At 38.0% G+C, this 72089-nt stretch overlaps 1 long non-coding RNA gene across 1 annotated transcript; it reads right to left on the bottom strand.

The window, feature by feature from the left end:
• Window positions 1–18495: 18495 nt before the first annotated feature.
• LOC308194458 lies at window positions 18496–50465 on the bottom strand. Its single transcript, XR_013950538.1, has 3 exons — window positions 50163–50465; window positions 25877–25956; window positions 18496–20699 (listed from the first exon to the last, which is right to left on the bottom strand). It is a non-coding gene; the product is annotated as an uncharacterized lncRNA (long non-coding RNA).
• Between the last annotated feature and the right edge of the window lie 21624 nt (window positions 50466–72089).

Below are 72089 nucleotides of genomic sequence, written 5' to 3'. Positions count from 1 at the left end.
GGAGAAAGAATAGGCTGATACGTATCACCAGTATAAAGGCATACTTTTACAGAGCTTCTCTTGTTCTGCTCTTGTCCATCCCGTTCCCCCCACCCCCACAGCCCCCCCCCCCCCCCCCCTTCTGTATGCTGCACACTGGTTTCTACCATATTCTATGTAATGGCCTGCTAACCTCTCAAACAAGTGTAGAGACAGATACCAATCTAACAAAACACTCCCTCACCATTTGCTAAATCAAATACGACAGTCAAGCCATATGGTCTAAATGAGACTTCTACAGCTTGAGCCCAAGCCTAATCTGAAATGCAGAGGTGTCAGTGTAAAGAATTACTCTATGCATTATCTGATTTAAGGGAATGGCAGTTAGTCCCTTTTTAAATTTGTGAATCTGCAGCTGTAGGGAAAAGTACAGAAATATCAATTAAAAACAAAGATGACTTGTTGGTTATAAAACCAGAAAGATAATGAATACTTCGATCAATATCAAAATGCTGTATACTGAGTCACATTAGCAAGCATGTTGTCTCTATCAACTTATCAGCTGTTCCAATATGTTAAATACAAAATGACTGACTTAATAGTCCTTACTCGGTGACATTGATAGGTTGGAGTCAACATGCAAAATAGCATCAGAGACATCATTCTTCTTGTTCTAGGAAAAATGAATGAAATTCTTATAGATTAATTGACAGTAGAAGAATTCTGGATAGAATCCTTTATTGTTCATATTCCACTAAGTCCAGTAAGTTTCTGAACATTTATTGATTCAAAACTAGGGCACTGCAAAAAATAGACTTCAAGTTAATACCTATCTTTTATTATTGTATCTCTGAGAACTAATACCAGAGGAAAGAACTGATATGTATCTTGTTTGGAAAGCTGAAGAACAGATATTGAATGTCTTCTAAAACAAATCTTGATCAATACAGTTGTTTTTAGAAAATTTGTGTTTGGGTGTGCTCTAAGTTGATAGTATATATACCAGTGCTTCATAAAAGGTAAACAAACAAACAAACAAAACAAAACAAAACAAAATGTTTCCTGTGTTTTAGTCTTGCAGCTGGTCTTTTGGTAGTACCTTCATACTAGTGTTCACATCTATGCCAGCAGCAAACTTTATGTTGGAAAAGATCTCCCAGTGAATCCATTTCCCTGATGGAATGGATATCAGATATTTAAATGCAAAGTCCCTTAGGTTAATGTAATTCTGATATAAAGCATCATCATATCAAATCCCATTCATCTATGAAAAGTATTTTCTTCCGTGCAAGTCTTTTTCCTCTATTATAACTAGAGAATAAAACAGTTGTTGTTGTAGCAACGAGAAAGAAAAAGAAGTATAGATTGTATTGAAAGCTAAACTATTAAAGAGGGAAACTCTAAAGTAATAAAACTAATTACATAAAAGTAACTTGAGAAGGTTCTTTGTTTATTGTCTCAATAATTTATATACTAAACATATTCAGATTCAATGTAAAAAAGATTTTCCTGTTGCCAAGCATTATCTGAGTCAAGCTGCAATTTTTCTGCAAGTATCAACATTTGCAATAAAAGTACTGGAGATAACATGCATATACTTCATGGTGTTTCTGCCAGTTAATTAGTAAATATTTGTAATATTCCTCATATGTATTAAGATCAAACAGAATTCAGGTATGATCATTTAAAAAATCTCCAACATTTTATTTATTTCTTCCACAAGCCTACTTGGGAAAAAAAAAAAAGTGTCTAAGATCACGTGCATCACAATTTAACACAAACATACAAGGTATGCTTAATTTAGAACTGTCTGAAGTCACCTCCCACTCACAGTCCCACTTTGGCACCTATATCAGGGCATGGCATTTTGTTACCTAGCTTACAGAGACAATGACTATTTTTCTGAAACTGCACCTGCTAGAACAGTATTTACATTTGTTCCAACAATGATAATAAAAGATATATTTATACACAGTTTTGCAACTAAAGTGTTTCCCCTGAAGACTCAGAGATCAAAGTTTAGCCTCTTTTGTGCTTAGTTATATTGAAACCTGCATGTAACCATCTGGTTGATAACAAGTGGATGTGTTCTCCAGTTCCTGCTTGAAGGTGAACATGCTCACAAATAGTAACTGCTATTATAATATGAGAAGATGAACAACAGAGTGTTTACTTTTGCTCATGTAGTTTTAGAGGTATTGTGTTCTCTGAGAACCTTAATCCTGGGTGATTTCTGTAAGAATCAGTGGTTGTCAAATGCAAGATATAAAATTCCAGATACACATAATTTCCTTCACTAGACCATTTATTTGCAATAAACAAACAAACAAACAAACAAACAAAAACGCTAGTTAAGAGCACAGGGAATAATTTCAAAAACATGCCTTGCAGAACTACCCAGAATGCCCAGCTACCTAAGCCAGCAAAGAGAATAGACCCCACGATGCACAGAGTCCTAGCTGAGTCTGGTCAGGAAAATTAAGACCTTCTTCTGGTCCCTAAAGGCCTACACTCTGGTCCCTAACACATGCAACCAAGCATTAGTTTAATGGTAAAATATGTTGCTCTGAAAGAATGTAATCTGCACATGCCATGATACCAGAAAATTTAAGCTAAAAGCACACTTACAAAATAATTGCTGCAGGGCTCTAGGGGCAGCTGTTTGACCACAGAAGAAATCCCAGGTAGACTGAAGGTACAAGAGCTCTCCCTACTCCTGTACTAATTAGCACAGAAGAGGAAAACAGTTGCTTCTGCTTAAGGTACTTTATCCTCCATCAATACACCATAAACTGAGATGTGGCATAATTAAATATTAGAGGAATCTCTCTTTCTCTCTTTATAAAGTCAATGGACTCTTTATCAAGTTAAGTGTGACTAGTGTAAGACTTACGCTGGGCTGGAACTAACCCCTGTTTTGTTAGCAAAGCAAACTGTGTATATTTAAAGTATTAAATTATGGAGAAAGATGTTCTATAATTCTTTCTTTTAGCACTGAAATTTGAAAATAAATCCAATATGTAATGGTATAATAGATGAATTTGTATGCAGTTTAGTTTAATATTTATGCAGCTTGAAGATGATTTTATTTTTTACGTATAGGCCTTTTTAGTGTGGTTACCCATTACTCTCAATTGTGCATATTTTACTATCATTTATAATAGCTGCTGGCTGTCGATTCTGGAAAAGAATAATAATGAGTACTTCTAGATGCTTGGAATAAATCTATATAAATAATCTGTGAAAGTAAGAGGATATGAGTATAGCCAGAGGCAAAAAGAAAAAAAAAAATCAAGGCGAGTGAAGAAGGGTGGGAAAAGTTTACTTGTTTCTTCAGACCATGTGTCACGTGTGGTATTTAATGAGAGAAATGATAAAAATATTTAGTGCTGGATGGTCTATGGATTGAATTCAGGGTTTCTATGGAAGGCAGATGAATATTAAGTAAAACAGACATAGCTGTTATTTAAAAAAGGAAAAAGTTTCTGATTAATGTGCAGTATGTTCTGTGGGAGTGCATTGGTGTCACTGTTCTTGCATCCAACCTCTCTTCCCAAGCTCACATGAATGACTGTCTTGTAAGATATACAGAGTTGTGGAAGTACATGAATAATTCCACTTACTTGATACATCTGGCCTCTTAAGTACTTTAACTTTCCAGCATCACATTCTGATTCCTATGAATGTGTCTGTTAAAATTTAAAAAGCTTTTTCTATACCCGTATCAAAATAAGGTTTTAAATTTGCAGAGAAGGCTGTTTGCTACAAGTATTAGTATGTAATGCTAGAAATTCAAGCATGTGTTATGTTGTTTCCCTTTTGTGATCAGAATTGAAGTAAGAGATATCAGTAAATTTTATTGTCAATGACTATCTTGTGTTTAGAAAGAAGTAAAATAAACAGAATTTAGAAATGTTAAATTTGTATAACATCCTCTTTAACAAATATGTCTAACTGGTAAAATCAGTGGAAGAGATTGTAGTTATATTATCTCTTTATAATTATTTTATTTTCCCTTACTGCAAAAACTCTAATCATTCTTGAATTTGTCCTTTCGCTCTTTGAGATGTTTGCTATATTCTACTTTATACAAGATGCAAGTCCTCATGATGGAGAGTCAGTTTTCATCTCAATTTAAAGTGTCTGTCGTGTATCTTCTGTATTTATCATAGGAACACTGATATCCAATTCTTGGAGTGACTTTTTAAAGAAGGTAATTTACATAAACATATCTTCAGATTAGAAACTTTTTCAGAAATAAACCATTTCCTGGGGCTACCTTTCACAAGGGAACAGTGGGTTTTGCTGAGAAGTTAAGACCAGAAGGCAACACAAAACAGAGATGGAGGAATGTGAGAATAGAGGGCAGAAGTTGGTACCAAGGGAAAACAGCTGCTAGATGAGGCTTCAAGGGAAACTTGAAAAGACTGGCACATGTGCTACACGTGTCAGAATTCGGAAAGCCCTCAGTGGACTGTAATGTGCAGTGCTCACCTATTTAACAAGGCCAGACTGCCACTCTGAATGTTTTTTAAATCTTTTTGATAAGATGCAGGACACTTTTTGTACATCCTTCTTCTTCTTTTCCACATTTAAACATGTCACAACCTCAGTCTATGGTTTCTGTTGAGAATAAAAATAAAAGCTCAAAGATGCACAGCTACGTGTTCCAGACTACACTATTTAATGTGTTTGTTTGTTCGTTTGTCTGTTTCTTTCTGGCCACAGATAATATAAGTGACTTTTACACTTGTTGATGTAAGTATTCCAGCCTCTGTAAATATTGAACGCTCATATACATTTGTAAAATGTGAGAAAAGTGACTTTGGTGGACACTTTTATTTTGGAGATGATTGAGCTAGAAAATTAAAACGTTGTCTTAAAGTTTTCATCAAGGTAATCCATTAGTGGAAAAAAAATCCATACGTAGTGTGAGAATTCAGTTATGAACTTGAATTCAGTTATGAAACTCAACCTCCTTCTCAAAATGATTTGCTGTATGACATGATCCTGGGTCTTCCCACTTTCTTCCCACACATCCTTCTTTGTCCTCTGTAAAACAGATGTAAAATTATATATATATATATATATAATAATTATTTTTTTTTTGCGTGTGTGTGTGAAGTTCTTTAGCTCTTCTGTGAAACTGAGAAGAGTTGGTAAGTATTATTTCCCTTCCCTTCCCTTCCCTTCCCTTCCCTTCCCTTCCCTTCCCTTCCCTTCCCTTCCCTTCCCTTCCCTTCCCTTCCCTTCCCTTCCCTTCCCTTCCCTTCCCTTCCCTTCCCTTCCCTTCCCTTCCCTTCCCTTCCCTTCCCTTCCCTTCCCTTCCCTTCCCTTCCCTTCCCTTCCCTTCCCTTCCCTTCCCTTCCCTTCCCTTCCCTTCCCTTCCCTTCCCTTCCCTTCCCTTCCCTTCCCTTCCCTGCCCTGCCCTGCCCTGCCCTGCCCTGCCCTGCCCTGCCCTGCCCTGCCCTGCCCTGCCCTCCCCTCCCCTCCCCTCCCCTCCCCCTCCCCTCCCCCTCCCCTCCCCCTCCCCTCTCCCCTTCCCCTTCCCCTTCCCCTTCCCCTTCCCCTTCCCCTTCCCCTTCCCCTTCCAAGAATCCCAAGCAGTATGTTTGGACAGATATAAAAATAAGTTTTTTTTTTCATAAAGAACTATGTGTGTTGAAGTTGTATGGATAGGTTTTATATTTAATAATATACTCAATTAGGAAACAAAGTAAGACTGAGTCATATACAGTATTGCAGAGACATAATATTCTGTTTTTAATTTTCTTCTATCAACATTTTTCAGCATAAAAGTAATTCACCACCGCAGTTCAAGGACTGTCATGTATGTGGAGTAGAAATTGATGATAAGTTTCTGGTACATAGTGGCTTCCTGCAGATATGTGTGGTTTTTTCAATCACACACACACACACATACACACACACACACAAGGTTTTAAGGTTTTATTTACATCTGAAAGAAATGTCTTCCCAATCTCAGATATAAAATACCATGTTTTGTGCTTTTATAAAGATGTTCTGAGCTCTTTGAATTATCTTTTCAAACACAGATATACTCAAGGGTGGTTTGGAGACAAGCAAGCTAGAGAAGGATTGAAATGAATATATTAAATTTAGAATAAGGTTCCCACTTTTAAAGCTTTTGTAAAAAATATGCATATTTATTCTGGGGTAACAAAATTCTTAAAACACCAGCATATGTTGTGATGATTATAAGTATGTGCCTACACAATATAATTTCTGTGTAAAACAGTATCTTCATCACAGTAATACATCGGTGTATCTACACGTGTACCACAGCTTGAAATGAAGGTAGGTTGGATGCTAAGATGGTCAGAATGCTAACCAAAAAAAATGCCATTTTATTTTAAAGAAAAGCAGTGTCTCACTCGACCAGGATATGTGCAAGTGTGTGTGTGAGTGGGTGTTCAGTTTTGTTCTGATGAGTTATCATTTTTGCTCTAATTAACTTGTCAGTCAACTAAGTACTCCTTTTGCATCCAAATGCATCTAGATAAAGAATGGTCCAAGCTAAAGTTTATTTTTTGCTTTCAGTCTTATCATTGGAAACTTGATGGAATTTAACCTGTATGTTAATTTCATAAATGTGTAGTATGTAGGTTTGAGCATGTCATATGTAACTATAGCTCTTCTTCACACATTCTGCCAGCCCTAACATTAGACTGGTCATGCACTACATATGATTTTCAGTGTGAAGCTGCAGGATTTTCTGTAGTCCTTTATTTATTTATTTATTTATTTATTTATTTCTCAAAGTGGGTTTGGTGCAAAGTGGCAGAATGTGCTGACTTTAGGCTGCATTTCAGGAAGAGGGAAGGAGGCACAGCACCAGTGAAGGGAACTTCATCTGGAGTCCTTCTGTAGTACTGCCTGCAAAGCCAGTCTTTCCAAGACAACCTCATGCAAGGTTCAAAACTTTGTTCCGGAGATGTAAATGTCTTTGAGGAGGATGATATAATTAATAACTGTAATTAGCAATACAATAATTAGCAATACAATAATTAACTCCAGGGCCCTGGTGAGGTGGCATGGTGTCAGATGGTGACATTTGACATAGGGTCTGGGGGTGCCTCAGGGTAAGGCTTCAGACGAGTCTTTGTGCAGGGTTTGTGGATGCTCCTGTAGAGTGTGAGTCCAGGCCTCATTGTGCTTGACTCAGGGCTTCCTCTAAGGGTGCTCTGAGGTCTAGCAACTGCCTGTCAGAGTCTCCCAGGGGTGGCAGGGCAGTGTCTGGCAGGCAAGGCCCGTCCCATGCTCCAGCCAGAAGCTGGGTGGCCTGGGAGCAGCTGGGGACAGCCCCAGACATGGGCACTGGGAACCTCCCTAAGGATGGGTATGGGCTGAGGCCATCAGCCCATTGGTGGGGGCAGGATCAGGCCTGGTCCAGGGAACCAGGGTCATACACAGCCTCAGGATGGCTGGGCAAGGTCAGATTCCTAGAAGTGAGGGTAGTGCACTCTGGACCTTGAAAATTAGTGTAACACATTAAGTGATTGTGTGTTTCCAGTATCTGACAGTGATTGCTTTGACTGATTTGTTTTTCTTTTATTTGCAGTCAAGTAAAAGGGAGGGAAATACCACTCTTATACCAAACAGGATGCCAATGAGCCCTGAATCACAGACCAAAACACAAAGTGCATTTGGTTATGCGAGGAAAGGGATTTCCACATACATGGAGTCAGAGACACAATAGCAGGTAAGGGAACCTGTGTAGTACCCTGTCACAGCTATTCCAAGGGCTATTACAGAAGCATGATCAGCCCATGAAAGGCTCACCTACATGAAGACGAAGGAGCACACAGGTGCAATGGCAGGCAGGAGAATCACACTAGCCCAGTCGGAGTTAACAATGCCCTGCCCTGCCCCCTCCCAGGGCCGTCACAGGAAACCCTCAGCCCCATTGCCTGGGTGTGAAACCTGTGAAGATCTCAGGATGAGTGTTCAGACTGATTGGCATTATACAATACAGGAAGAGCATTTAGGGACTGTTCAAAGCTCTTCATGAGTTGTTTAAGGGGAAGAACCAAAGGAGAGGAAAGGGAAAGGGAAAGGCAATTTGAGAAGGATCAAATGTAGAAAATAAAGGGGTAAGAGGTTAAAAGGGTATGGATGTGTGTAAACTGGGACTCATCAGTACACTTGCCTCCATGTCCCGAGTCTGATCACTGCTGTCTGCCCTGTCTCATTAAACTCCATTCTATTTTTCTGGGTGGGTGGGGGTCTCACTAGCTGCCTGCTGGAAGGGCAAGTACAAGCCAACTACTGGAGAAACCGTGGGATCTGGGAATTGACAGAGACACTTCTACATGTGATATGTATGTAGCATGTGTGTTGTTAATGTTGCTTTCTGTAAATCTGCCTTTTTCTTTGAATTGGAAAAACTAATTCACGTGTTACATCATATGTTTATAGCAGATAAAACTGCCATATAGTTCTTTCACTAAGTACCATTTTTTCTAGATGTAGAAACCTAAATACTTTAAGGCTTCTGTCATCAAATAGTCTCTCCATTTTCTCCGTTCATTCTAGTAATCTTTCTCTGCATGTTCTCAGATTTCAGTTTATCTTTTCTGACTATTAGCCATCCCAGCTATACTGGTTCCAACAGAGGTCTCACCAGTGCTGACTCAAGAGACACTGAGGTTTGAATTGTCCTTTTTATAGCTTCACCTATGTGATGATGCCCAGTATGGTATTCTCTTCTACAAAGAAATATAAAATTCCTAATAATCAATTTGCTATTATATTCACAGAGAGAATAGATGGTAAAACATTCTTTCTCCCACAAAATGAAAACAGTTGAAATTATTGCAGATTATAATACATTTTTTTTTCAAACTTATTATGTTAGAAAAAGCAGAAAGTCAATGTGAAAAGAAAATTCAAGTGTTCAAATGTTCTATTAAAATTCTTCATGTTTTCACTATCCAAATAGAAGTAACATCTATTGTACTGTTTGCACTATTTTTAAATGTCACCCATGATAGATGCAACCTTTCCTCTACTACCCAGGAAAAATAACCCAACCTGGGATATAATTTATTTATTTATTTTTTAAAGAACAAAACAAAGGTCACATCAGGACATATCTGTCTTATGTGAAATATCTTAACAGAAATTAATGTAATTTCCTTTGTTTCTGCATTTGTGAAGAATATTTCTCTTGTGCAGCCTGTGAGGTGTCTTAATTTGAGCTAGAAGAATATAGATTCTTTTGGGGGGTTGGGTCCTAAGAACCACCATCCAGCCACTGGACATGATTTTTTTGGGGGGATGTATACTTGTAGATGGTCAAGGTTCCAGAGGGACTGTTACAGGCAGAGAAATCAAAGTGAACACCATGGGTTGCTCAAACTAGATATTGCATAAATAACAGTTGTTATACAGTGCTAAAGTTTTAAATTCTTACAGTCTCCACTGAAGATTGTTGTTATACGAATTATTTGCTCACATTTTTCTGTCATCTCCAACTTATAGCTTATTAACATCACAACATAGATTTTGTTAGAGCAGCATTACCATGGAGCTTTTTAACGTTCAAAATGACCTCATATGATATTTCTATTGTCAGAGTTTTGTTGTTGGTGGTGGTGGTCATTTGTTTGTTTGTTTGTTTTTGTTTTTAATTTGCTGGAGAAATAGAAAAAATAAAAGAAATTCTGCATTTTTAAGTGGTTCTAACAGGCAGACAGGAAGATTTTTGAACCTCTGAGTAAAGTTATTTTTAAGAAATGGAATTCTTTTGCTTTGTACATAAAATACTTAGTGTGGACTCATATTTAGTAAAAGATGTTTCAGAGAAAAATATTGACATGCTGGTGTGCTCTTATACTAACATTTTTTTTTTCCTGTGAGAAAAGGCTGTAATAACATTTCAAAGCTATCTTCAGCTAAACAAGGGTTAGTCAGTTTGTAGTGCTCAAAAGAGAAAAGGAAAAATGTTGTTCATCTAACACGTCCTTCTGCAAACCAACAGCTGGAGAAATGACTCAGAATGACAGAAGAAACCTTGATTCTAATCTTCCTATTTTCAAAATATAGAAGAGACTAGCTATACTTCAGATAGGATAAATTAAGTTGCTCACACTTCTCAGACTTCAGGTAAAAGAAAGGAGTCAGAGGTTCTCCTTACAGCTAATTTTTGGGTGCCATGTTTCATTCAGCCAAGCACAGTTCCCCAGTTCTGAGAATGGAAGCTACCCCTACCAGAAAGCTCATACTTTTTTAGAAAAAAAAAAAAAGACAGGATTTTTTTTTTCTTCTTTTCATTTTTAAGGAAGAAATAAAGAGAAGGAAATGTTTGAGGTGAAAGGAGAGAAAGGAGCTAAAAACAAAAGAAAACAAACAAACAAACAAACAAAAAAACGGAAGGGGAGACATCCTTGAATATGCAACTGTTCTCTCAATTTCCAGGAAGGTATGAGAAGCATAGAGATAGTACTGCTTTTTAATTGGACTTTCAAACCCTTTTAAGTGCTCAGTTATGACTGTGGGAATTGGTGTAAAATCTATTCCTTCAGAGATGCCACCAATTTATGATATACTTGCTATTCTTCCTCTTACATACGTGTTCCAAAACCATCCTCTTTCAATAGCTGAAGTACAGAATGGAATATATCATGAGAAAGTTTGATTGCTTCTTTTTTTATTGACCTATGGCTACACCAGTTTTAACGTGTTCTTGTTTATATGTCTTGCTTTTAGCATTGTATGCTAAGCTGGAATTAGTACATCATCACTTCTTGATCACAGTTCAATTGCAAAAAGAAAATTATGTACATTTTAAATTAAGCAAAGACGCATATCTCTCACCCGCTTAAACTATATTTATTCATGTACTTTAACTATAATTACTGTACTGGCTCTTTGTACCAAAATATCACAAAACTATGGTTAGAATTTAATCATGTATAAATAATCCTTTCAGCAGACACAGCGTATGAAAACAGAGTTCCATGTGATACTCTAGTACTCCTTGCAGCAGGAGTATTTCTATCACGAGTCTTACTTGTTTGGTTTCCATAGAAACCTTTTGCAATTGAATGTAATTTCATTATTAATAGGCTCTACACGTGTTTTGTTTTGCAGTTTTGGGTCAGGTTGACAAATGCCAACCATTTCTGACTTTTACAGCTAAAGTTTCTGTATGGATTTCCTTTCTACCTCTGTTGCCTTAAAAAACAGTCTCTAGTCTTCCCAGAAGCTCTCCCTATACTCACAGATGATGAGCTAACTTTACCAGGAGATCTAAAATACTGACTCAGCAGTCTTCTTGAAGCTGGACGTGTTACCTCTCCAGCCCAGAATTTGATGGACTGCCAGTGTAAAGTAGCTTCACAAACTACACACAATTTCACCTATTGCTTTATTTTTCTACCTGCTCTCCCTCTCTGATTCTGGCATCTGAATATGTATATGTGTATATACATAGGTAAAAAGATTCCATTCAAGATGCACCAGGGAGTAAAACTGGTATGCAAAATTGTGTTTGGTTTCAATTTTCTGTGGCTAATTCCAATGATTTACTTTTAGCTTTTCTTGCAGATGGAATGCTTTTTTAGGTCTTGAATTCATAAATTAAAGAAAAGTTCCATTCTTGGGAACATTTGGTCCTTCCAGCAGCTAATTTGAGACAATATGATTTGATATGATTTGTTAAAGGAAAATGTCATTTCTCAGTCAGAAGATAGCCTTAGTTCCTAAGAGTATGTGACCTTTATTGCATCAACTAGGTATGCTCTATTACTTGATGGTGTTAAGTGGGTGAAAGGGATAGGCTAAACCCTGAAGCAGTCTGTCACCCAAAACCACAAAGATGAATTAGGAGGAAGCATAACACTTGTAGCTTGGTGAAACATGCCTCCTGCATAAAAAGCTATCTAGGCTAATGTTGATTTCAAACTTCAGTAGCAATTATTCGTGTGGTGCCACTTAGCCTTCTGCAGCAACAGCACAGGCAGTGGCTCTGCCTGATACTGGACACATCAGCAGCAAAGCACAGATGGGATAGATTATGTTAGGTGTATAAGATCCATTTACAATGCAAATCAAGGCGTGGGGTGCTGTGAAGTTTCCTCAGGCTGGCATCTCAGTGCAAACTGTGTCCATGTAATATCACCAAGAGGGAACTCTAAATTTGAACCTGGACTCAAAAGGCAATGTAAGCAGTCCATGTGCCTGGGACAAGGGTGTAGCGGTTTTACGTGGTAATGTTTTGGTAGCAGAGGGCCATAGGTGTGGCTTCTGTGAGAATAATCTAGAAGCTGCGCCATGTTAGGTAAGGGCCCCACTGCTGACCAGAGCCGAGCCAATAAGTGATGTTGTTTGTGCCTCTGTGAGAGCATATTTAAGACTGGGGAAAAAAACAGCAGCTGGGAGAGTGAGAGGTGTGAGGAACAGCCTTGCAGGTGCCAAGGTCAGTGAAGAAGGAGGGGGAGAGGTGCTCCAGGCGCCGGAGCAGAAGTCCCCTGTGGCCTGTGGTGTAGGCCCATGGTGAAGCAGGCTGTCCCCCTGCAGCCCGTGGAGTACCACGGTGGAACAGGGTTCAATGCTGCAGCCCGTGGAGGAGACCACGGTGGAGCAGGTGGACCTGCACCAACGGAGGCTGCTGCCTGTGGAAGACCCCTGCCAGAGCAGATTCCGGGCCGGACCTGTAGCCCGTGGAGAGGAGACCACGCAGCAGCAGGTGACCTGGCAGGAGCTGCTGCCCGTGAGGGATCCAGGTTGGAGCAGTGTGCTCCTGAGGGATGGGCCCCGTGGTACAGACCCATATCTGGAGCAGTTCTTGAAGGGCTACTGCCTGTGGGCAGCCCACATCGGATCAGTTCAGCAAGGACTGCATCCTGTGAGAGGGACCCCACAGCACAGGGGACGAGAGTGACCAAGAAGGAGCGGCGGAGAAGAAGCGCTATAGACTGACCATAACCCCCATTCCCGCGTTCCCCTGCGTCACTTGGGGGAGGAGGTGAAAGAGGGTGGATGGGGGGGAAGGTGCTTTTGGTTTCTTTCCTTTGTTTCTTGCTTCTCTAGCTTGTTAGTAATAGGCAATAAATCTTACTATCTCCCTATGCTGAGTCTTTTTTGCCTGTCACGATAATTACTTTGCGATCTCCTCGTCCTTATCTCTACCCTTGAGCCCTTTTCATCGTATTTTCTCCTTGTTCCTCTTTGAGGAGGGGGAGTGAGAGAGCGGTTGTGGTGGAGCTCGGCCGCCAACCTGAGTAAAACTACCACAAAAGGACAACACATTTTAATTATTCTTTCATTCTTCCTACAGGCATGACGTTTTTTACTATGTTATATCACTGAAAAAGAAATACACAAAGCATCGCTAAAATCTGATGGTGTGCAAGGCAGACAAAATCAGTCTGTCCATTCTTACAGCCCAATGGTCAACATACCATGTAACTTATGATAGCTGTTGATTCAGAAAGTATTTATTTTTGTATCTATTTATACCCTCCTTATGCCTATGAAGTTCCAAGGAATAGTTTGAGAGTGTACAAAGATGTCATCTCCTGGATGACCTCCAACCTGTTAGAAATACTGTACAGATCTTCATAAGATTCAGCAAATGGGTTTAGATAAGCATTCAAATACCTAAGCTTACTGAACCTTTTAAGGCTTTCCCAAGAAGTTGCTTAGAATCTCTTCTGTGCTCTATCTGTTTTATTATTTATTTGTATTTATTACTCTATCTTTGTAATACCTTATCCATCATGTGCTTTTTAACCTAAACTATTGGAAAAATCTCTGCTTCTGTTTCTTTCCCATTCTTTCAAATGATCTACCTGTTGCAATTATTTGTCTGATGCTACTTTTTCTTTTTTTTTTTTTTTTTTGGTAACAGGAATATGTGACTAGTCTCTGAATCTTAACCTCCTTCTAGCCTGATATAATGTCTCCAGTTCAACAGACTAAGCATAGGCAAAAGATTTGGTTCAGAAGTCTGCATGTAGTACCTGTACGTAATGATTCAGAAGAATCCTAACGGAAATATGATTTATTTGACAAAATAAACAGCACTTGAAGAAAATGATTGAAAATGAGATACCTGCATTTCCTAATCTCAGCTTGTTTTTTAAGCTCTAATCCATTGTCTCATCAAAATCATATCATGATTGTGTGCTGTAGCACTCCATCACCCTCATTAGCCTATAGAAATTCAAAATTTCCTTGACTAAGGCTAGCGCTTTTGTTTGTTTGCTTGGTTTTAGTAACATGTAGATATTTATCCATGCTCCTAAGATTTGAGCAAAAGTATCACTTGGTAACTGTTAAGTTTGGTTTTATGTTTGAGGGGATGTTCCTAGCATATGCTATTGTTTTAGTGTTCCTACTTGATTTCTGTAGCAATGTTTTTTAATCTCACTCCATGTGCATGCAAGGTAATGTCACACAGGTACTCTCAGGAGCTTATAACAGTGATGGAAATTTGTGGAAACTACTCCTTTCTCCACAGAATCCTCATGTAGTAGAGATGTTTTTGGATAAGAAGTAGTGTTTGGCCATTCTAATGGGATTAGAAATTCCTTTTTTTTATTTTTTCCAATTGGAGGATTCTTTGCAGCCCCCTTATAAAGTCTATTTACATTCTGACTTCAGATTGCACATTGGCTGCATGCAAAGTACAGGCTTTCTTTTCCAGCTAATGATCACCTTCATTCCTGTTTATAAAATGTGGTTTATAGCAGTTTCAACCATCTCTTTCTAAACTGTTATAATGCAAATTACAACATTTTCAAAGAACTGAGAAAATTAATTTTATTTTTTCTCCCTTTATTTTGTTAATTCCTTTCCAGAAAAAAAGAAATACAGAGGAAAATAGACAGACTCAAGTTTTATTTTTCCTTATGTTATAGTATAATTGGAATCAGATTTTTGATTATCTGTAAATAGAAATTAGAATTCTTTAGTGCTCCTGCTCGAATAGAGTTCAGCGTTTTGACGTTATACTGAAATAGGGTTGAGAAAGAGTGATGAAGTACCCTGCTCCTTCAGGAAGACATGAGTCACCCATAGGCCTCTATTATATGCCATCTCTGAGCAGATGTATCTAAAACCCTAAGGTATTTCATTTGGCACTAGGGATCTGTGTGTGGGCCACTTGAGTCTGACCCTCAGTGGCTTTGAAGGCAGACACAGTTTAACGTATATGTTTTAGAGGTTAAGAATGTTTAAACTCCTCAAAGCTGAACATCCCAGAAAAATATGATTTTTATGAAGTCTTAAAAATAGACTTATTTTGGATTCCTTGCAAAGTCTGAGTTCTATTTTAATTGAATTGTCTTCTTTCCTCCCTTCCTGTAATGGCTCATACTTTATTAAAACAAAGTGAATTCAGGATGTATGCCTTTCTAACTTTTGAAATATATAGGTGTGGTATGGTCATCTATTCAAAACAGTGTCATCTGCTTTCCTTGCCCTTATTTTAATAAAAACAATTCAAAGTTTTACAGTAGAGAAGTGAATGACCTTGAAAGATGATTGTGTTTCTACTGCAAAGACAAATATTCCCCTATCACTCACTGACCAATTCATCCACGCACAGTCACAGACAGTATTAAAAGCTTCTAGCAGAGTTTAATATATTCACCCTCTCCCTTTTAATAAATGTGTTAGAGGTAGGATTTTTATTTTTTTGGGCTTTTTTTGGTCAGAACCATGCTTGTCTGGATAAAACACACAGGAGAAGTTTCATCTCATCTATCATCTTAAAGTTTGATGTCTAATCTGTACAATTTGTCTAGGTTTCCTCAATAGCTAAGAGCTAAAAAAGGAATCTTCAAATAGTGATTTTTCTCAAATAAAATGAGCTTCAGGTGAGATAGATTGTTTTCTGGACACACCATTTTTTTTTTCCTTCCTGTTCCACTTTACAGAAGGAGTCTATACGAACCATTTAAACTAGGCATACAACTTTTGGCTAACTGAAAGTAGATGATGCTAATGTTAGGCAAGTGTCTTGAATTAATTTTGGTATGTAAACTAGACAGATTTTCTGCATGTGTTAAAACCACAGGATTCCTGTCTTCTTCAAATTAATCTCTTACAACCACATTCTTATGTAAATATATTGCAAACCTAAATTTATTCCTAATCACAATGAATACAGATCTGGGCTTTCATATGTCTCCATAGCTAGCCTAAGATTGATCAGAATAAGGATGTCTCTTGTTGGATCTTTACAGGTATTTGTAATGCTCTAATTGGACGGATGGACTTCTCTGTGCTGCTACAAAACAGCAGCAGTAGGGTGGGATTCATGTCACATGGTCTATTCAGAAGTATAGACGTTCTTATTGTATGTGTCAAGGTAACAGAAGATGACTGGAAAGATTAGCTTCAGTTTAGGAACTTTGTTATCAAATTTGGAAGTAGAGGTCTCGATTCTGCTGCCTATATGGAATGCCATTTAAAATGTTTTTAAATATCTGTGTATCAGATTTGTCACAGATCTTATATGGATCTCTGTTTCTGGATTGACAGTTACAAACACATTAGAATGTCTGAAATTCAGATAAAGGCCTATGTTAAGGCAATCAAACTGTCCGAAGAAGTTGTATGTTAATAAGACCCCCTTGCAAAAAATAGCAAACAATTCACACCTCAGCATTATGAATTCAGACTACTTAGGAAGCACAAAGGGAGTCAACCAATAGGGAAGAAACTGTCTGAAGGATTAATTAATGATCATAAAATCATAGAATAGTTTGGGTTGGAAGAGGGACCATAAAGATAATCTAATTCCAACCCCCCTGCCATTGGCAGGGACACCTCCCACTAGACCAGGTTGCTCAAAGCCCCATCCGACCTAGCCTTGAGCACTTCCAGGGATTCGTGATATCAACAACTTCTCTGGGCATGATATTGACAATAACTGCTAGTCATGCAGCATCGTTCTTGGCAGTCTACTCAGATATTTGCAGCCTCAATTTGTTCTCCACAAAACAAAACAAACAAACAAAAATTCAGGGATTTACCAGCAGCATATGTTTTGGCCACTGGATCTTGCTTTTGTGCTGCTGAGGGTGTCTACTCAGGGTTTTTTTCTATTCTTGCTCCCCTTTTCTTGGATTCAGGAGTGAGCACCTGGAAGTAGCTAAGAGTGATGGACTGGAAATGAGGCAGAAAGAAGACACTTCGTGACTGCTCACTATCTCAGACTGCTCACTGCCACTCACATGACCTTCAAGATTTCTTACCTCCTTTGCGTACGATGTTCTCTGATCACACGTTCAGGGCTCGCAGGGGCTATTATCCTACAGCAGCACACTGCAGCACTGAGGTAGCACACTACAACCCCATCCATACCAGCTTCGCATCTATGCTTTTCAGCAGTGTTGGCCTCTGTCAGTCCCACTCTGCTTCACAAGACCAAGGCTTGTGATGAGGTGCTTTGCTGATAAGCATGCCCTTACGTGAACACTCTGTGAATACAACATACTTACAGAACATGTCACATATGACATGAAACTGTACTTGACAGCAATGACTGGAAAGAGTGCAGTAGAATTCCTTTTTGGAATACTTTTCCTTTTTTTCCCTACAAATTCCTTTTGGAAATACAGTCAGTATAGGAGCCAAAGTAATGTGAGGCAATCAGCCCCCAAACAGTTGAAAGGTTACTATTATACGTATACAAACAATTTGTATCATACTAGATACTTTAATTGTTTTGGAATGTCAACATTTCAGGAACATGTCTGGTTCTCTCTCCAGCATGCTTCGATGCAAGATGCACTGTTTTCCCTTCCCTTCCCTTCCCTTCCCTTCCCTTCCCTTCCCTTCCCTTCCCTTCCCTTCCCTTCCCTTCCCTTCCCTTCCCTTCCCTTCCCTTCCCTTCCCTTCCCTTCCCTTCCCTTCCCTTCCCTTCCCTTCCCTTCCCTTCCCTTCCCTTCCCTTCCCTTCCCTTCCCTTCCCTTCCCTTCCCTTCCCTTCCCTTCCCTTCCCTTCCCTTCCCTTCCCTTCCCTTCCCTTCCCTTCCCTTCCGTGCCCTTCCCTGCCCTTCCCTGCCCTTCCCTGCCCTTCCCTGCCCTGCCCTGCCCTGCCCTGCCCTGCCCTGCCCTGCCCTTCCCTTCCCTTCCCTTCCCTTCCCTTCCCTTCCCTTCCCTTCCCTTCCCTTCCCTTCCCTTCCCTTCCCTTCCCTTCCCTTCCCTTCCGTGCCCTTCCCTGCCCTTCCCTGCCCTTCCCTGCCCTTCCCTGCCCTGCCCTGCCCTGCCCTGCCCTGCCCTGCCCTGCCCTTCCCTGCCCTTCCCTTCCCTTCCCTTCCCTGCCCTGCCCTGCCCTCCCCTCCCCTCCCCTCCCCTCCCCTCCCCTCCCCTCCCCTCCCCTCCCCTCCCCTCCCCTCCCCTCCCCTCCCCTTCCCATCACTAATATGTAGAGGTGCATAAGCATTATTATACTTAAGGGAAAAACTTCTACGCAGTACAACTATAAGAGATGTCCCATCAAAGTCAGTGATGAAGTCCAGACTAGAGGTTAGTTACAACCTTTTATTCAGCAGAGAAGGAATCAATAATTAGGAAATTTGGAAAAGAATCCTGTTTCCTCCATTTTCATATATTTTTTTCCTTTTTAGCTTTAGCAATGAGAAGAAAATCCATATGTGATTGTTTACTTAGGCATCTAAATTAAGGATTTATAACTTTATTACACAGACAACAAATTTAGTCAGAAAGGTTTATGTTTGTCTAATGTTCTGGGCAAATAATGGCTTTAATAAACTACATTTGAAAGGAAGACACAGCCTTTCTTTTCCATTTCTTTTATAGCAACCTGACCTGGACACTAGCTAAATGCCAGAAAACCTGAGGCAGTGATGAAATCTGGCTGCTTGCCAATACCACTGACTCAACTCACTGCAATGCTGAGTCTTATGTAGAAGCCTATGGCGCAGTGACAGAATTGCTTTCAGCTTGGCAAGAACAGTATAAACAGACCTATGGGCTGAGTCTACAAGTGCACAAGAGAACTGTAAACAACTTGACTTCAAGAATCCCAGCTGAATAACATATCATGTTCTACTACAGTTACAATGCTAGTTCTCATGAATGTAACCTTCACAAAGGATAAAAGCCACAGAGAAGGTTTCATGGTGCACATTTCTTTCTGTATCAAACATACAGAAGGGAAAAAAATCTGTTAGTTTGAGAGCAAACAAAAGAAATCTCGTTGTCATTTAAACAAAAAAGCAAAACCCAACAAAATAGCAAAAAAAAACCCTTATACAAATTGTAAAAATTTACACTACTCATTAAAGTATTCTCCTATGTAAATCAAAAGAATTAAAAATGCTATCTCAGTTCTTGGAATTATATCTTTGTTATCTGAACCCAGGAGCCAAAACAGTTTGCTGCTTTTTCAAGAATTCAAGAAAACAAGGGGAGCTAATGATGTGTGTTTACTTTCTATGGATGACCATTGTGGTTTGAAGGCATAAACACAACCAGTTTTACAGTGATACGTATTTTTCTTTAATAAGCTTAATAGCAAAATCATGCATCACAAATTGATAACACACCCTTAAAGCCATTTCTCAAGCTGCAAAGGAAAGTGTCTGCTTTTCTTAATTTTGCCTAAATCTTGTGAAACATGTCTGCAAACCATCTTGCATCGCAGAAATATTTAATGAATCAGCACGTATGGAAAGAATGATGAATTAAGGTCTTACCATTTAGGAAAAAGTCTTCCCTATTGTTTTCTAATATCAAAGTATAACGATAGAATGCTACGTTTGTAAACATTTCAGTTGAAAATAATGAAAACAATTTAATGTGACCTGCATGTTTGTTTACAGTGCCTGCCTACATATAGAAACAGCAGTTGGGAGAAAGTACTCAGTTGTGCTGGGCCAGGCAGCATCAGCGTGCATCCTTCAAAAGGGAATGTAGGAATGTAGGTATGCCCATACATTGTATGAATATGCACACATGTACATACTTTTATGTGGACATCTTTGCAAACTTTTTGTGGATGCCTTTTCTGATGCCTTATACACCATGAGCAGTCTGTGGACAGGAAGTTGAGAATCACTGTTGTATTGCATCTTATTTGAAATATGATTAACATAGACAGATCTGCAGCAGAAAACAGTGAAACTGCTTGGAAAGTGTCGACCCACTAGATAGATTCCGTAGAATTCTAAGGAAGAAGGGAATTGCTTATATAGTATGAGCTCCAGCTTGTTGGGGTTATTTTGTTCTGATGTCATTTTAATCAGATATTCATCGTAGAAGGTTAATCAATTCATAAATTCTCAGAGTTTTACTTGGCAATTGGAATTAGAAATGACCTATATAACTCACGTAGTCTATGTCCCAATCCCAGCACAACACCATCTAATGTGTTTCTCGCAGGTGTGTGTTTGCCAAACTCCTGCTTTTCCCCTCTAGCCCCTTCAAATTCTGCCAGGGTAAAAATGCTACAACCTTCTCAGACAATCTATCTGGTCCTTAGCTTAGAGTGAGAAAGTCCTAAAATCATAGGTCATAAAACAAAATCATAAATTGTATCAATCATTCATATTGAAAGGGACCTCAGGAGCAATCTGGTCCATACTCCTGTTCAAACCAGGGTCAAGTTGAGGTCAGACCCATGTGGCTGAAGGCTTTATCTAGTTGTGTCATGAGAATCTCCGAGAACAGACAAACTACACAGCTTCTCTGGGAAACTTCTTCCAATGCTTGATGGTCCTGAAAAGGAAAAATTTTCTCATTACACCCAATCTTAACCTTAACCAATCTTAACATGCTTGTTTCAGTTTATGCACGCAGTCTTTTGTCCTTCTGCCATGGTCCTCCATGAAGACCCTGGATCCTGGTTATTTTCTTGATACCCTTCCCATAGATTCTGGGGGAGCAGCTCTTTGGTCCTCCTGAAGCTGCTGTTACTCCAGATTTAACAAGCCTAGCTCCCTCAGCCCCTCCTCACATTGCAAGTTCTCCAGTCCATGACTATCTTGGCAGCCCTCCACTGAACTTGTTTCAGTTTATTCATATCTGTCTTATACTGGGAGGTCAAAAACTGCACACAGTACTCTAGCTGTGGTCTGATGGTCTGACAAGGTTTGAGTAGAGGAGGATAATACCATCCTTTGATGTACTGGCTCTGCTCATGTTAATGCAGCCCAGGAGACTGTTGTTCCTCTTTGATGCTGGAGCACTGTAGGATCGTGCTCAGCTTGTTGTCTGCCAGACCCCAGTGTCCTTTACTGCAGAGTTGCTCCCCAGCCCTCTGTCCCCAGATGGTATGATTCATGAGCAGTTTGCATTTTCTATTGTAGCGATCATGATAAATTAAAAAATAAGTTATGACTTGACTTGTCATAAGAAAAATCATTGTTAAAGTGAGTTTTGGGATATTATAAATCACAGTAACCTATACAGAAAGTTTATAACGCTACAAATTCAACAGCACAAAATGATGACTCATGAGTCTTTGATGACTCATTTATAATTTCTGTAGGCTTTACTGGCAATTGTGGCTAATAACTAGAAAATTATTAATCTGCTATATAGCCAAAGGGTAAAATATTGTACGTAAGGATAAATACATTACTGAGCAAATTGCAGAAACCATAGATGAAAGGCTAGTTGTGATTGTACTGATATTCATTGATAAACTGTCTTTTCTAAATAAGTGTCTCTGATGGTACATACATGCAACATTTTAACAATGCCCTTTGTACAATGATTTCTAAATTATCATACACATTTGATGTCACATGTATTGGGAAGATGGCTGTCTTCCTTCTTTTCTCTTCTTAACTGTCATTTGTGGCCATTACCAATACAAAGGCTTTAAATACCGAGCAGGCAGAGGATGCTCTAAAACCAGGGGGGTGGAAAGGGGATAGATGTCAATAGCTTTGGCATATTTTCCTGAGTTTGGTGTCTCACTTTATCCAAGGGCAGTAGCTGAAGGTCCTTACACTTTTTAAGGCTCTGAGTATGATATATGGGCTAAATTATTCTGTTGCAAGAGAAAGAATGTAATTCAGACTTTTTATTTCTTGGAAGACACTCAAAAACTTGGGGAGCATCTCTGAAGTGGGGGAACAACTTAGGGGCATAGTGCCATTCAGTTGTCAGTGGTGTTCCTCAGCCCCTTAGATGCTAACAGATTTTGGCTTCATTGTATGGTATTAGCTGATAAGATAAAACTGAATTAATAATAATAAAATATTTGGAGGTTCTAGTAAGGTGGGAGTGGGTTAAAATGAAATTGCTCACATTCAAACTCACTTTTCTGATTGTATGTCTAAGTTAAATTTGAGTTACCAATGCTGACACAGTCATTTGCAAGTGACAGTTTGGATATAGGAAAAATCTCCCCAGAGAAGGTGTTTTCATAAGTCTTTGTTTAATATAAATAAACTATTTTCAAAAGTAACTGGTTTCACAAGTCTTTGTCTTTTTCAGATATTGGGCAATTTCAAACTGTAATGTACTTGGGGCCCAAATCAGAAAGCCATGAAACAACTCTGATAAACTTAATTCAAATACACAGAAGCATTTTATGTCCAGTTTGCCAAAGTATACATTTTTGTCTGAATGATATACATATATAAATTCTTATGGAATTCCTCCCTTCTGGAAATGGTAATATTTTCTTTATTTAAAATGCAGTCAATACTGTTCTTGCTATTGCATGAAATTTTATTTGCATGTTTAAAAACAGCTTTGGAGTTGTGTGTAGGAAGCAATAGCTTTGCTTTTTATTGTGTTTTGCTTCTAATGTGCAGCACTGCAGGTTTTGAGGCAAAAATTATTACAGTCAGGGTACTTGAGTGGAATTTATTTTACTCATTTTCTCACTGTATGGCAGAGATATGATCTCAGATCATAGAACCAGTTTCATTTTGCACTTGGCTTAGATATAAAGGAGGAAAGCAGAAAAAGCCAATTTGATTAAATTCATTTTTGTTTTAAATTCTTCTTCATGTCTGTTTTTATGAAAGTAAAAACAGATGCAAAGGTATTACATATTCTCAATCAATCACAGCATAAACTGCCTGAAATTCATTGTTGAAACCTGAACAGACACAAACAATATTACTCACTCCTTTTTTTTTTTTAAATCCTTCTTAAGTGCCAAGTGACTGGCTACATTGAAAAGAATTTCTTTTACAGGGTGCAGGGCTGTTAAGAAAAACTCAAATTTTAGCAAAGAGATCTTATCTTTTCCTTTGTTCTGACAGATAATCCACTTTACTGTATTATATGTATGGTCATGGGAAGTTACATTACAGAGCAATAGATATTTAAGGAAAGTGAATTAATTTGTTGCATTTTTCTTAGGTTTCCAGTTGTGATTATTAATGCTGAATGTGATTCAAGTTTGATTCCAAAGGTACTAATTTTTACTTTGTATTAACATAGCAATTGTTGTAAATGAAGCATTTCACACCGTGTCTGTGAATTCCCAATTGGAACTGAAACAGTTCCAGTTACTCTCAGATAACCTTTGGTTGTCTAGAACATATTTTTCAAATACATGGACCTTAAATAAGATTTGAAAAAAAAACACAAAGTAGCTTTCCACAAGGCTTTCTTCCATTGTGCAGGCTAGAAATCTATGGATGCATCAAAGCTGTATAATGAATGATGCTGTTGCCTGTAGAATCTTGTGTCATTCATTGTAGAAATTGATAGCAAGTGTGGTCAGGGACTATGCTAAACTGTCCCATAATTACTTCTTGTAATTATACCTAATTATAACTGTCCTATAATTACTTATTGTAACTAAATGTTATATACCTATAAATAGTTATAAATACTTATTGTAACTAAATGTTTTCTTAAAGACTAGGACCCACAGAAGTCCTTCTTGATTTTGCCATAGGATTCCTTTGAATTGCTAAGGAGTTGTACTAAACTTTTTTTCTGTATGTGTTTTCTGCAAAATCATTGGAAAATTTGGATTTTGAAAATATCTAACTCTGTGTTAGCATCTTTCTATCCATACAGGACTTCTCTATCAAAATTAATGGGCACATTTAGTTTGATTTCACACTATCCTAGTTCCTTACCTATAATAATAATACTCTCCATTTAGCTCACAATATTGGGATGAAAGTATATAAATATTATCAAACTTTCAAATATGGCAGTGGTGATAACGGTAAAAAAGCTCATGAACAAATGGATGGGGCTGATTTCATGGCATGTAGTAACCTGAGCACAGGGCTTCATGAAGGCAAATAAGGAAAGGCAAAAAATTAAAAAGCTGCTCATAAAGTGAACACTGTCCATCTTGAGAACTGAGCTTCAGGTTTAATAGAAAAAAATTATACTAATTAAGAATTTACTGTACTGAATACACAAAGAAAAGCTGAATTATTAATGCATAAGCAACCTTAGTTATAGCATTGTTTAGGTTTGAAAACCTTGACTTTGCTGTTGTAATGCTAATTTTTTAACATCTGTTTTGCAGATGTTACATGCATATGGACATATATATACATAAGACTTTTGCGATTTTTACTTATGTTGCAAATGTAATCTTTTACTATAGAAAGAAGGTGGAAACAGTTACAATAGACTAAATAAAAAATATCTTTAGAGGCTTCAAAAATTAGTGAAATATGTTTAGCCATCCAGTTATGGAGTATTTTATTCCTTCAGGAAAATCTGCTGGTATATACTCTGCTTGAAGTTTGTGATTAATTGACAAAAAGAGATTAGAGTGGTTCTTCTAGGTCTAAACTCAGAAAAAATCCTAGAGAAGAAATCTAAACCCTATTTAAAGTCACTAGGAGTTTTACCATTTGCTTTAGTTTATAAGAATTTAACCTTAATTACTTTAAATAGAAGCAATTGATTATTCTTGATTAGTTGCTTTGCAAATAAAGCAAATAAGTGCTGACTATGTTTTGGAACAGTTGGGAAAAACAGATGCTCATACCAAATAAAAAAAAATATCAATGAGCTCTATATAATTATGGCACAACTTTCTAGCAGCACATTGTGACTTTACTATAGAGACATTATACTTCCAACGCAAGTGCTGTGCATTAATCAGTTAATGTGTGTGAAGGATTTTGAAGAGCTGCTTAAGTGCTGATCATTAATAATAATTTACCCAATGTAAAGTTTTACTATATGCCAGACATAAGCATGGTTTCCTAGTTGTGTCAAAACTTGCCAAAACTGTAATTGCAGTGAAAGAAGTAAACTGGCCAGGTGCCCAGCAGATATTAAAAGACATTGTTTAGTATGTGACACTTGCAAGAATGAAGACTCATTCAAAGCTGGCAGAAAATAAAAGTATATTTTCATATGCATTGACTGTTAAAATTCAAGTTCTTGTAAAATTCAGGGATTTAGAATATTATTCAAAATGTGTTAAATTTAATGCTTCACTGGCAACATTTAGACACTCTTCCATAATGCCAGTGCAAGAAGAATGACTAGTAAATTAAAGGAAAACAAATTGAAGACACTAAGAGATCACTGAGGTCAAGAACCTGATGACATTTTAAAAAGATGATTTATATGTAACATAACTATAAGCATACATATTTTAAAAAGAAAATATGATTTGTAAAGGAGGATAATCTTGAAACTATAACTATAAATACTTTTTAAAAGATATGTTATAAATCTTTACACAGCATAATCAAAATTCTGTTGATTTTTTTTGCTGTTTTCCTTTTCATAATTTGTTCAATTCTCAGTCAGATGATAAAATACACCGCTGTGGTCATGATACTGAGCTGATGCTGATACAATTTGATCTTACATAGCATACCTGTCTATGCAGTAGGCTTGTTATATTTATTGACAGCAACTCTTTCATGCTTGATTCTTCCAAAATAAGCAGAAATATTTGATTTAGCTGTCAGATACTCAATCATTCACTCACTTACCATGGTTATTTAATCTAATCATGATGGTTTTTTCATGTTTTCCAGTTTGCTTAATTGAGGTAATTATCCATCAGTATAACCTACATAAAAAATATGATGACATTGGTAATGTTGGCAATATTGCAAACAACAGCATTATGTACTGGATGAAGATATAGAGTGGAAATGGCATATAATGCATTTAGTGCAGATACACTGGTCAAGGTTATCGGCTTCAATAATGACAAAAAGCACGGAAAACCACAAAAATGCTATGCGTTTTGAAAGAATCACAATAAAATTGTTAAATCTACATGGAATGCCTTATCGAACTGTTTACACATTATAGATTGTCATTTTAATGACATAAAATTTAATGCAGGTGCCTGGCATATACAAAGTGTTTTAAAATACTGATTTTTCTACACTGGTTCTACTGCCTTCAAGCTTGAAATATTGAGCCATTAGGGAAAAACGAACTGAGAACAAAAAGAAAGGGATTTCATTTGTCAAATCTCCAAAAACTAAAGATGTTTCATCATTACTGAAAGCATATAAATTATTAAGAAATAAGTGACATGACCAAGTAAGTAATTTTATGAAATATACAGTGCAAATGTCTATCTGGGACATATTTGCTGTCTTTTATCAATTATGATTTTTTTGTACATGTGTAGGATGAGATATCATTAAACCATTCCCTAGACTAGGGCAAGGTTAAAAAATGCTCTTGCAAGCAAATGTTATTAAACTACTTTCTTTACAAAATGAAATTGTTTTGTATTGTTATTATGGTTGTCAATTAAGTACAGCAGGCCCTGTATCTTGTAAATGTTTGAGAAATATATGAAATTTTTCCTTTGTACTGATGCTTACTGTCTCAAGTAAGTCATAAGTATTGTTTGGTGGATGCTGAAATATTCAAATAATAATAGTTAAAAGCATTGCATAGCTCTTTCCAGGATTCATCAAGCCCGACTCCTGACACCACACAGGTCTACCCAAAAATTCAGACCATAAGACTAAGAGCACAGTCCAAATGCTTCTTAAACTCCGGCAGGCTTGGTGCTGTGACTATGTCCTTGGGCAACCTGTTTCAGTGCTTGACAATCCTCTCAGTGAAGAACTTCTTCCTGATACCTAGCCTGATTTTTTTTTTTCAACAAATCAGACTGTTGGAAATCTAAGAAATAGTACTTCATAAGAAGCAGAAATAAGTAAAAAAAGAGAATATGGAACTGGAAGTCTGAATAAAGGAGAACATGAATAATTTTGAAAATGTTTCCTTCACTGAGTTGTAGTCTAAGTCTTTTGTTGTGTCTTTCTTCATAGGCTTTGTTAATGTTCAGCACGTGGGGAACACGAAGAGAAATAACAGCTCCCTTTGCTACTCTAATTATTTCCATACTGCACAGCATTAAAGAAATTAGTTATTGATTGTGTTGACATTTATAGCTAATCATTTTTTTAGTGTTTCAGAAGAAAATATCAACTTAATAATGAATACTTTGCACAGTGAAATTCTTCAAACAACTTAAAATAATGAAGAATCACTACAAGAGCAGGGTAAGATTTTTTTCTGGTTGAAAAATTCAGTTTAGTTAAATCAAATATTAACAATAGATATTTATTGCTTCCAGCAGTACAACTGAAAACAAACAAACAAACAAACAAACAAACAAAACTATAATGGGGACACATTTTTGGCCAAATGTGAAAAAGCCAATAGTCTGGTGGTTAGGACATATGCCTGAAGTATGACAGTATGAACTAAGCCAGAAGACATATGCCTGAAGTATGATCATCCTCTCTCAGACTCATAAAAGGTTCTTAAATCTTATCTCACAGGGTAAGTGCCCTAGCCATTAGCTCCTTTGTGCATTGGCTTCCTTCTGTTTAAGGCTTTGTGAAGGGTTTTGCATTTTGTCCAGTCTGTAAGAAAAAGATCCATCTCAGTATTTTACAGGCTGGAAAACCTGTTTCCCATCCAGCTCCATTTGAAATCAAGTATGTTATTACTCCTTATATGAAGTTTTTCCTTTAAGGTCATGAAACGTTGAAATTGACAGAAATTTGCAGGTTTTATTCAATTCTCTCACTTTCCAGCAGGTATTGACCCATAGACACTTGCTTTTAGTATGTTATCAATTTAAAGAGGGGTACTTTGATCAGCTTTGAGAGCCCTTCATATAGCCCCATAGAAAACAAAATAACTTCTAAAGTGCAGCTCACTTTGCTGAATAAAGCCTTATGAAGACTGGCAGTTCACAGCTATGTAAATTCGGGGCAGATAAGCTGTATGTTTGATAAGACCAAACCCCAACTCTGGTCTCTTCAACAACCACTGGCTTTTTGCAGATGAGCTGAGGACTGGTAATACACTTCCCTGATAGTGGGCCTGTCATTCACACAATTTCTTGACAGTGTTTCCAGCTGAATTGTTGTCTGAAATGTGGCTCTTTGTCATTGCAGTTAACAGTAGCTGAAAATAAATGCTATTAGGATAAGTGGATACATGTCACTCCTGTGGGGTTTTGCCTACAGTTTATAAATAACTTCTGAGAAACTGGTAACCTATCTGCTTGACATAATATCAGATAAATTTCTGATAAATTATCTGAATTTCATCTTTTTTTTTTTTTTTTTTCTGGTCATTCCCTTCTGTTTTCCAGAAAGAATGAGGCATTTGTTTTTTATTTGGAGAGACTGTGAATATATTAAAAGCATTATTTGTTCAGTCCTGTTGGAAACACAATGGCTATGTTTGTACTGGGAAACTGAACAGTTCAGGCATGGGTTCAAGCACTCACTGCGATTAACTATGCTGTTAATTGTTAGCATGATCCTTAACTTGGTTTTTGTCTGTGCCAACTGTGCCTGGGCACAACTGGGGAGTCACCAGGGACAGGGGATCATTCCTAATAGGCCATTTCAACTTGGCTAACCTGTTCTGGGAGGGAAGAAGGCTTAGCTATATGGGCTAATATGAGCTATGTGGTGCCAGCTGGCCTCAGGACCACAGAAAGATCCATGGACCATTTAATTCACTGGTGTAGATGTAGCCAGTAGAACTATGGCCAGCACAACAAAACATGAAAAAAAAAAGTTTCAGCAGTTTTTTTCAGTTATTTTCAGTTTGATGTCAGCAGCACTCCAAATTACTTTTTCTTAGATCTGCATAAAAGCTTATTTTCTTGAAAATAAAATATGATTGTTACATTAGAAAGAATTATCTCTGCTCTTCTAGTTTAAGATGCCCAAGCTAGGAAGTGCTCTAGGGAAGCATTTTCATGGTGCTCTGAGTGATTTCATACTTATCTATTTAATTATCTTCTCTCATAAACTCTGCTATGTAACAGTAGGTAGTGTTCTACCTTGTTCTAATTAATGAATCAGTTAATGGACAACCTGCAGAGTCACAGTATGCTAATTTAGAGACATTCTAGTTAATTTGGTGAAACCTACTGATTCAGTTCAATCTGTCCACCATTTGGACAAATAAAGTAGAACAGCCCTTCCAGATAGAAACCAACAGTCTCTGTAAAGATGGAATTGAAAACAAAGAACTGTTTCTTTAAATCTGAAAAAGAATACCCCTTGAATTGATGCTTCTTTAAGGACTTCCACATGAATAATACATTAGAGATGTGAAGAAGATACCTATGGTTGCATATTAACATGCATTTCTAAGGCACATCCTGCACATGTGGCTCTTCCATGCTCAACCCATTTTTGTGTACAAAGAAATGAAGACCGTGGGATCCTGAAAGCCTGTGAGGTTAGGATGGATATACAGTAGCTACAAATAATAAACAGCAAACAGTACACAGCATTGGCAAGCAGTCAAAAGTTTGGGTGCCTGCATCTTGGATAGAGGGGGTAACAGGGAAGACTCTTGAGATTACTCCAGTCAAACAGACATCTATCAGGACATGGAACTCAACTAATGACATACATAAAACAGGAAATGAGAAGTCAGAGTGATAAGGTAGATTCTGAATAGCAAATAGCTAAATGGAGAAAAACAAATAACACTTTGTGCTAAACTATACTAGAAGTTTCAAGGGAGTTAATTGGTAGGTTGGCATAAATATCAGAGAGTGACAATTAAAAAGAACATTGCAGAGAAGATAAATGATTTCTACCATTGCAGAGGATCACCCTTTGAAAACTAATAAAGATCACATACTACTAGAAACAAAGACACTCAGAAAAATAAATAAACCAATAGGGAGTAGCTCCCAAGCAAAGGAGAGTGTGAGCATCTGAGTTCTGGAGTTTGAGAGTGAAGCTGCTGAGTGTAATAGAAAAGTTTGCACTGTCTCTTTAAAGTCTTTTGTAGTTCTGAATCTTAAAATCTGTGTGAGTGTTTAAGGGGGTGAAGTGTATCTATCTGTCCATCTAATATTGCTTTGAGAGAGATCTTGAACATAGAATAATGACAAATATTCTTTGAATAGCAGGTATGTTCGTTGAAATAGTATTTAAAAAAATATAAATTTTTTAAACTTCCAGGTGTGACAAAGATAAACAAGCTTGGCTTCATTCATGAATACAATGTCTTTTTGGTCCCAAAGATTTGCCACTGTGTATAAAAAAAAAAGTAGGCAAAACAAGTTTTGTAATATTTTATCTGGTTTTCAAATCCCACATAGAAAGAGGTTAGGGAAGCTAAGTAGCAATTGGTTTGCCAGAAAAGTACCACCATAGATTAAAGCACAGGTAAGGGCTAGAAAAGGAGTTCAAATTTCATCAAAGAAAAATAATATATATATATATATTACATAGAGTTAGAAATATCCATGTACAGGAAGAAGCAATGAGGTGGCAAAATCTGTATATGAAAGAGTTACTAATATTAATCAAATCAGGAAAATGCTGGAAGACCTTAGAATACAAGAACAGTTATGCTGGGTCAGATCATAAATCAACTATGTCCAGTGACACATTTCTTACAGCAAACATTTAGAGAAATACCTTATTAAGAAGAAAGCAAAGCATTAATACTTCCCCTGGTATATCCTTTTAGCTCCCACCTACCTGCAGCAAAAAGATTTTCTAAGACAGAAGATCTGTGTCTATGTATATAATAGATTCAGGGTATCTAACTAGTTGGATGTACAGCTTGATGTCAAATGAAATTCAATAAGGATAAATGCTAATTAATGTATATTCCAGTAAATAATTTGATTTATACATATTACTGGGTTCAAAATTAACTGAAGGCACTCTGGGGGAAATTATTTACACACATATATAAAACTAGGGAAACAATGAGAACCCTTTATTATTTTCCACTTCTCTGTTAACTATTTGTATTGCAACAGAGCCTGCAGACTCTGACTGAACATCTTCTGTGCATATGCGTTGCACAGATTGAAAAGTCTACAGCCTGAAAGACCCTGCAATCCAAGTGTAACAACAGTCAGGCAGATGTGGGAGAACAAGGAAACAATGAGGTAATATTGATTGGAAGGATAAGCAGTGGTGTCAGATTAATTGACCTTTGCTCACTGTGCATTCGTGGTCAAAAAGGAAACAACATGTTAGCATGTATAATGCCATTACATGAATCAATGAGTTCTAATCTTCCTGTCTCAAAGGCTGGAGTAAAACCAGAAGGAATTCAGAGATAGATGACAGAAATATTTCAGAAAACAGAAATGTGGGATTCAGAATAGTTAATTTAGATGGGGAAACATGGTTTCAAGATGTGAAATGATATATGTGGAAGGAATATATAATAACGACAGGCAAAATGATGCCAAGTGTATGTCCCTCATTAGCTGTTCTGCTTATGTAGGACATAACAGACATAAATAAGAATACACTTGAAATTTATTTTTTCTTCACTTGCTGCATACTTAATTTATGGAATGAACTGTTATTGTCTGATGTTACTGTGACAAGGCCTACAGTCATATTCAAGCTGGAACTGCAGGTTAATCTGGGTAATGCCACATGCAATTGTGATTCTCTTCTTTTAATGGAATGAACATCTCTGGTTAGCCAGCCATTTACCAGCCACTAGCTTGTGAATGATAGGAAAATATTTTCCTCATGGACAGTTTAGCCTGTAATTTTCCAGCACTGGATTTCTTGCTACTGTATCTGAAGCACTTACTGCTAACTAACCACTGTGAAAAATAGGACACAATGTTAGATTGGTCTGATCTAGAGCAGCAATTGATGAGATCATTAATGAGAAAGCCTATTAAATATCAGAATTGAGATTATAATCTATGCCTATAAATAATTGGCAACATTTAGTTTTTAGTGTGCATTTGGTTCTCAGTTCTGGCTCAGTGCATGCCAGGAGCTGCAGCAGGACTGATATGAGCATTTCAGGGATGTCTTTCCTTCTCCCTCCCTTCTCTAGTCCAAAGAAAGGAGTGAGAGGAAGGGAAAACAGCAATGTCGAGCTGATTTAGCTACAAATAGTACTGCTAACTTCCAGAACAATTAGAAACTGCACAATGAATAATTCAGTGTTTTGTCACTTCAGGGGCTTCCCGTTCTGCCTTTATAATTCAGAGCCCTTCCTTCCCTCCCCCTTCTCGTTAAGAAGAAATCCTAGCTGGAGAGGCAACCTCCAGAGACTGCTTGCCTGATTAACATGCAGGTGGCATTTCCGTGGGGCTTGCAGGAAGCCTCCAGCTGGAAGCATGTTGACTGCATGCATGTGGGACCTCTGTGATACAAACATCCTGGCCATGCTCACAGAACTGGAATACATAAGAGGGGATTTCCTGGATTTTTTTATTTTTTTTTCTTTCTTATTCTCTACATTGTTTGAGGAATGGGATGGAATATGAAATTAAAGGTAAACTGTATTATCTTAGAACCGTGGAGTGCTAATATTTTACTGCAGGGCTCCTTATATATATATATATATATATATATATGTATATTTTCCCCCTCTAGCAGAGAAAACTGTTACTCAGTAACAACAGGGTCTGATTAAAGACAGGAAGAGTGAGTAAGAGATAAGTGGGCAGACAGGTACATACTATAAGTACAAGAATTTTCTAGCACTTAGTTTGTGTGAGGAGCTGAAGACCTCTTCCTGCCCTTCAAAGGAAATTGTATATAAACATATAAAGAACATACAGTGCTGTTTATATGTACAAACAAACAAACAAAAAAACCTTCTGTGCAAAAAGCCTTCTCTGCTCTTGCTGCCACTGTCAATACAAGCACAGCATTCTGGTGACAAAGCATCCAGCAAAGAAAACCTGTACTGAAAGAAAAGCTTTCAAATAGGCTTCCAAGGACAACATATTGTTCCAGCCCAGAATAGAACTGTACTTTTAAAAAGTCAGGGTTTGCAAGTCAGTGTATTTATAGTGCCAAGATTTATTATTGCAGTGTTAGAATTTATGTACACAACAATTTGTATTAAGATAAAGGGGAATAGCCAATACAGCCAAATGAGAGCTAATACTTTATGTGTGTTTGTGTATTTTTTTTTTCTTTCTTTTATACATTGTGCATGAACTCAGCATATCTCTAACACATTTCAAGGAAGCATTTGGGCCAAATTGTGGTCCATTACAAAAATGACTCCAAAATCAATGTACTTGTCTACTGCAATGGAGATATTAGTGAGCCTGTATTCACTCTAATATTTTTCTGTCTAAGAAAGAAACACTCTATACTAAGAAAATACTCTGCTTTGCTGAATGCCCCTTCAGAGCTCCTATTGCAGATGGAGGTAATAAGATGAAGATTCAGGCTGATCAAAAATCAAGGCCATATATAAATAATAAATTCTCTTAGCACCTCTTTTAGAGTCCTTTCCAATGTGTTTCTTTAGCAAAGCAGACAGGACAAATACTGCAAACTGTGGTTTGCCAAAATACCTCAGAGCCATGGTTTCACCAGTCTGGATTGCCACTGAAAGGAGAAAATTCTTCCCTCACCTTTGCTTCCAGGTAACTCCCAGATATGCTATGGTGCTTATCCAGATCACAGACCTCATCCAGTTCAGAGCCAGCCCCACAGGAAAGAGAACTGATTTTTAGGAGAATAGTCTCTGATGTGTCTGATTGCTTGGTGGTACAGTGCTGACATGGGATTGGGGGGAAAAGGGGGGAAGCAGAAAAGGGGGCAGGAACATGGACAGGGGTGGAGTGGTTCAGTGATTTCAGATCAGCTTCCAACGTCAGGTAACTGCACCCTCAAATCTTTCCTTTGGTACTCCCCTCTTCCAGGACTCCACAGTGTTCTTAACACACCAAGGAAAAGCACAGGATGATTGTTGTTTGTATTCTCCAGTGATGCTGAGCCCTAGTTTTCATTTGATAAAGGACTAAAAGTCGTAATTTGAATATACACCTGTGGCCTGTGAGTAATGTATTTGTAGGATGTCATTCTACATAAAATGGCCTTCTCACATATTTGGAAGGCTATCTGTAATGTGACGCTGAATCAGCCAGAGAGTAGAGAATAACATATGTTTTAAACATTTCTTTACTGACAATTTTGCTGAATTTTTGTATTGCAACACTTCTGCAGATAAGGCTAAGAGTAGGTTGTTCCATGAACCACAGAACAGATGAAATTAGTCATTAGCTGTGACTACCCAAAGCTGTGCACGTTTTTGTTTGCAAGTCAGTATGCTTGGCTGACTGGCCAATAGGTATATGTATTCTGCTGCCAAAACAAGATGTGTAACAGATGAATTCTGCCTGTCTTTCCCTTTCTAGCACTCTCCTTAAGCCAGCCAACATTCTTCATGAAACTTGCAGGAATTTCATTATCTTTGAGACTTCAACTCCTCTTTCCAACGTGTTCAAAATTAATCTATAATGAAAATGTGGTAGGTGCGGTCTGTCAAGCAAATGTACCAACAGCTCAACTGTATAAGACTTATGAAACCAATGTGAAAATACAGATTGAAAACTACGTATATGGAGGGGCCTTTCTTCTAACTTAAGGTGTATTCTACATTGAAAGGAATGAAAACATAATGCTTATATCAATCTTGAAACATCTGAAAAGAAAGTTTTGTGAAGAAATCTGGCCTTGAAAGGCTATCCAACATCTTTTGTTTACCTCCGTGTCTTTTTTGTTTGTACAGCTTAGTGAAGGTTCATCCACTTTCCTGTATATCTCCACTTGTTAGGTCTTCCACTGCATATAACTTAACTTTAGGCAATGACAATACTATTATGCTAATACTGTTATAATATGCTGTTAATCAGCATTATATAAATATTCCATAAGCTAATTGCCTGAAATTATAAGGCCATAAAAACCTTACAAGAAGAACTTCACATAAATAAAGACAATGCAGTCTGTTCACCTGCTTTGAATGGACTTTATATTCAGAAGCTTGTCCATTGCATCCCATTATATCATTTGGCCTGAGAAAATATACTGCTTCTTCCTACAAAGCCTTTCCTTCTCACTCAACTACAACTATTTTGGCTACAACACTGCTGTCTGATGACTGACAGTGCAGTCAACTCCTACGCTATGCTACATTGTGCAGGGAAACAAGTTAGCTGGTTTCCTGATTTCCAAGGGTGGATGTAGCTTAGGATAGCTATTGTCCGCTTAAAATTATTTTAAAGATGAAAATTTCACAACAGGTATTGAACTTTCACTTCTAGTTTTAGTATCTCCTCCTTCACTTTCTCCTAGATATATTCCTCTCCATATCTATATTTTCAAAAGAGCAGTTTCAATCACTTTCATATTGCATCCTACCCTTTGGATAGGTTGCTCATGTGGAATGGGCAAGCTCTCTCAGAGGCCTGGGCGATCACCAACCATATGAAATTCAACGGGACTAGGGTCAGATTCTGCACCTGGGATAGGGCAATCCTGGATACATGTACAGACTGGGGGTCAAGAGGCTGGACAGCAGCACTGTGGAAAAGGATCTGGGGGCTCTGGTGGCAAAATGGACATGAATATGAATATGAATCTGAGCCAGAAGTGTGTCCCGGCAGCCAAAAGGCCAGCTGTGTCCTGGGGTGCATCAGGCACAGCATTGCTAGCTGGTTGAGGGAAGGGATTGTCCCTCTCTGCTCTGCGCTGGTGTGGCCTCACCTTGAGTACTGCATGGAGTTTTGGACCACAATATAAAAAAGACATTGATGTGATTTAGCCCCTGCAGGGAGCTTAGCACCATGTAGCTGCTTGCTCACTCTCCCCACAAGGGATGGGGGATAGAATCAGAAAGGTAAAAGTGTGAGAACTCATGGGTTGAGACAAAGACAATTTACTAGGCTAAGCAAAGGCCATGCACACAAACAAAGCAAAACAAGGAATTCATTCACTACTTCTCATCAGCAGGCAGGTGTTCAGCCACTTCCAGGAAAGCAGGGCTCATCCCACGTAACAGTTTCTTGGGAAAACAAATGCCATCTTTCCAGATGTTCCCCCTTCCGCCTTCTTTACTCCAGTTTTATTGTTAGCATGACAGCATACAGTAAGGAATATCCCTTTAGCCAGTCTGGGTCAGCTCTTCTGGCTCTTCCCCTTCCCCTTCCCCTTCCCCTTCCCCTTCCCCTTCCCCTTCCCTTTCCCTTTCCTTCCCCTTCCTTCCCCTTCCTTCCCTTTCCTTATCTATATATATATGTATGTATATTGCTATCTCTTGACAGACCATCTTTTTGTCTCATATATGCGTAATGCATATTACAATAGGCCTGGGGTTTGGCCATGATAAGGACTCATACGAATACAAGATGGTGATGGCAGACAGAGAAGGGCAGGATAAAAATATAAACCCTAGTGGTGTTAAAAGATAGAAATGGAACAATTCTCATCAGTTTTTCCACAGACATGTATACATATTATATATACATATTACACATTATATATTATATATTATTTTATATATATACATTATATACTACATTATATATACATTACATATGTAATATATGTATTGTATATATATGTTTGTTTGTGTAAGGAAGAAAACAATATCCTACAGCTTTCCTTGAGTTTGGTTATGGTGATTCTGATTTTTCATTCCAAAGCCTTGTGAACTGAATCAGTACCACTGACAGACGGCTGAGAGAAAGACAATGAGATCTCCACAGTAAAATTCATTTAGACTGAGTGGCTGAACTAAGCATGTGCTTCATGAAGTTGGGGAGGAGAGAACAGAATGTTATGACTAGCACATTTCAACAATCCATTTTTAGAAATGCCAATTGCTCTGAGTTATGCAGAAAAAAACAGCCCCTCACGGTGCCCAGACCCTAATCCTGAGTTTCAAAGATGGCCATGACTAGCGGCTGACAACGTGTAGTAGGTGCAATGCCAAACACCTCAGAACAGTTTCTCATGCTACATGTAGCTGGGGGAAACCACCACTGCAGGTTATACACCATGTGTGTAGTGAGTCCAGACTGCATACGACATACGGACTGAGGTCTCACATTACATTTATCTGGAATCCCCTTAATACAGACACGACACTCAGTGTCTCAGCACATCTGGCTTCTTAAACTAGGCCTGGCTTTCCATAGTCAAGTTTGTCCAAAGTTGGATCTTCACTTTTCAAATAAAAAATAAAATTAAAATTTAAAAAAAAAAAAACAGTCCCTACTCTCCTAGTCATATTAGTATCACTCTTTGTGGGTTCATCCTGAGACTAATCTGTTTGTCTGAAGTAATTTGGAAGAGAGATTATTAGATTTGGTTGTTCAGCTTTGCAGTACTGTTACACTAGGAAAGACAAGTAGAAGGTATAAATTGTAATTTCTTATGTTCTTAATCTCAATGCAGAATCTTTTTGACCTGTGTCCCATATGCTAGGTTTTGTTCTTACAAGCTTTTATCAAGATTTGTAGCTCCTTTTACTACTACATAATAGTTAGAGGATGTCTGAAAGAATATCATAGTGATAGTCACCATGCCAAACACCATGGTGAAGGCTGATTGCTAACACCTACGACAGGGGAACTTTTCTGGCTAACCCTCTTAGTAAGCATATGCTGGAAGATAAAAAGTATCTATCTGAACAGAAATAGCTGTGTCCAGGTAAACTTCTCTTATATAGGGACTCAATACTCAGAAACCCACCAAAATTTGGACAGTAATTCAGAATGCCTTCTCTCACTCCATTCATGAAGGGAAGCTCTGTCCTGAGTGACATAGAAGGGGTTTGTAGAGATTGTCACTTCACTGTCTCTGTTCAGAAACCAGAGGCTCTTGAATGAATTTAGAATGTTCCACTTTCAAAACAAAACAAAACAAAACAAAACAAAACACAACAAAACATCTTTACTTACAATAATCATTGAATTTATCAAACTTCTTGCCAAAGGATGTTGTGGATGAAAACAGCAAGGTAAATTGTACAAAACAAAGAAATATCCTTCAGAGATTATTAAATAGACTAAGTGCATCAAGCTTGATAGATCCCCATAAACAGATAGTAGACAGATCTGAAAACAAAACAAACAAAAAACAACTGGGGAAAATGCTGTTATTTCCCCATTCTTACTCTTGGCTGCCCACCCTTGCCCTCTTCTTCTTTTTTGCTGGCATAAGCATAATGCCCATAAAGGTGTTACTGAGAACAGGGTATTGGGTTAGGAGAACTCTTGGTTTGGAGCAGTTCATCTGTTCTTGCCTTCTTTAACTGCTTAATTGTGTGAGCACCTGAGTTCTGTAGGCACCTTCTAGTCTGGTGTAGAAGTTCATTAAGTATATATGTTCCTCCTCAGTGCAAGTTCAGAATTAGATGAGCCTCCAGCTCCTTCAAGAAACCTTCTCTGCTTCAGGATTTCAAAATCAGCCAGCTAAACAACACTTCTCACAGTGAGTAGGAGTATTTGCTCAGGCAGTAGGCGACCTACTGCCCAGACAAGTTTGTGCCACTTTGACATTCTTGAATGCTATCACATACTGAGTCTTCTATTATATTCCCAAAGCAATAGATTTCCTTTTGTGAATGAACAGGCTTGCTCAGATGCCAAAAATATTTCTGCCTAGATGGTAAAAAATCACTGCTTCCCACCGCTCACTAAGAAGTGGCAATGTCCTGGTTTGTTCAGGTTTTCCTCCTTGAGGCTGTCTGCATGTATCACAGAAACCTGAGGATTTCTGTTCCGTTTTCCTCCAGCTTTACAAGCAAGACCACCCTGAGACGCTGTATCACAACCACCCTGAGACAGAGTACCACAAGTAGCAACCTTGCAGCTTTGGAAGATTAACTGAGAAACCCCACAGAGCCTGCTAACTTCTTAAAATTGACTGAGGGGTTGCTCCAAAGAGTAGTATAAGGAACTCCCTTGCCACCAGACTCTCAAGATGAGATTGGATATTTACTTTTGAAAAGGCATCTTCACACTGCCTTTTTTTTTTTTCTCTCTTTTTTTTTTTTTCTCCCTGGGTGTAAAGGAGAATGAAGCTTCGACTGCAATATTTTTTTATTTTTTTTTTTTTTCCCAGAGGGAAAACCTCAGCAGTATTCATGAAAGCTGTTATTGTTTCGTCACTCATCAGGATTATTGTTTGATTCTGCTTGGAAGAATTAAAGCATTTTCAGAAAAGTAATCTCATCACATGAGAGGGCAATTAGACATTTCATAATCCTGTCACCCCTGTGCTGAAATTATCGTGCCCAGCTAGCAATAACTCTGCTTCTAAGAACCGAGTGAGCAGCAGCACAGCATGAATTATTTAACTCAAAGCTGCACTTCCTGTTTTCAAATCACCAGAATAATACAGGCACCACAGACAGTAATTATCCCCAGTATAGAGGAGAAACAGTTAATGGAACCTGCCTTTTAAATCAATATTATTAATTCAGGGAAAGAAACAGCATGTACTATCTGACGCCTATGGAGTTTTGATCTGGACTTGATGTCACACTGAAGTAAGGGGTTGCCATGGAGATTTGAGCGTATGTCTGCGTATCCCTCCCTGCCAGCAAGCTGCAAGGAGTGTTCTTGGAGAGGAAGTGCCCATCTGTAGTCAATCGCTATTGTTCTCACCAAGCCACATGCCGGCCTCGCTGCAGCCTGCTGAACTGCGTCACAGCACAGCAGCATCAGCCCCTCCGAATAAAGACTCCCTGTTGGACCAGATTTATTCACCCTGCCATTTTCACTGTCATTTGATTATCTGCTTGTATTTTCTGGCTGTGCTAATGCAGTCTCTTAGTACTGTTATTGTAGAATCCCTATGGCTTGATATCTCCTGAAGCTGGATGGATCTCCTTGTGTTTGCTTGTTTTCTTCTTCACCCTTTCCATTTGATAAAAGGAAAACACCCCTATTATGCCAGTCTCTTTGCTTCTTTTCTTATCTCTTAGATGCTGAAAGCCTTGAAAATCTGAATGTGCTTTCTCACCCTATACAAATTCATGGTAACTGAAAAGTACTTGTAATAAATACTTGTATTAAATCATCATTATTAATTGCCAGCATGTTTCTAGAACAAAGACTGGCAGTTTGGCACAGTCCACCATGATTATTGAATATATTTGTTTATTAATCAATTAAGTAATGGGCTAGTGTGCCAGTGGCATATGAAAACATGGTTTTATTACTAATGTGATGATGTCAGACAAATTTACTTTTGCTAACTGAAGACAATGTGATAAGACATCTTGAATATCAGGCAGAGTTTTTTGGGGGGGTTATTTTCTGGTAAAATATTTAAGGTAATAACGGATAAATTTATGCCAGAGGTTCTAGGAATTTAATATCTTGAATACCACATAAAGAAAGAATCAGCTATGATGGGAAGAGAAAAATTATTTAACTAATTTTCTTTGCATTTTTCCTCTCATTCTTTTCCCCTCATTTCTATCTTCTCTTATTCTATTTTGTGTATCACTTATATCAAGAAAACATGCATTTAAGGTATGTAGACTTCTAACTGAAAGAGATGCAAGAGGTTTTCAGAACATTCAGAACAGTCTCCTCTGCTATCATTCTCAGAAATGACTGAACCAATTTTGCAGAAACACTGAAATGAATCAGCTTTGAAAAGACACATCTTAGGACACTGCAGGAAAAATAGTTAAAGTTTAGTAAGTTCCAATAATAGTAAATATTTTGATTGGAGGAACATGCTTGCCAGGGATTCTGGATCCTTACCTAGGCATTGAATATTGTCTAAATTTGCTGCTACCAGTGGTAGGTAGATTACAGTTTGAGAACTGTCAGCCTGGGTACAGGTGTAGTATTCACACCTCAGTTTGCGTGGTATACGAACTTTCCTGATTGCATGATGAATACAATTTCATATTTGCAGTCTGCCTACTTAAATTACCAACATTTATTTAGTCCTAGAAAGTATGGCATGAGAAAGGTTGCTGAAGCAGTGTGCTCACCACTGCAGGGATGCATAGGAAGGGAACATTGACTTTCTCCCATCCTCCTGCTCAACATGTTTTATTTATCTCTCTTCCATTCCAGCTGGCATACACACTGACAACTCTGGGATCCCTGACCTTGAAGTAAACTGCTGCAGGGCTGAGCAGTAGACTTGGTAGATACTTGTTGAAGCTGTGTTGCTCTGCAAATGTTCTAACTTCACTGAATCTAAGAATTTTAAGAGAAGTTTCAAAGGGATATTTCTGAAGAGCTTTGTCAGTTCTATGAGACACATGTTCCTAGTACTAGAATTCCAAAAGAATGGCCAAGTCATGTGATTTTGGTGCTTTGTTTTATTGTGAAATGTGACAGATGATTTTTGACTCTTGGGGGAAGATAGTTTGGATGAAGAGGCTAGGCCACCTACACAAATAAAGAGAATCTGCAAATAGGAAAGTAGTACATCTAAGCCAAGCAAGGAAACATAAACTTTCAGTACTGGAGGTGAGTGGCAAGCTGCATTCCTAGTCAAGGAAAACCAATATTATTATCTAGCTGAATACCTCCAGTGTTTGGAAATTGTTTAAATTTTACTAGGGAAAAAAACACTGTTTGCAGAAATAGGTGAACATAAATATATATATATTTTAAAACGTATTTAAAACATCCAAGAGAAATGCATGCAGATTTGTATATTCCCACAGAATATGTACATGCTAGTGAATTTTCATTTTGTTAAAATTTCCATTAGAAAATATCTAAGTAGGATTACTTTCTTCTGTACAAGGTTCTGAATTTTTCACCTGGTTGGCTGAAAAGCCTACCACAGCATCTATAGGAGGTCTCAGACTCGGTGGTTTTTGATAATTGCTCAGATGGGTATCAGATAGCTGAGATTTCTGGGGTTTATGGGATCTCCAGCTTCAATACAACTTGTCAAGTAGTGAAGATGGCTCTGTGTGGTCAATTTGTAAATTATTTTGGTTCTCTCTCTATCTTTTTTTTTTTTTTTTTTTTTAATCAAAGCAGGAAGTAAATTTCTGTGGTGATGATAAAAGTCAAAAGGGACTCAGGACAAAGATATCTCATCCTCTAAGTCAGAAGAATTCTCACAGGGTACTTGCTACACTTAAGCTACTTTCCTTGAGTTCAATTATAAATGTAGTTGTGGCAATGCTCATGTTTTCTACAGTAGATGGCTATTTCCACATACAGCAAACTGGTTTGTAGACAGTCTTCAGTCCAAAAGGTTTGTTTTTATTGCTGTCTCGTTCTACAGAACTGCTAGAAGGAAAGGCATACAGCTGCTGAACACAATTGCAATTTTCCCCGTTTAATCTGGTCCACTACACAGAAATGAATTAGTATTTTTTCAGGAACTGAAGGAATCAGTATGTTGGCTAACAATTATGTTGCTATTAGTCACCAGTTGTTAGAAATCTAACATTAGATATTTTTTATTATTATTACTATTTTAAATGTAATGCAAAATAGTTGAGCACCCTTGTGATCTTATGTCCTACAACATTTCTAAAATCAAACATTGTGAAATTTCAATTTCACTAGCATACTTGAGTTTTAGAAACATTAGGAAGTTTTTAGTTCATTTTTGTGGGGTGGAGGGGAGGTCACCATTTTTCCAGACCTCTTAAGCTCTTGACTCATATTATTAATGTAACAAAGTCTTGAAGCTTTGCTCTAAACGTGAAAAGGATGAGGAATATAAAGATGTGATATTTTCCTATTTGTGTGTTTTGGGCATTTATTTTTATTTTTTCATTCATTCAGGTTCTTTGGCGTCTTTTCATAGCATGCAAAAGGACATGCTGAACCACTGTCAGCAGCCATGGCTTATTTTATATCCTGAAAAAACTTGCCAGAATGCCCCCTGCAAGCAGCAAATGGCCCGATTTATTTATGACAGCGCCAAAAAAACTATTTCCAGGATGTTCATAGGTCAAGAGCTCTACTGAAATAGAGAATGCCTTGAAGACCTATTGCATTGTTTATTATTTATTGAGTATGTTACAGTCATGCCCTGAGGCCACAATCAAAATCAGGGAAGTCGATGGAGATTGAAAGAGTGATCCTCTTGCTTGCCATTTGAGACTATCCTTATAACTTTGTCACTCTATGTCCTGTCACCTCTTTCCTCTAGGACATTATTTTACCCTTCAAACAATTTTCTTTTTAAAACCCTCCTGTTATCCTTCCATTTCTATCTTTGCCTAGCTGCAGCCTTAAGATGAGACTACTGGCTACTCCAATCAAAGGCTGCTTAAAATGCGTGTTTCAAGCTTTGTCTTAAATTTAGATTTCTTCTTCTTTCACACACATATACACAAATGTATATGATATTTCAGACTTTTTTTTTTTTTTTAATGTCAAGGTTCAGCTTTCACAGGTAGTCTTTGGGAATGGGGATACTACTCAGGATAACAATAGCTGCTGCAACTACATCTGCAAGTCAGTTAGAGAACCAGAACAGTGTTTATGTAAATCAGATTGAAACAACTATTTGTAATAGTCCCAACATATTTTGTTGCTCTGTATACCCTTTTCCTTCTCAGTCCTCCCAAACTTTCATGCTGATTTGATCTTTCCTTCAGTCACATAGGAAAATCACTGGGTGACTGAGACCTCCCTACCTTCACTGAGTTGTTTTACAGAGATAGCGGAGAAGTCATGAGCAAAACACTGGTTTAGAGAGTAACAAGAAATACTGAATTGGGCTGGTTGCGTTGTTTGTAGGAAACAGGTTTTCCCCTGTTTTCTAACAGATCCATAGAAAACACTATTTTTACTGTAGTTATTCTGTTTAGTTCATGTGAATAACAGTCAATTTGTAAGTGGTCAATACTTCACAGAATCCTATAGTATCCTGAGTTGGAAAGGACCCACAAAGAGCATTGAGTCCAACTCCTGCCTCCACACAGGCCCACCCAAAAATTAGACTATGAGTCTGAGAGTGTTGTACAAATGCTGAATTGCAATAGGCTTGGTGCTCCCCACTTCCCTGGGGAGCCTGTCCCAGTGCCCAACCAGCCTCTCAGTGAAGAACTTTTTCCTAACATCCAATCTGAACCTCTCCTGATGTAACTTCATGTTGTTCCCTTGGGTACTATCACAGGTCACCTGAGATAAGCCAATGTTTGTAAGGTGTGATGGTTCCTCTTCTTGCTTAGCTGGCCCAAAACTTTAAAATATGATAATATTCAACAGTATTAACAGTATTAACAGAATGAACTTGCCTTTTTTGTTCTTACTGATGAAAATGTCACAAAGAATAACAATGAAAATATGCTTGTAGACTGTATAGTATAATCAAACGTATTTGAAATTGTTCATGCTTCCTGAATTCACATTTCAATTTCTTCCTCCTGAGGAGGGAAAATGGCTTTGAAGAAAAAGTGGCATGATGGAGGAGAATATTTGAAGTAATTTTATGAAGTTGAGAGAGTGATTGGGCGACGGGAATTAATGTATGGTTTTTCTGGTTTGGGGATACGTTTTGTGGGGCTTAATTAACTTCATGCTTTGTTCATTTCTCCTCTGTGCATTCCATAGAAATGACTGTTATCCTTTTATTCATTTTTCCTATACAGCAATGCTATAACATTGTCTTTTTTTTTTTTTTTTTTTTTTTTTTGTCCACTGTTCAGACGGGTCCAATTACTCATTACAGCAGGAATTTGTATTTCTGGGGTTTTATTCTCTTGAAGTATTTTATGCTTACACTCTCAGTCAGGATAAGTAGAATGAAGAATGAGACTGTAGAGCACTGACATCAGCAGTGTTTTCAGCATCTGCATGCAATAACGTGATTTTACTGACTTGTATGGACCTGAGCCCAAAAACTACAGAAAGGATTTATTTAGGCCATATTGGCTGACATGTGGAAGAAGTTCCTACTATAAAAGCTATACTGATTACAAAATGAAATAATTTTCATAAAAGTAGACAGTCTTGTCTCAGTTTTGTTCCTTTGCTTATGTTCCTCCAGCCAGTTTCCATCCCACTGTATGTAAAACAGCTTGTACATCTTTAATAATTATATAAAGTTGGTTCAGAAAAATAGCCCAAATTCTATTCATTTGTGTTGCATGGAGGTTTGGTTCACGAGTCTCTGAGGAGAGAGACAAAAAAGAATACAAAATGTACTTTATCTTCAGTATAATTCAGGTTACTACACAGAACCTCCTACTCACCACACTTCAGTGAGTCATGCATGCTAACCATAATGGTTCCTCTTTTTTTTTTTTAAGGTGCTCCAATGCTAATTTTCTCATTTACAATTATAAATGTTACATTCATTTTAAAAAGTTGACAAAATCAAATGGCCAAAAATATATAATAATGTAACTGTATATTTTTAACTCATTCTCAAATCCCTTTTTGATTATTGTAGATTATTGTAGCTATTTTGCATTACTTTTGCACAATATGTACCTTGATAAAATATACGTAAAGATACTATTGATCATATTTGTCAAAATTCTTTCATGTGATTAGGTTTTATATTACTAAATTTGAATAAAACATTGATCATAGATGTGCTGAATTACAATGCAACTTTAACTAAAATGTTGGCTGAAAAAGACTCCACTTTCAACATATTATCTTTTTTTCTGTATTGAAGTTACATAATAGATTTTTTTTTCTGGCCTTTTGGATATACTGTTCTTTATCTGTTGGAAATGAGACTATGGGTACACTGCAATCCCAAAACAGATTTCCCTGTTAATATGAAGCCAGAGAGCTACAGGACATATGCTAACTTCAAGAATTTGCAGTGATATACAGAGTTTTAGAAAGAAATAACATAAATCCTATCAGCTACAAGAAACTATTAGGTGTTTTTTTTTTTTTTTATGATCTGGATAAATGTTCCCTTACAGAATAAGATAAGTATTAACATGTAAGTAGAAGGCAAAGTATAATCCTGTCTTGGTAAAGAAGTTTTGGCCCATTGTGTCTGATCATCCTTCCTAAATGCTGTAGAGGTTATATTCAAAATATTAGATTATTACCAGAACAGAATGCAATAGCCTTGCAACCTTACATATGCATACTGCATAATGTAATGCAATATTACATTATTATACTACTTTACATTATCTACATATACACACATTACATATTTCATAATGTAATAAAATATTACATTATTTTGGAGCTCAAGTTATTTTTCAGAGAGTCTCCATGTTTGGCTATTACATGCAATGAAATGCTGGTCAAAGGTGCCCAGGGTTCCTGTAACAAAACACCAGCAGTGAAATTGTCAGAGTTTTTCTGTACCCTTATTATGAAGCCATCATGAGGTGTTTAAAGTTATACTGTAAGTGAAGTTTAGACACGAACTTGGCTAAAATTAATGAGAAAGTTTATTTACTAAGTCATTTTTTAGGAAATACCTGAACTTGCCCCGTATAAGCTTCAAATCAGGATGATACAAACAAGTTCTGGTCTGGAGGGTCTGTGCTCCATTTGTTGTGATAAAGCCCTGTTAAGTGTACGGTGCATTTGGCTCAGAGTTTATATACCTCCTGTCATGATGAAATGCAAGCAGAACAAGCACAGGTCTAGGCAGCAGACTGAGAATTTACAGTGCATTATGTAAGGCCAAGGTTCAAAAGAACAATAGTCCCTTGCAGTGGAGTTAAGAGTGTATAAGATAAGGGCTTTTCCTCATTCACACAAACGTGGAAGACAGATAACACAAGCCAAATGAGACAAAGCAAAATATCATGGTACTTCTTCAGGTGCATTCTGTAATTTCTTAATCTTTTCTTTAATAGACAATCTGCACACAGAAAAAACACTCTGGATGAGTCTATGTAACTCACAAATCACGTTGTGTACACCATGTATTCAGTACCTTTTCTGACAGTCTGTATGTTAATAACAGTCCAATGTTTATTACTATTTATGTTCCCTAACAAGTCTGTAATCTTCTGTTCCTGGTCAGTAAGTTCATAATGGGGCACTTAAGTTGCCTGTTCACAAAGGCCAAGCCAATACCAGTGACGATTCACTGTGCAATAATGCTAACACTCTTGGACACCCTTAGCCCCTTTATCACCTGAAAATTGTTTCTTTTGCTCTCAGCAAGTTGTGTTATTACCCACTGTACTCAGTAGTGAAAAAAGTCAGTGTTAGAAAACAGTTTCACCATTTGAGAAAAGTGAACAAACCCATAGAAGTACCTATGCCTTTCTGTTGTCTGGAGAGGAAATTTAACAACTAGCTGAGATTAGAAACTGAAGGAAGGCTTCAGCTGCCTAACATACGTGTTTAATGTAATTCCTTGCCTAGAGTACTCCAGATGTCTGCAAAGCTCATGAATATGACTGGTGGCCTAAAGAGCTTTCAGGCACTTCTGAAGAAGGAACAAGAGCTGTACCGGTGTTATGTGGGAAGGCTTTTGTAGCAAGGGGGATGCAGGGGTGGCCTCTGGGAGAAGAGCCCAGAAGCTGCCACATGTCAGATAAGGGACAGCTCCAGTCAGCTTCAAAAGTGACCTGCCACTGGTCAGAGCTGAGCCAATGGGCAAAGGTGGTCACACCTTTGTGAAAGCATATATAGGAAAAGAAAAAAAAGCTGTGCAACATCAGCTGGGAGAGAGGAGTGAGAAAATGTGAGAGAACCAGCCCTGCAGACACCCAGGTCAGTGCAGAAGGAGGGCAGGAGGTGCTCCAGGCATGCAGCAGAAGTTCCCCTGCGGCCTGTGGAGAGGCCCCTGGTGGAGCAGGCTGTCCCCCTGCAGCCCATGGGTCCCACACGGAGCAGATCTCCACGCTGCAGCCCGTGGAGGTGCCTCCAGTGGAGCAGGTGGATGTGGCTTGGAGGAGGCTGCGGCTCATGGAGAGCCCCTGCAGGAGCAGGCCCTGGGATGGAGCTGCAGCCCGTGGAGAGGAGCCCACGCAGGAGCAGGAGGTCAGTGGGGAGCTGCCACCCGTGCGGGACCTATGTTGGAGTAGTTTGCTCCTGACGGACGGACCCTGTGGTACGGAGCCATGTGGGAGCAGTTCTTGAAGAAGCCCACACAGGATCAGTTCAGGAAGGACGGCATCCTGTGGGAGGTACCCCACATGGAGCAGGAGCAGAGAGTGACTGAGAAGGAGCAGTGGAGACGAAGTGTTACGGACTGACCACAGCCCCCATTCTGTGTTACCCTGTGCCACTCGGGGAGAGGATGTAAAGAAGTGTGGACAGAGAGAAAGGAAAGGTGTTTTTAGTTTGTTTTTAGTTTCTCACTGCTCTAATCTGTTATTAATAGGCAATTAATAATATTAACCTCCCTGCGCTGAGTCCATTTTGCTCATTATGTTAATTGTTGAGTGATCTCCCTGTCCCTATCTCAACCCTTGAGCCCTTTTCCATCATATTTTCTCCCCTTTGTCCTTTGAGCAGGGGGAGTGAGAGAGTGGTTGTGGTGGAGTTCAGCTGCATAGCTGGGTAAAACCCTCACAAAAGCATAGGTAGAAATTTCTCAGGCAACTCTAACAGCATTACAAATCCATGTCTGAGATGCCCCAGGGTACCTAACATGGTCTCTCACTGCTGTACCAAAAGGATTTGGGTCTCCTCTAGGTTCCATCCCATATCTGACAGCCTTCACCTGATATCTTGGACACTTGGGGAATCTCACTCAAATCATGCTAAACAGCAAAGGCTATACAACTCAGTCGAATGTAGTTAATACAGGTAGCAGGAGAGAGAAGTTTTCAGCTCATACAAAGATAGTTACCCACTTTTGACCATTCTGACCTTCTCAGTGTCTCTCTGTACTTCATTGACTCAGTTGACTAGAATACCAAAGACTAACAGGAGCATAAACACTGAGCTTACACCTATAGTCCTATGTCTGAATCTGGAGCTGAAATCCACCTCTAGCTGACAGAGGCCTGGAGTTAGGTGAGGTGAATCCCATTCTCAGTGTTTGGTACAAGAACACATGACAGACGATTCTCTCACTCTCACATTAGCACTGTCATTGTCAGTTAGTTCTGAGAGGTTTGCCAGGCTGTTAGCAACAAGCTGTTTATTTAAAATGTCAGTTATGTAACTTATGACTACTTAAAAGTTTTCTTCTTTATATTACAATAAATTAACATCATTTAAAAATTACTTGTGCTTGCCACTTCATTCGCTAGGAAGTTACCAGAGTTCTGATTTTTGTCAGGACATCAGTGAATACAATAATTTAAAGAGTCTGAAATTTCAGCAGCTGCCTTTTCCCTCATGTGCAGTTCTCCAGTTGTTTTGTGGCACAAATACAATGTTTGGCAAAAGCAGATTACTGAGAATAATGCTATTAGCTATGCAGCTTTGGATTGGAGTTCTCATGCAAGACTCTGTGTGTGAAAGAGCCTGGGCATTTCCCATGCACTCCATTTCTTAGATGAAAACCTAATGGACTAGATGAAAGCCCTCCACGAATCTACCAGATATTGAACTTTCCATTGGATCACTTCCAAGGAGTAAGGTTGTGTGAAGTGTAGCAGTAGCAGAAATCAATGCTGCAATTCAGTTCATCTAAACACGGGTTAGTTGATACAACTTTAGTTGGAAACTGTAACTTTCATTACAGTTGCTGGTGGAGGAACCGTCATCCCTATCAGCCTAAATGGAAGTTAAATGTAGTTAACTCTGAATGTTTTAGGAATCAGCAGAGAGAATATATTCTGTTGTAACATGGGAATTTTGGCTAAAGTAATGATAGACTAAAGTGTGGAGCAGAACAGTCAGAAGGTCAAGCAAATCAACTGAATTTAATACTAAAACTACCTATCCTTAGTCATACTAACATTCTTGCTCAGATATATATCTCCGAAAGGCACCTGTAATTTAATTAGACAGTTAAAGATTTTACATATACACACAGACATGTGCATGCATATACAGAAGGGTTAAAACTGCAGGATGGATTTAGCTGCACAGTGGCACAGAAGGAAGCAAGAACCTGTCCTTCTAAATCTATACGTGCACTTAAATGATTTGGGTCTTACCTTCCACAAGTGTGTATTTGCCTTCTCTGAAGAAAGAATGTGTAGGTTGCAAGTAACTTTTTTGGCTCCTTGCTCTACACATCTGGGATAGGGTTGATGTATGTGATACGCAGCAGCAAATGAGTCCCAAGAGTAAAGGGGAAGTGGATTAAATTGTGGCTTCTTAGTTTCTTTCCTAAAGCACCAATAGACAAATGCAGCTGTATGATACTCCTTTCTGCAATGCACTTACAAAAAAATAAATAATAACAGAAATTTTTACAATTTTGCATCTGTATTTTTCAGTTTCCTGAGCACCTTGATCTATAAGCTTGTCCATGTCAGAGTCAACTGTGGCATATGCAATAGTATTTGGTAAGGAGTCACTTTTTTATAGCCCGTACAGAGCATTTCATATACTGGATACAGGAATGTTTTGTAATAATGTTAAACCTGTTAGCTGGTTTCAGTGTAAACACAATATCAAAGGTGGTAGAAGACACGTTTTTTATAGATGTAAATTGTGCTAAAATTATCTCTAGACACAAACATCTTTCAAAATTTTCCTAGCATTCATACACACAGGCATAAATTGCATTTTCCCATTATAACAGCCATGAAGAAAAGTTCTTCCTCATTTTATTCTGAAATTTCGTAACCATTTCACTCTCTTTAGAGCTACCTATGACAACCTATCTTGTTTTTAATTTATGTTTTGATTCTGTTATAGGCTTTGGAAAACCACTGAAGAACCTTTAAACTCTTAGATGAAACTGACACAGAACTGGTAGAATAAAACCCACCTGTGCAAAACAGCACGCTGACACTTAATATATAACTATAAAAATGGGTTACGTTTTGTCTTCAAATTGTATATTGAGAAAGGATGGAGGTGAATGAGACCAGGTGAGTGAGAGGGAAAGAAAGAAGGCAGTTTGAAAGGTCTTGTTCTGCAAAGGTCATAGCTCTGCAGAACTGCAGCATTGTATGTCTCTGTATATCACATACCTTGACCAAAAGTAGAGGAAATTTTAAAATTTTAAAGGACGTGTATAACATATGATATGCTATGTATAACATAAAGGAAAGAAATAATTCTTCGTAAAGAAGAGAAAGAGAATAAGTCAGAAATTTAGAGAAAGGGGGAACAGAAAGACAGGGAAGTGACAACTGCCAAAGATTTAGAATGAAAAGTGATTCCAGAATCAAAGACATTTGTGCTGGCTGCCACAGAGTTTCCACTGGTACCATTAGAAATTATCCTCAAATACAATAGAAAATACTAAAAAAAATAATTATTATATTTTTTTTCCAGACCATTTCCTTTTCTTTTTGAACACCTGTGCTCTGGAAAACTGAAAGCACATTAGAAAAACACCTTGATAATTTTTATCTCCTTTCTAAAAAAAGAAAAAAAGAGTTACAGCTAATCTCTGCAAGCCAATCTAGGATGTGGATCCATGTAGGTATTCTTGGATGGCTGTTAACACTTTTCTTTGACTTTGTATCTCCAACAGCACCCTTAGGATCCAGCAGTTTAATAATAACATGTATTGAGAGCATTGCCTGTGATGCAGGTGTCTGCTATAATCACAGATACAAAAACTCTGCGGCAATCTTGGCCTCTGCCAGTTTCTGTGCACTGACTGAGCCAAAGGTTTTGGCAGAGACCTAGCTCATTTAGCCCATTGCCTCTCCTTTCTTCTTCTTTTTTTTTTTTTTTTTTTTTAATCTTGCAGATAGCAGTTTATATTTACTGTATCATAAAGTAAAGGAGATTACAAAGACTCTCCATGACCTGAGTGGTGCATGTGGGTGCAGAAACACAGAACAGTCCTAAAATCAACTTAATAACCTGAAGCCAGTGCATTTATGCCCTTTAACTGAAACAAAATATCACTCATTGCCCACTAAGGACAGTGCACAGTTGCTTGTAGTCCCTTACTTCCTGTGACATCAGGAGAAGAACATGAAGGTTTCTCACCAAATTGATTTCTAACCAAATGCATTCCTTCTCTTTTCCCTTCCCCATCTCCTGATCCTGTTGAAATGCTGTTGGATGTTCAGTGCTCTCAGGAATTGCTCATCTCTATACCTAATTTGGGCTCCTAGTTCTGAAAATCTTGATGGAGGAGTGGTGTGGGCTCTAGGGTGGTTTTCTTAGAAGCATACTTGCTGCAGTGATCAAATCTTTCCAATGAACACACACTGCTAACATGAAGGAGGGAGATGAATTACTTATCACAGAAGAAATGAGCAGAAGTGGGCACCAGAGATGCTGGCTGCTATATTTAACTTATAATACTAATATTGGAACGTCACAGCCGTGCCCCTGTCCTTAATGGCAGCCCTGTGAGATTCTATCTAGATTTCATGATCTTATATGGAAAGTAATTCAGCTATTTGGAGAACTATGCTCTGTGCTGTGTACAAACAGTGAGGCTACTTACGTCTGTTCTCTGTGTTATCAGTACCGTTAAAAAGTCACATCAGCTGGGAGGATGTTCTGCTTTATAGTTTCTGCTGTTATTGTTTCTGGGGAAACCACTTTACTTATCCACACTCGCTGTGCTTGCCACATCCTCAATTTACACATACTCAGGGTAAGGAAAAGCAGCACCTCAGAAAATCTGCTCTTAATCATACTATAAATGCACCAGAATTACTCATCTTTATGCTTTTTAAGTTAGACTCTGATTTAGCAAGCATCCTGTGTTTATGGAGGCTTCCAGAGGAGTGAGCTAGTATGGAGATACTGTTCCATGGTCACATGGACTGTGTCCTGGTCAGCACTTTGTGGGGAATTTAAGTTACTGAAGATCAGACAGGGTAGAAAGGATTGTTTTTTGCTTAGATAGATGATGAGTAGAGGAAAATTTGAAAAAAAAGGCTAAAGCTAAAATGCTCTGTGAAAAGACTTTTCTCTTTCCATCTTAGTTTGACAGAAGAGAATCTGTGTGTTTATTAAGTTTTGGGGGAAAGTATATATATATATATATATATATATATATATTAGAATAGAAATGGATACCAATTACAAGGCCAAGACAATTATTATTTTCACTAGAATCTGCTCCTTCTCCATACTTAATCATGTATTTCGACAGACTAGTTTTCAAAATGATAGCTTTGTCACATGATACTATTTATAGAGCTTTCAAAAGTTTTATAAGCTTAAGACATTTTAGGCACATCAGGAGCTGGATGTTCTCCCAACACAAATGAGGTAGGCTTCATAACCACACAGAAACTCCCATGGACATTTTTAGAAGCATAAAGCACTTTGGATGATACTTGAGAGTAAGAAAGGGGAGTTGGACTTCTTTTAGCCCTCCTGGGCTCCATCTAGCTCTGAATTTTAACAGTTTAGTAAATGCTGAACACCACTGCTTTGATTAAAAGAAGAGGGTTTACTGACCTGTGATGCTGTTTATAGCAGTCCTGAGAGGTCTAACTTGAGAGAGAAAGCAACATGTCCTTCCACAACAGGATGTTAATTATTTTCCTTAAAACTTTCTGGTCTTCTCACCTGTTTGTCAGAGACATGGCGGGCTACAGTTCTGGTAGATTTTCTGTGAATATGTTTAGCCAAAGCAGTGGCTGACCAAACAGTGTAAGTATTTCTTCCAGATGGAAGATATACTACTATACTATACTCACAGAAGATTTAGTTTCAACCCAAACTAAGCAGGCAAAGGATTTAGAGCCAACCATAGACTTTCTGATGGAGTGACTTTCTCTTGAAAGTTCAGTTTATTTAAAATCAACTCTGGTGAGAACATTTTGATTTAAATAAAATAATTTCAAGTTTCAGGAAAAATAATATTATACTTAAATATTTGTATTAAGATTAAAAAGCAATGCATCATTTGATCAACATTGCCAAAGGGGGTTTAATTCAGATGAGATCATAGAATGGTTTGGGTTGGGAGGGGCCCTAAAGATCACCTAAATTCCAACCACCCTGCAATAGACAGGGGCACCTTCCGCTAGACCAGGTTGCTCAAAGCAAGATTTTCTTGCTTTGAGCTTTTGTTATTCAAAGATAATATTTTCTTGTGTGGGAAGTAAGATTTGTCTATTACTGGTGCGTTGGCTAATGTACAATGGAAGCAGTGGTATTACCTCTGCATTGAAAATCAACTTTCTTTTAAGCAAACATCTTAAAATGATTAAAGCAGAAAAACATTGCGAACATTTATGTAGTTTCCCTGTGTAGGGTTAATAGGAAACTTGCATTTGTAGGGTACATGGAAATATAACAGTACATATACAAGAATATTGTACATGTATAGATCACATCAGAAGGGTTTACAGCAGTAACCTAATTTGAGTGTATGTTTATTGATAGTAACAAACACTTAAATTTGGCTTTGTAACATTTCATAATTCCTAGGTATAAAAGCATAAAGCTGACGTAAGGTGAAAAATATGACTTATAAACATATTTCTGAAAAAGTGTTAAATTTGTTTCATTTGTGAATTGTTATATCCTATAGATTTTTGGTCCTCCATGTAGCATTTTAATATGCTTACAAAAACCTACATCTGAAAGTAATTTAGTATGAATTAGCCATTTGAAAATTCACTCATTATTAGCTGTTTTCCATTTATTATTCCAGTCATACAATCAAAGAACTGAAATAAAATACGGCAAGTGTTAGGTAACCAGTCACAGCAAGATTAGTTTTCAGCATGCAGTGGGAAAATACTTCCAATGGGAAAGTCACAGTTTATCAGGGCGATGAATCCCACACTTATGAATAATTATTATGTTTGCAGAAATCAGGACAAGTATCCTGATAACCTGGGAACAAAAATGCCTGCAATCATGGTAGCTGTTATTTACTCTATAGGAATATTTAAGACCAGTTTTACATTTTAAAATGATTTGTTCACTTCTCCTGCTCACGTTGCACTGACTATACAGCGTCATTTTGAAAACTCAGAGTCCTTGGTGGAAGGAGAATGCAGCAGCTGGCTTCTCCATGTTCTATTTTCTTGCTCCTAGACATACTCTGTCCTTACAGGACAAGTTTAGCGTTCCAAAGTGAAGCATTCTGCAAACTTGTGTACTTGGGACTCACCACAGATGTAACCAGATGGAAGTTGGCATAGTGCGTCTAGGACACGACACAGTCAATATCTGTGTAATGCAGAACCCTTTTATAAGCCATATCACTGAAAATATGACACCACATATTTTTTAATTAAACCCAATATCATTAAGTGGTAGAGTGAAAAAGTACATGCAGTAACCCAGCACAGCTACTTGATGTTATCTGCCTGCCCTTTTACATGAGCCAGAAGAAGAACCAGAACATTAACAAATAGCTTCTATTCTCACAGCTTGAAGCAGGGAAAGAATAACAACTTGCGTAAATGGAAGCAAAAATATTAGATTTCATGTTATTCCCAACCCCCCCCCCCCCCCCCCCATCTTCTGAAATGTTATTAGTAACAGAGGTAAGTAAAAATGTTGTAAAGGTTTAGTGCCCCGTTACCTACTAATTCCTACATCTACCTCAGTCACTGAGATTTTACAAACAGCTATAAGGAGATTACTTGAAATCCTTCTCAATCACTATGAGGGGTAGTTTTAAAGGGACCCTGACAGGTGTTGCAGGTCCATATTTTGATTTGCCTTTTGCAGTTATAATCTGTTAGACAGTTAGGTTTTAGGGAGTCTTTTTAGAAACAATGAATTTTCCAGGCATTATAAAAAGCACATTCTCCATCTAGATTAAGGCCTGTTATGTTTGGGATTTTATAACCCTAGCCTGCAGAAGGATACTCAAAAAAAAAAAAATCTATCTAACGGAGTTTTCAGACTTGTTTTAACAATTAGCTTAAAATAGCTTAAGATACATGTAATGATATGCTGTGTTGAGTACTATATATACAAGTAGCCACAAACACATATACATGCAAGAATCATTTAACAGAATTCTTAATAAAGAGATAAGCAATCACAGAGCCTGCCAATCTGTAGTTTCCTGGCAAATATATGCAGTGGAATTGACTTTTGAGTTCATATTTTCTAACAAGACATATATTTTTTTAGATCTGTGGCAACATGCTGATCAGTTCACCTTTTATAAATTATTTATTAATGTTTGCTTATAAAAGTGTACTTTTATTTGTTGAATCTATAGGACAGAACTATTGTGTGAAAAGCCTGCCTTCTGTAAGACCTTGCCTTTGGCCTGAAAATGAATTCATGCAGCTCCTGGTGAAGTGTCAGCTTCTAATTTTTTTTATTATTATTATTATTTTTTAAGCAATGTATACCATATAGCCAGAAATACTGAGATATAATATATTGTCATTTACTGACTTTAGGGAACTCTTTCTCCATTTAATTAAACAGGATGACTCGCTAATGCAAGTGCTGCCTATTATGCATGAGGAGCCTACAAGTATAAATGACTTACAAATGAGGCCATTTCTGGAAATTGAGACAAATTCTTCTGACTGGAGAGATGATGCTCCCATCTGCAAATATTTTGTGTTTCTCCTTTTTGATAGCAAGGGGTGAGCTTATAGAGATAAACACACTTCTTTCCTCCCCCTGCCCCCCAAATGTTGTTTGGATTAGATTCAATTAGATTCATGTCTCTTTATTTAAATTCCAAAATGTCTTTTTTGTTTGTTTGTTTTTGTTTCAGTACTTCACCTTGGCAAAAATGATAGTCTGAACTTGAATTTATCTGACTGAGATTTTGTATTTTAAAAGGTGCTCACTTAAAATATTAGTGTCTGGGTCACATAGTTTTCCTCTGACCCATTTAATGTGATCTCAGGTGAAAAGCTGCACTTGGATGCAGGAAGAGTACAGATTTGAGCTGGTAACTTTATTATCCTTACCTACTGCCCCTGATCTTCAAATTATGTAGTGTCAGTGTGTATCTGAGTCTGTCTGTTAGCAGAAGAGAATAATGAATTAAACCAAAAATGCAAAAAGGTCTAATCTTAAAATGGACATTTTAGCTCAAATTTCTTTTGCAAAATCATTTGAAGGACTTCATTTTCAGAACAGGGTCAGAACAAAATCTCCAGCAGAAGTCTAAACCTCAAAGGGTGCAGCAAAATGAAATGCTTATCCTCTAAACAGCTCTAGCTTGGGCAGCTTGTGAGTATCTCTCTGTAATGCCAAATACAAAACCCTGGAATGTCCCCAAAGTGATCTGTGAATCTGTAATTGCTTTCTTAATTTACCAGAAACAAGGCCAGTGGAACTGGGAATGCCAAGAAAAAGTAACAAGGCATGTGAACTGTGTTATCTAGTGGTGCCAAACGTATTTTTGCAGTAGAGGTTAGCAACTTCGTATTTTTTTTAGTATGAAACTGCCTCATTGTCCAGTTTATGTACAGAATAAACTGCAAATATTTTAGCTATGTCCACTATGAAATGTCATTAAAATGTATGCATCCTCAAAGAAAATTGCACTTTACTCTTATTTCAAGGCATCTGCATCTAAAACTGTGAGATGCTTGCAGTGCTCTCCTGAGAGCCCATAATCCCTGCCAAAAAAAAAAAGAGAGAGAAAAAGAAAAAAAAATCCTCAGGGCGATGTCAGCAAGATTTCCATCACTGGGGCCCCATAAACTGGGATTACCCATTTAGGGAGTTAAACAGGAGCAAGTGTTGCTACATCTGTCTTAGAATGAATGCCCACCCCCCATCCCAGCTCCCCCCGCCGCAGCTCTGACAGCATGAGTGCATTATTTCTCCGTGCCACCTTCTACCATTGCCTTATGAAGAATTTATATGTTTTGAGTTTTCCTTCATGGCAGGCATCCAGCGGGGCTGTACTATAAACCTGCCACAAAGAATGAAAAAAAGTGCAGTTTTCAGTTCAATTGGGGGCCCAGACTGATGAGCTCAGACAGACCAAACCTCCAAAGGTTAGTGAGGCTGAACCACGGCTGATTCACTGAGCACCGTCAAATTATGTACTACTAAGGAGCTAGCAAACATTTTTAAAGACTAATTACTTGAGAAGGTTGTGGAGGGTGATTAATAGACCCAAATCCTTTATTGGAGTTCTCCTGAGGAACCCTAATGAAATAACAAATCCAGAGAGAGGACAAATTCTTTTCCTTTTTTGGCAAGTAGTTATTTAAACCGAACAATGCTGCCAGCTGAATGCATCATTAAAGGGATGGCTTACTGTTGCACACCGAAACCCCCACTGTGATAAATGGCAAATAAAACATGTCTTTCATCCACACATCAAGGCAGATGAAGACGAGCAGAGCAGGGCTTCCAGGAGGAGCCGGAGGGAAAGGATCAGTCTCCCTGGAGCTAACAGGCCGCGGTGGTGGCCTGTAGAGGGCTCTCAAAGCCCTCTGCTGAGGCTCTTAACCCAGTTTCGCAGGCTGCAGCTGGAGGTTTTCTAAGGTCACGGAGGTCTTTCTCAAACGGGCTAAACAAAAGGATCCTTCAGCATAAGCTTGCATTTTCCCCCTTTTCTATGGACTTGCTGTTTCTAGGCACTATCTCCAGCCACAACTTTGCCTACGTTATTTGCGTTAGCAAACAGATGTTAGAAATCCACTGTTAAATATAACTCTCTGCTGTAAGGGTCACTGTGGAAAAAAAGAGAGAGGGAGAGGGAGGGGGAGACAGGGCGAGAGAAAGGAGAGAGGGAGAGAAAAGAAGAAAAGCAAGCTTAGAATACTTAAAACACTTTCAACATTTTATAACTGTCATCATTGAGCTGACTGTGCTATATGTACATGGAATACAGGTCCTGTGTTTATGTGCATTTAGTACATTTTCTCAAATTCCTAGAATGTTCTGGGATATGCTGGGAAACAAATATTGCATTAATTATCATTTCTTTAAAGCAGACTTTCCTGCAGAATGTATGTCAGGTTCGATACACACAGTGAATAGCTGAACCAGCTACACAGGTTATTATCAAAATGCTTGTATTAAAAACAAAAACAACCTGTAAGTACCATACGTGCAAAATGACACAGAGCCTGCAGAAAATTACATCTACATATATATATTTCATGGCAATTAACCCCTTGCCTTGTGAGTTAATGATATGTTTTAATTGCATGTATCCACAGTTTTCTTTCTTGAAAATATAGCCTGTATTGAAGGAAGGAAAATGCCCTTTACCCTTTGACAACAGCTGTATTTTAAATCTCCAGTTCTTGCTGTGACTAGTTGCACATGTAGAGCTGAAAAATTCAGAAGAAATAGATTATTACAGCAACCTCAGTTCCTGTCTTTCCTTGTCTGGCTCAAAAGGAAGAACCCTCTAAAATTAGTAAGGATAAGCAGTTCTTTTTCATTTCTATTAGTGTTCCCTTATAGAAGGACATGTCCCATAATGGTCATCGACAATACCTTCTGGCATTGCCAAGTTTGTTTATTTGCCTCTTCAGGAAAAAAAAGAGTTGTTTTGCTGTTTTTTTTTTTTTTTTAAATATACTTTTTCTGCCATTACTTCATGCTCCTATTTCCTTTCCTTATAGTTCCAGGGTGGCTTTAGCTAGGACAAAAGTCATTGACGAAAAAGTTATATCCTGTTCGAGACTCAATATGTAGCAACACAGCTGTAGAAGTAATCTTCCGATTTTTGTTTCTTACTGGGTTTCTGAATAAGCCGTACAAAGTACCAGTTGCCACACTAGCGGCAGCTGCCAATGGGCTTCTGAAACTGAGTTTGCTGTGACTACACAGTAACTAGTGGAAATAAATGCTGCAACAGGAAAAGAGAGAACTGTAGGTAGCAAGAAGTAGTGCCATTGTCGCTAGCTGGCACAGAGTAGAGATCTCAGGGCTGCTGATCGATGTGCACAAAAAAACACGATTTCTCAAGTGTTTCCAGCCTTACAGGGTCTAATAATTTTTTCTTAGCTTTAGGTCGGCCAAGGGTAGAGAGTCATTCCTCTCTAGTTGTGGCCTGTTAGGGCTGTAGAGGGTGAGAATATAACTGTCAGGCACATGTACAAACATTATTATGGCTTTAGACTGTTTCATAGACATCTGCAAGTACCTAACAACTGATATAGTTGAGATGTTTTTTAGACCTAAGGCTGCCATATTGCAGAGGCTGCTGCTAAACCTCTAATCTCTTGTGGGGGGAAGCTGTAAATTCCTTTAATCAGGCAGGTTTTGTAAATGTGAGGAGAAATAAGAGACCTTTCCTATCTGCCATTCCTCAGCAGCCATGTCACACATGCCACTGCTGGATTTTGGAAGAGAAAGAATCAAGCAGTGGTTAAATTTTATATGAAAATGTTATATTTAAGTTTTCCTGGACTTTTTTTTTTTTAATTTTTTTTTTTTTTTTTTTTGGTGGTGGTGGTGGGGTATTGGGATTTTCTTTATGAGGATTTTAAAGACTTTATGCATTTTTCCAGGTTTTTCTGCTATCTCTGGCCTTAGCAAGTCATATCCCTCTAACCAAAATCCACACATCTGGAATTCCTCAAGATATTGCAAACCAGCTCCATGTGCATGAAACCATCTGCAGATGTGCAAAGTGGTTTGCTCTGTGCATGCCCAGGAGGTTCAACATGTCCTAAAAGTGTTGAGTTTACTGTGCATGTGCAAAAGATACATGCATATAGATTTCCAGACCATATGTACTGATATGTTATGCACTACAGTAAGAGAGGTCACACGGGAAACTTTTACTTCTAGAGCTTTCTTCTTAAAGTTTTCTTCTAAGTTTCAGTGTTTCAAGCATTACACTTCCATGTAATTATCTCTACACATTTTTTAAAAATCTGAATAATCAAGAATGAGGTCCTCATGGAGCTGCCTAACACCTATAATATCACTCTAAACTTGTGGAGCTGTCAGAGGCAGAGAGATTCAAACTCATGGTATTTCTAGTCCCATTCAATGTACTTTACCTTATTGGGCATTATGCCTTTACCAAACCACAGAGAAATGCACATTGCTTTCAGGGAGCTTTTTCTCTTAGGATATGATTGTGCAGGTTAGAAGAGACTTGAGAAGGTATCAGTCCACCTCAAAGCATGTCCTTCAAAGCAGGATCATGAAGGCAATGCTGCTCAGTTTGGTCCTGCAGATCTCTGAGAAACTGAACAGACTCTTCTGATGTTCCACTGTCTTCATGGGGAAAAATTTTCTCTTTATGTCTGGTCAGAACCTCCCTATTCCATTTTATGTCTATTGCCTCATATCCTCAGATCTCACTAGTCAGAATCTGTCCCACAGGACCTGAGCAGGGCAGGTTTGGAGACAGTACTCAGCATCAGACAAAGCCTGGTGGTGGCCAGGCAGGTCCATGGTGAAAAGGTAGGTCATAGGTCAGGCTGGGAAGTCACTCAGGACTTGGCTAGATTGTCTGTCAGGTCAGGATCAGCGGGGCTTGGATAGGCACAGGCAGGACTGCAAGGTGGCTGGGGCCACCTTGCTCAGGCAAGGGCCGATGAAGAAAGCCTCGGCTGGAAGCAGCTCCCAAGGGCAGGAGGGGAGAAGCCCTACTGAGACTTCCTACAGTTCTTTCTCCTCAACAGCTCTGCTCAGCTAGCTGGTCTCAAATGTAGCCAGCTTAGGCAGCCAAACCCCCAGAGGACTGGGAAGTGTGCCCAGAGACCTGACAACTGTCTGCCAAGGCCCCCAGGTCCTTCTCAGCAGAGATCCTCCTTAACCAGTTGGTCTCAACTTGTACAGTTGCAGTGCATTAGCCCATCCCACGTGCAGGACTCTGGATATGTCCCTGTTGAACTTCCTAAGGTTCCTGCTGTCTCATTTGTCTAGTCTGAACGGTGACCCAATTAGCCATGGACTACATTGTTCACACCTGTGACTTTGATGTCATCCACAGACATAGTGAGGGTGAATTCCATCTCTTTCAGACAAGTGATAAAGATACTACACTAGGGCATTATCAGTATAGACACCCAAAGAATTCCACTTGTAACCCGCCTCCGAGTATGAAACATCAGCCATTACTCTTTGATCGCAATGATCTGCAGGTTGACCCACTAAACGGGTATTCTGTAGGACATCTACCCAAACCATAGTATCCCAGCTTGGATGAGAGAATACTATGGGAGACCATATCTAAAACCTTGCTGTTGAGTTACTAACATCTACCATTGTCTCCTCAACTACAGAACTAGCCATTTAATCAAAGCAAACAATCATATTAAATCCATTTCATTTTACTAATCCTTCATCACACTAAACAGCTCGACTTCTTGCTTGTTTGATATCTTCTTTGGACACTTGATAAAAGATTTAACTAAAGACTCCTTAGTCACGTTTAGCCAAGTTATGAGTATTCTATTCCTTTAATATTTTCTTCAGAAAAATGCATAAGAGGAAAAGGAGGACAGGAAGAGATAAGAGGAGAACATGTTGTGATAAGCTTGTTAAGCTCCTGAATTTAATAAAGAATACAACAACAACATGGCTTTGTGGATCAGATGCTCTTGCATTTGTAATTCATAGATTAAACAGGAACACTCTTCTTCTTTCAAAAGGATAGGATCACTTGGTTTTGTATATACTCAAATTTTGAATTTCATTTTACAGACTTTGAAGAACATTGCTCCTTCGGCCTGAATGGCTTTTTATTTCATTTTTCAAACCTTGAGTTCTAAGAAGTGCATAACAACATCTCTGTTTCTTATAGATCTTCAGTACTAACTTCATCACCAGAGCAGTGATGTAAAGCCCATGGAAGTCAGCACAATTCTTCCTTTAACATCAATCATTTCTGGATCAAGCAGTAACTGACAAAGCAAACAAAGTTCATTTTTAATTCTTTTACCTATAGCTTTTTGATAAGTATGTACAAAGCTAATTTATAGGAGGTAAAGGAAAAATCTGCAGCAAATAACAACTTTCTTACACGTCCCAGATGCCTGAGCACAGAGTAGTTTTCTTTAATTACTTATTACTGGATTTTAATCTTAATGTTTGTCTGTTAAGCTACTTGTCTACAAGCTCTCATGAATATGGTTCCTGATGTTTGCAGGCAGAAATCTGCTGGCTAGTTGTGAATGGTCATGTTAGCCACATGGTATTGTTTCTGGTTTCAGATCTCAATAGCATGTCACAGACTACTAAGACATTAAGACTTCTGTGAGCCTGGGGTATAATCAGAAAGACTGGAGATACCTTACAGACGGTAGATACAAACACAGAAAAAGACATTTTAAAAAGTGTTAAATGCTCATGGAATGCCTTTGTAGTCAGCTGCAGTTAGTTCTTCAATGCAGAGCCTGAGCTAACGAGCCCTGTGCAGGAGAGAGACTTCATTGTTAAACAACACTAATGGCACTATTTGGGGCATCCACAAACTCTCTGGGCAACCTGTTCCAGTGCCTCACTGCCCTCTGAGTGAAGAATTTCGTCCTAACCTCTAATCTAAATCTCCCCTCTTTTAGTTTAAAACTATTCCCCCTCATCCTGTCCTTAACCAGTTGAGCAGAGTTGCTCCCCATCGTTTTTGTAAGTCCCTTTCAAGTACTGAAGGGTCACAATGAGGGCCTCCTGTAGCCTTCTCTTCTGTAGTCTGAACAGCCCCAGCTCTCTCAGCCTTTCTACATAGAAGAGGTGCTCCCTTAATTCCCACCAGCTCTACCTGCCATATTTACAAGGGGTAACTTTCAACACATCTTCAGAATTGTTAAAATGTGCTTAGCAAGGAGTTTCAACAATTTTTATTTTCTTTTTTATTTTTGTTATAAGCAACCTCTAATCCCACTAAAGCATAATACGTTTGATACAAATATATGGACAAGCTTATATTTGTATTTTACAAGAATTTCTATGGACAAAAATTGGAGCATGCCTGAAACCAAGTCACTTTGGTGAAACTGTACCACATATTATTTCTGATGTTAGCACAACTATAGCATGTAAACACTGGATTACTTTACTACAGTACAAGTCAGTTGAAAAAAAGTCTAGGCATTACTATCTGTGTTTTGATTCACATTCCAACTGAATAACAAATCATTATGGTTTCTGGAATTTATTATGGGTAAATGCTACCTAAATACAACAACAGTCCTAAAAGCAAAGCTGTGTGCCATTTCTAAATTTTAACTCAGCTCAGTTCAGTACACTTTCCAAATATTATAGTTTGGCACTGGCTTAGAATAGTTCCTTTGCTTTGCTTTGTACTGGGAAAGCAACTACTTGACTTTTTTTTTTCCATGTAAATTCAAATGCTGAGCTCTTTGTGACAGCTGTGTGTCAATGTGAATACAGTTAATGCTGTTGATCTCAGTGCCATGAAGTTTTCTGCTTGCAGCACAGCACCATGTAAGAATTCCTTGATGGAAACACACCCAGTTGCAGTGTGTGTGTGAGACCATATTAGGACCTGGGAAATTCTTTTATTTCCCTTGAGCACAATCAGTTGGAATATCATCTCTCCTTTTGAACTTGTTGGGATATGTTCAGCAGAGATTAATTGTTAATCTTGCATTGTAGTAATGTACCAATACTTTCAACTTTTACAGACCAGTTTAATGGTTTCACCTTTTCTGGAACAATTTTTGGGGAAAGCACAAAACTACAGAGGATTTTGCAAATGCTAATCAAAGCATGTTTCTGCCTTGCAGTGAAATGTGGTGCTGCATTTCAGGCTAATTGTTAAATAAACCAATATTTCTATACCTATTAACAAAGCAGTTCAAATTCTGTTAAAAAACAAAACAAAACAAACAAAAAAACCCCACCTGTTAGCATGTTAGCATGAGACTTGATGTCAATAGGCTATTATAGGGCTGTGATGCTGCAATTACTGTTTTCTCTTTCCTGATTTAGTCTGAGTCAGTGCTATCTTAGACGTTATGGCTCATATACATAAGTGGATATGTTCTTACACAAGTAATTTTTGCTTTAATTAGTACAAGGGATATAACCAATTTAGATAGGACGCTAAAACAGTTAAGTGTTTGTCTCTGATTACTTTCCTCATTTTTCTGGTGCACTGTGGGATTTGCACATAGTCCTGCTAGCCATTTTTAGTTGGTTGGTTTGACTTTTTCTTTCTTTTTCTTCCTTCCTTCCTTCCTTCCTTCCTTCCTTCCTTCCTTCCTTCCTTCCTTGTCTGTCTGTGCTGGAAATATTTGCATGCTTATGAGATGAAGAATTTGGTTTTCCTGCTACCTTTTGGAAAACTTAAAAAAAAATTCTCTTAAAAGTCCACTGCTGTAGGGTGTACAGCATGTTTCCCCTTTGCCACACTTTTTCTCTTCCAGACTATACAGTTTATTCTCTTTCTCTTTGCTTATCCTTTTTCCCATTTTTGCTTGTGGTTTCGTTTTTCTTTGATTTGTGTGAACTTAAAATGCAAAACAATATCTGTGCAAGTAAACTTTTAGTCATGTCTCCCCCAACTTCATTTTTTAAGAGCTGATATTAGTACAATTCTTTCTCCAACCCCATTGCTTCTAACACAAATCTGTTTCCTGTTTTCTAAGTCCTTGTATCGAAGCAGAATATCCAGCAGTCCTCTTGGCTTGAGAAGGCAATGACAACATCCTTGCTGAAATGTGGGTTACTCCGCAACTAAAAAGGTAGTCAGTAATACAAAAGTTTCATGTTAACACTAGAATTTGTAAGTCCCACCAAAAGATTTCCAAAACCAGTACATTTTCTTGGCCAAGCAAAATTAGAAATGCAGGAACGTTTTATAGTCTCAGAAAGAATGGCTGATGTCTAATATCCATATATAACGGAGCATATATTTTGCTATCAACTTGAAATTAATGGATGCTTTTAATAGCAAATATGTCTAAACAACAGTCAGCTGAAACATCCTAATGGACAAGGTTAGACTTTTTTTTTTCTTTCCTTGCTTTTAGCAAATTGAAAGAAAGTGAAGCAGGGGGAGGGAGGTAGAGGGGGAGAAGAGAGATTTTATATCTAAGCTAAAGTGAAAAGATCCCTTATTAGGTGATTTTAAAACACTGAGAAAGGTCTTGTGACTAATCTAATTTCTATGACAAGCATTAAGACAAACTCTCTTAGAGCTAGTACTTTATACCCTGCCTTCCCGTCATCTTCTATTGCATGAGAGTGCCTTAGATGGCTCTGTAGGGAGCACCCCAATTACTGATTTGTAGGGGAAGCTTTAGCATTAGCCTCTTGACTGCTCCTAGGACTTGCACAAGAACACTGCAAGAGAACAAAAGGCTGTGTTTGTCCACAATTTATGTCACACCTTTGGTTCCTTTAAATCACACCATTCAAAGCAAAGGCCAGTCCACATGAACAGAGCTCAGGGTACTGGGGGAGTCAGCACTGGTCTCAAGGTATTCATATATCTTGTTGCTTTCTTCTCTGTCTTGCTGGAGATTTGGCAGAATATAGAAATTCTGTTTAAACAATCCCATTTCCATCTTCCTTACAACTTTCAATTGCTGGCAATGGCTTAAGATAACTACATCATTTTCATGTCCTCTAGAAATATATTTTTTATTTAACTTTTATTTACTATATTCATTTTACAACTGAAACAGCTGTTCTTTCTCAAACTATGGTAATCTCACCTCTATGGGGAAAAAATTAACATCTGGTATTAAGAATGAGTTTGTATGAGATTTCTACTACTGTATTGTAAAGCTTATTTGAAGATACACTTTAGAATTTCCAGTGAGCCAATAAAAACAGAAAAAAAAAAAGGACAAAAAATAAAAAAGTGGTTTGGGCTCAATTAGTAGGTCCCATGAGCTTGAGAAGCATCCTACAACATTGTTCTGTGCCGTGATAGAGACATCCTGGGTAGTTCCAGGCTACTTGGCATTGCTATCCAACACAGAGCAATGCCATTCAAAGAGACTTTCCTGCGTGTACGAATCAGTATAGCTGATTTAGCCTAGCCCGCATGCTTGGGTTAATTAGTCCAAATTAGAGCTAATTAGTGAGCTAGCTCAGATAGAACAGTATCCTGCTGCAGTTACTCTGTTTCTGGTTGTGAATCTGGCTTGCTCTGAGCTGGCTCAGTGTTCTCAGCATAGCTGCATGGCATGGATTTGCCCTAAATAACTCACTCCAGGATCGGCTGAGTATGTTGCAGAGCCAAGAATAGAACTGCCAGCGCTTGACTTCATGACCTGCCTGAAACCATGCTATTGTTGATTTTTCTCAGAGTTCTTGATTTTATTTTTAAAAAGCCTTCAATTTTACAGCTGAGCAGCTTGAGGTATAAAGAGGTCAGTCAATGGCACTACTGGGAGTAACACCTGGTATCCTTTTGAAAGCCTATTCCAGGCTCTTTGGCTCTAAACAGTAGAACACACAGACTCCTTTAGACTTATTCCAGAAGTGATCTATAAATACAACAGCGTCAGGTTTGTTTTGGGCCCACACATAAGGAGTTTATTTGAGGGCACCCTCAGGCAGCCTTTTCAGTTATAAAATAAATTCTAAAGAAACTCTGCTTTGGCTGAGGCTTTTTAGATATTCTCCGGGTTTTGCTGTGAGTAATATGTAATACTATGTAATACTAATAATACTGATAATATGTAATACTGCTTGCAATTTAAGGCTCTGGAATGGTGCAGTTGCAAAGATCTGTAGGATAGCAGGATGGCATTCTTCTTCACAAGTATTTATGCATTCTGCTAATCCCTTCCCTTCCCTTCCCTTCCCTTCCCTTCCCTTCCCTTCCCTTCCCTTCCCTTCCCTTCCCTTCCCTTCCCTTCCCTTCCCTTCCCTTCCCTTCCCTTCCCTTCCCTTCCCTTCCCTTCCCTTCCCTTCCCTTCCCTTCCCTTCCCTTCCCTTCCCTTCCCTTCCCTTCCCTTCCCTTCCCTTCCCTTCCCTTCCCTTCCCTTCCCTTCCCTTCCCTTCCCTTCCCTTCCCTTCCCTTCCCTTCCCTTCCCTTCCCTTCCCTTCCCTTCCCTTCCCTTCCCTTCCCTTCCCTTCCCTTCCCTTCCCTTCCCTTCCTTTTTTTTTTTTTCCTCCCCCTCAATGTGACAGAAAGCAAGAAAGGTTACTGTGAGTTCCATTACAACCACTGCCTGTTGATGCTCGCTGTTAAATGAAGTGTGAAGTGGGTTGTTAATGGAGATATTTTTTTTCTCCTGTAGGATTAGCTTATCACCTTTGTGATAAAAGAATAACTCACATACACATCACTGTTGAGATCCACAAATGCTTAGCTTTATATATTTTGTTTCTGGTCTCCTTTGGACCAATGATTCTGAGATTAATTTACAAGTTAAGGGTTAACAGACTGTATAGTAAATCAGCTTTCATAAGCGATTTCTTTTTTACTGGCTCCACGGTAGCTGATGGTTAGAGCCTTACGTTTATCTACATTACCTGAAGTACTGTCTCAGTAATCCTTTCACTTCAGACAAGAAACATGTGGTCATATTCATCTTGAAAAATACAAGGAATGAAGCTACATAATATCCAAACACAGTGTGCATTTAGTAGCAGGTAATTCTTAACCTCTGGTGTCTGTAGGGTGGATTAGCAGTTACAATACTATTTCTGCATAGAAATTCATAGAATCCATCTTTATTCAGTTTAAGGATGTTTGAATTAAAGCGTAGAAATAAATCAGCTAAAAAGACATATAATCACCTATTTTAATACCCTGCTAAAAAGAGATGGACTATGAGTCTATGGCCTTTCAACTCCATATTTTATACTGAGGTTCTGTTGCTGGTTATCCCGGAACACTTAAAGTGTTAACATACAATACAGTAGCACAAGCAAATCCGACTGGAAAATAACAAACATAGTATAATAAATAAGAAGATCAAGGAAATAGTTTGGGCAGGTACAAAACAATTCATATGACCTCAGTTTTATGCAAGCTTATAGAAAAATTGAGGGAAAGAATAACGAAAGTTGTGGAGTTCTATGGAAAATAGAAGCAAATATTAAAAAAGATTGTTATAGGTAGACTGTACTAATCTAGCCAGGTGTCTTTCACTTATTAAAGAACTGATATTTTTAGACAAGGGGAATGGTAGATCTAATCTACCTCTAATTCATTAAAGCATATGCTATAGTTCCAACCAACAAAAAGGTTAGTATCAAACAGATGGTAAAGTAAGTCTGAGACTGGTTGGAAAGAACATGACACCACGTTATCATTAAGAAAAATACTGAAGAAAGTTATTACCAAAGTTCCTCAAAGATTAATCTTAGAATCATTCTTATTTAATGCTTCTATTGATTTTCTTTATGTGCAAAAGTCAGTAATGCTCATTAAATATTATTGAAGAAACAAAGTTGGTGTTTGTCATCAAACCAGAGGTGGGTTGGAAGATCTTGTAGGAATAAATAGATGACAGGGACAGATGAGAATTGAGGTAACAGAAACAAAATAAAATATTAAAACTCAGAAAGAAGTCTGTGCACTCAAGAACTAAAACAAATTTCTGTTCAGGGATGATCAGTGGAATAGAAGGCACATATTACTATAGCAAAAGAAAAATGGCAACAGAACTTGGCTTAGTCTCCCAAAATGAAGGCTGAGAAAAGGTATGATTGCACTCTGCAAATGCATCAGAGGGGAATAAACAGTAGGGAGGGAGAAGAACTAATTAATCTAAATGACATTGTTGGCACAAAAACAAAGGGTCATTATAAAATTTAGGTTAGAAATTAGAGGACCAATCAGAGGAATGATGGATATTCTTCTAATAAAAGTAATGGAATCAGCTTAATTAATTTTAAAGTAAAGTCTAGTTTATAAAATAATTTATATGGTATGGTTGTCTATAATAACAGACAGCTAGACTGTATGAGTCAGTAGGCCTCTGCGAATCTTGTACCCAATCTCCTCCAGACCAAGTACTGAACTTTCTAAAAGTTCACAGAGCAAAGAAAACAATGATCAGCCTTCACCAGATTTAACTTATTAATAAAAATAAAGTACACAATTTTTTCATTGGAAAATTTTTATTTTTTCATTGAATTTCATTTTTGTGGAACCTCCTCGAGGCAGGATGGGATGAAGGCAGAATATTGATGAAAATAATAAAAAAAAGGGATTACAATTTGATATTGACATTGAAAAAACTTATAGAATCAATCAATTACGGGCATTAATATTTAAGAATAGAAATATATATATTCTGAAATTATATCAGAAGACAATTAGCTGCTCTGTAGTTCAAGCTGTAGTTCAACTTTCCCTATTATGCATTTTATGATTTCCCGCAAAAAAGAACAGTCAGTATAGGAGCCAAAGTAATGTGAGGCAATCAGCCCCCAAACAGTTGAAAGGTTACTGTTACATGTGTACAAACAATTTATATTATACTGACTAATTCGGGAACGTGTCTGGTTCTCTCTCCAGCATGCTTTGATGCCAGACACATGATGTTTCTTCCCCTGCCCTGCCCTGCCCTCCCCTCCCCTTCCTTCCCCTCCTCTCCTCTTTCCTTTCCCCTTCTCTGGCTTTTCCTCTCTCTCCCAGAACATCCTTTTAAAACAGACTGGCTCTGATCTTCCATGGAAGATAAGGACATTAAAAGCACAAGATTTTGGAATTATTTTACACTTAAAAAGTCAGTAAAAATACTTACTTTCACAGGCATTATTAGCCTGCTGTCAATCTGGTATTGTCTTCAAATCATGTCTTGGCTTTTACTGTAAAAGCTTAATCATTTGTTTCCTCTATTAAAAATCTCCAGCCTTTGTCCTTAGTTTGATTCAGTGTTTCAAAAAGAACAGCAAAGAAAGAGTGTTGATCTTAGTGTACACAGACTGTCCCTTAGGCCCTCTCTTGTTCTTTATGAGCTGGCAAAATAACAAATCAGAGATATGATACTACTCAAATGCTGGTAAATGAAAGGCTTTTAAAATTAGTTTTATATTCATGCCTCTTTTTCCACCTGTTCCAAGTCCCCTTCCTGTAGTTTTGACTGATTCTGTTTTTATTATTTCGTATATTGTACTATTTATTGAAAAATAACATTATAGATTGTTCAAATCTTTAGAAACATTCTATATTCCAAGACAGACATACTAAAACCTATCTGTGTACATATAAATATTTTATATATATATATATATATATATATATACATGTGAGAGTCACAAGTGGAAACAATATACAGGTATAAAAATGTTTCAATTTTTTCAGAAAACAGCCTGGGGAATCCCAAAGAATTCATTAATCTTTTCCTCTCTACCCTTGACATAAGTGAGAAATGATTATAGAAGGAGAAAAATCTAAAACTACTGTTGTCTTTCAGAGCAAACTGCTAATTTAAAATATAAAATTAATTGGGATGCATGTTTACTTTTTTCAGTTTCTTCCAAGGAAAAACCTTCATGAAAAGGTCATTGTTCTGGCCACCTGTTTTCCCACTTAAATTCTATATATTCTACACCTTGTACAGTAATTTTCACAAAAAAAAGTACATTCTGATCACAGAATTTTCACTGTGAGGGAGAGATTCAGGTACTACCTGGAAAAAGTGTTAAGATACTATTTGAAAGACCGTGAAGTAAAAAAGGCAAAGATCAATTTTCTGGTGCTCTGTATAATAGCTGCTGGCTAGAGGATTACAAAAACCAAATGTTCAATTTTATCATGAGACCTGAACAGAGGAAAAACAAATCAAAACAAAACAAAAAAATTTACAAGTCTTGATTTATGATAAATCATGTCAAATAAAAACTTTTTAGACAAGGTCATACTGCTCTTTTTGATGCATTTTCTCAATACCCATGCAAAGCAATTTTTGAAGCAGGCAGCCTCAAAAAAGGTTGTCCTAAGACTGGACAAATGCATGGACTCTGAGCTGTACATGTGAACTGTATATTGTGTGTGATTTGCTGCTCCACCTGGATGCATACAAGTCCATGGGACCTGATGAGATTCAACCCAGAGTAGTCAGAGAGCTGACTGATGTCATTGCAGGACCTCTCTCAATTATTTTTAATGGTCTTGGGAATCCTGAGAGGTCCCAGCTGACTGGAAGTTAGAAAATGTCCCCATCCCTGGAGGCATT

The sequence above is a fragment of the Anser brachyrhynchus genome, assembly GCF_964034855.1.
Source record: "Anser brachyrhynchus genome assembly, chromosome: 1".
Lineage (NCBI taxonomy): Eukaryota > Metazoa > Chordata > Aves > Anseriformes > Anatidae > Anser > Anser brachyrhynchus.
The sequence above is the reverse complement of the archived record's forward strand: the minus strand, read 5'-3'. Positions and strand labels throughout refer to the sequence as shown.